The following is a 72,089-nucleotide window of genomic DNA, read 5'->3' as shown; positions in this document are numbered from 1 at the left end:
CATTTCCAAAAAATTCATTCGCTTTTTGGAAAATCATCGTCTATGCCGAAACCTGCATCTTGGAACTGATTGTTCTCGATCAAGTCCAGTGCTGAACTCCCGAATGGACTACAAGGATCACGGGTGAAGGTTTATTTCTTTCTTATCGTTTGTTAGAGTTTTTGTTTCGTATTGTACTGCCTTGACTTAATTCCATTATTTTTGAAGAATTTAAAGTTATGGGTTTTGATGATCCTTTCTTAGGAACGTTTTGGCAAGACTGCCTTCTGAGTCGGAATCCCACTGCAATATCCATTTTGGAGCTTATTCGATCAGTTCATGTTGATACAAAATTTTTTATGATCATAATGCATTTGGAAATTTTGGGGTATTGTTTTCGTTCCATTTTTTTTCTACTTCCAATTTCATTTTCAATTTCTGCATATTTTTTATTTTCTTTGTATATTGTTTTCTACTGCTCATATGTGGTGCAATGTCTTTCTTTTAAGTCATTGGTTTTTTGGTGAATAGAAAAACAAAGGGAACTATGTCATCGTTCTACTGTTTCTACGACATTTCCATAAAGAAGCAAGCCAGATCAAACATTCAGCCATTCTTTTGGTTGCCCTTAAATCTCCTCACAACCTCTTTGTTCTTCCAACAATCATTAAGAAAAATCCCTGTAAACCGAACCTCATGTCTTCCCTTTTCTCCCCACTGGCCGGAGTTTTTCCCACTCTCCACACAAAATCCTCTCAACCTTATTTTTCTTCACTACCCATTTCCAAAATTTTCATTTCCTTGGAAATTCTTTGTCGATACCTGCAGCTGGGAATCGATTGTTGTCGTCATGTCCCCGGTGCTGAACCTCCCAATGGACTGCAAGGATCAACGGTTAAGGTTTATTCTTTTGTTATCGTTGGTTTGAGTTCTTGTTCTGTTTTTCTGCTTTGATTTAATTGCATTGGTTTTGAAGAATTTAACGTTATGGGTTGTGATGCATGTTGATAGCAAGCTGAATCCTTTATTAGGAATGTTTTGGTGAGCATGGAGTCAGTTTATCCGAGTCGGAATCCCACTGCAAAATCTGTTTTGGGGCTTGTTCGATCTGTTCATCATGATACAATTTGTTGAGATCATATCGCTTTTAGAACTTTTGGGGTATTTTTCTTCCTCCCATTTCTTCTACTTCCAACTTCATTTTTATTTTATGGATTGATCATTCAATTTCAGCAAACCCACTGGTTATGGTCAAAAGCATATTTAAGTTGAAGATATAATATTACATTTACCTCGTAAGTTTTTGGATGAATTGGTGATTTAACATGGTCTAGAGTGGATAGTTTAGGAGGCTGTTAGGCCACCATTGTTGTTTACCTATAATAGAAGAAAGAAAAATAAGGCACGTTAGGAACCAACAACAATTACTTAAAAAAGATGACAGTTATCTAAAACTGGAAGTTAAATGGATGAGAGGGAGGTGGGAAAGGGCAGGCAGTTTTTAGTAAAAGGAAGGGCCTGCAATACTCCATGAGAGATAGGGGAAGCAGAGGGCTCACGATCTTGTTCTGGTTTTAATTGTAGTATTTTGAATTGTGTTTTATTTGTGTTTTGGATTAGGAGGGTTTCTTTGCTTGTTGTTTGTAATTTCTCTGTAATTTTCTTATTATTGTAACTTTGAGTTTCAAATATCAATATAATAGGAAACAGTACATCAGTGTTCTATCATGGTTGTATGTTCAAAAGTGAGTAGATAGTTGAGGAGGTCCAATGTTCAAAAGTGAGTAGATGGTTTAGGAGGGTCCTATGTTCAAAAGTTTGCTGGTGTGTATCTTTGTTGGCTCGACATGTTTTTAATTTATGATTGTTGTTGGTGGAGAGAGCGGAAGATGCCGGGGACAGTTTGGAGAAGATCAAGCGGCAGCTGGCCTCTGGGTCTGGTCGGAATTTGTTGCCAGGGTCCCCTTCTAAAGCGATCTGAAACAGTAAACTAACGCATTGCAACTCTTTCTGTCTTTCCTTTTGTTTTGAATTGATGGTTACTGCTTAATTGCGCTGCCTTTAGGTCTTCCATTTAAATCGTTCTGACTGTTTTAGTGATATTTGAAGACTTAATTAAATCACCTAGAAGTACTTATTAAGATTAGGACGTCGGGATTTGTGATTTCAAGGAGAATAGAAATGTGAGAAATGCCCATGTTCGTGATCTAACTGTCAGCATATTTGTGTTTATGAATATGGCCGTCGATGTGATAGTATTCTCAGACTGTTTTGTAGTGCGCATATGCAGAATTGTGGTCACATTTGATCAGCCTTCTATTTTCTGCGTTTCTGTTCTTAGACAGCATTTTTTATGGCAATGAGCCTTCATTGTAGCAAATCTGATTTTCTCTATTACAATGTTTGCAGTTGAGGAATTGGAATGAGCGATGGGTAGTTTTGGACCCAACAACAGGGAAAATGGAGTAACCATACGTCCCATTTACACTGTTTTTGGTCCTTCCTTGCTTGGTTCATCAATGTAGTAATATGTTGGTGGAAACAGCTCATTTCTAATGCTGCTGCCGGATGGTGATGGGGTCAATGGACCTCTGCCAAGAGTGTTCATATCACAAATTGTTGTGGATTAGTTGAGTAAATAAACTCAGGTGCGTTTCACCGAATTCTCGATATGCAGAAATCTGAATATATTTTTTCCTTCTGAAATTTGGCTACAAGCTGTATCTTGGTGCTGCAGTAAGTGTATTGTTAGCGATGTAGTAGGCATAAGGTGGGAATAGGATGCATTTTGTGTTTTATCCATTTAAGTTTTTGGTTTATGCAACAAAACCTTAGCTTGAATTACAACTTCATATTATTTTTCCTACTGCATTCAGTACATAATCAGAAGATACACTGAATGTTCTTGCATTGGGAAGAAGCATGCTGCTTTGGCTGGTTCTCTGGGTTCCTTCACATGGGAAAAGCCTTTGCATTCAGAGTTTGAGCAATTAGAGCAAGGCTTTTAATCTCCCATGACTCTGAAACTTATGTTATTTAGGTCACCATATTATCGTGGAGAATGAACCAAATTTCATTTCTGAATTGTGATTTCACCAAGAATTTGAAAACAAAAATGCATATGGTTTTCTTTCTGATTCTTTTTTTTGCGTATTATTTTTTATTGGTCATTTACCTCCCACAGATGACATGAATAGCGCCAAACAACTACAAAGAGAACTGCCACACTCCTATAATTGCTGCTAACTGCTACTACCTAACTAAGAATATACGACAATCTCGAAAATGTGCCAATGAGAGACATCATCAGATCCAGAGATCAAGTTTGCCAAGAACTACTCATAGTAGAATTTGCAAATATGTGGTGCAAACTGAGCCAAGAATAGACAACTCCAACCTTTTTGGAATAGACGTGGTTATCAACCTTTTGACTCTCTTCTTCTTTTCTTTCCTGACTTGGATTCACTGCCCTGATCATTGGATGAATTTAGTGACTTTCCCTTTGAGTTCTCCATTGTTTTTCCAGAAGTTGATGAATGCTTCACATCTCCACTTTCTTTTTCTTTTGCTTTTGAAGATGTGAACTTAACCTTGGTGGAGAGATTGGTATTATTAGACTTATCGCCTGTTTTGGTAGACTTCCTTTTGAAACAGGAGTTTTTGGGGTTTCTTGTTTGGACTTCCCCGTCTTCGATACATCTTGCTTGTTGGACTTTGCAACAGCGGCAGGTGTGGATGTCTCATCGTCCTTAGATTTGCTAGTCTTGTTGGATTCGGCATCATCATTTTTCGACTTGCCGGCGATTTTTGGACCTGTGCTACCAAGTTTACTTCCAATTTCAAGAGTGCCTTGATCCTTTGATTTACTTCCAATTTTTGGAGGCTGGTTTCAGCACAGGTGTGGTTTCCTTTTTATCATCATCACCTGACAATCTTTTCACGTTTTTTCCAGAAATAGATTTAGCTGATCCCTTCTTTCTCTTGACCTCTGATTGTTTTAAAGAACTCCCCCCATCTTGCTGGTTCCATCACCCTTCCTAACAGACTGCTTCAATGTCTTAGTTTCAAAATCACTAGTGTCATTAGTTTACATTTACATTTACGTTGAAGATATAATATATTACATTTACGTCATTAGTTTTTGGATGAATTGGTGATTTAACATGCTCTAGAGTGGATAGTTTAGGAGGTCTGTTAGACCACCATTGTTATTTTACTTATAATAGAAGAAAGGAAAGTAAGGCATGTTAGTAATCAACCAGTTACTTATTCAAAAGGATGACAGTTATCTAAAACAGGAAGTTAAATGGATGAGAGGGAGATGGGAAAGGGCAGGCAGTTTTTAGTAAAAAAGGAAGGGCCTGCCAGAATTGTTCTGGTTTTAATTGTAGTATTTTGAATTGTGTTTATTTCTGTTTTGGATTAGGAGGGTTTCTTTGCTTGTTGTTTGTAATTTCTCTGTAATTTTCTTATTATTGTAACTTTGAGTTTCAAATATCAATATAATAGGAAATAGTACATCAGTGTTCTATCATGGTTGTATGTTCAAAAGTGAGTAGATAGTTGAGGAGGTCCAATGTTCAAAAGTGAGTAGATGGTTTAGGAGGGTCCTATGTTCAAAAGTTTGCTGGTGTGTATCTTTGTTGGCTCGACATGTTTTTAATACATTTTAGGTTAGATTGAGTTTGTTGCAGTTGGTTGTCATTTTTGGTCTTGAAATGCTTGTTTCAACCTTTTTGGTAGATTATGAGTTACGAACCTATATTTAGGATTTGCTAGGTCGTTTTGAAAACTCAAGTAATACCTAGACACGTTTTGAGCACGTTTTAGGTTGGTTTAAACTAAGTTGTTACACTTACACACTTGGTAGCCATTTTGGGTCTTGTAGTGCTTTTTTCACACTATTGGAACTTTTTTCGTAGTTATGAGTTACGAACCTACACGTAAGCTGTTTTAGGTCGTTTTGAAAGTTCAAGTGATACTTAGACACATTTTGTTCAGGTGATACTGTTTAGGTCGTTTTCAAGTGAACTTTTTTCTTCTTGTATTGACTGTTTTACTATTTCTTCATGGTATTTATTTTCGTAATGAATCTTTCATGTTCTGGTAAACATTGCAAAAACACATAATTTCAGCATCAGAAAGTCGTTTTAGTGGTCCTTCTCGTCGATTAGGTTCACCAGCCACTCCTCGAAGTGTAATCATCCGCATTCGAACAATCCTCCTGACTTATTATCATTAGAAATCACAGGAATTGAGGTTTAAAAGAAGCAGAAACCTGGAATTTTCCATCCGCTACACGTTTGAAACTTGATTCTCCCATTATCACTTCTCGGTTCTCAATCTTTTGGGCCAACTTCATCATTTGAACAAGCCCCATAGGTTCCCAACATTCCATGTCTGCTTAATCCATGGTTTCAAACCATTCATAAATGTTTCTTCTAAGACAGCCTTTTGTAGAAAAGGCAATGGTGCTACTGATTTATCAAATAAATTCCAATATTCTTTCACTGTAATTACAAACTCCTATTGGATCGTTTTTCTTTTCAAATGAAAATAGTTAATTTATTTCATTTATGGAAGGTGAAAATCTCAAATATATAGTAAAAGAACATGGAATATAAGGAAGCCCATAAAAAGAAGAGACTCCACTAGCTAGGTATTGATCAAAGATAAATATATGGATAAATAGATGCAACCTACAAATATATCAAAACAGACTAATACTCAAACTAAACTAAAGAAAACAAAAACATTTACTACTAAAAGATAAAATAAAACACAATTCAAAACAATTAATTACCAAGATTGATCTCAATCGAAAACCAAAACACATCACATTATGAAGATATTGTGCTTCACATAACACTCCAAATAGCTATACCAAAATTACTTACTCTACATTTTCCATTTTGGCAAATCCACCTACAAGAATGCTAGTTACCAAGCTCATTTCTATGCCTTCTCTTCTTTCATTTTTCTAACAAAAGATAGTATGAATAAGGCTGCACATTTGAAAAAATAAAGACAATTAATAATCAATAATGCTACCTAGCAGTCACAAGTTAACAATCAAATGAAGAAACCCAAGGATTTTTGCGGCGGAAGCACGATGAAGATTGGTCGCCGTTCGCGATCTAGGGTCACAGATTGAGAAGAGAAAAAATTAGAAACCAACTTGGAGAGAAAGAAAAGAAAAATTGATAGGGAAAGAGTAGAAGTAAGAAAGAGAGGAAAAATTTAGTTTTTAAAACCTAACAATTTTTTAAAAAGAAATTAAAAATGGGGGGTCATTAATGTCAGTTTTTACAAAATACAAAAAATTAAAAAAAAATAAAACTGGCTGATCATTAATGTCGATTTAAAAACGACATTAAACCCTTATCATTAATGTCGGTTTGATCCACCTTTTCAAAAACGACAATAAAGATAATTTTTCATTTTTTTCATCTGACACTACAACCCAGATTTGTTGTAGTGTTATTATGGGTTGATGTATCTTTTTCAGATAAAAAATGTATTTGCTAAAATTCAAAAGAAAAAGTTGTTTTGTCATTTTTTAAAATGACCCATAAAAACGTTATTATATCTCTTATGACAAAGAGTGTGGATTTACTAGTCCATATTTGACTTGTTTTTTGTTGGTAAAATTGGATAAGATCGCATTATATTGATATAATTACACTAATGACACTCTTAAATCAATATTAATAGAAATTATTAATTTAATTAATGTTATTAAGTTAAATGAATATAGTTTAAAAGTCATTCTAAACACAATTAATGTAATTGTTTTTTAAATTTAATTCATTTTCACATCTTTGTGCATATGTACGTGTGTGCGTGTGTGTGTGCATATGCGAGTGCGCGTTTGCCCGTGCGGATTGATGTGCGTGTGCGTATGTGTGTGTGCGTGTGTGCATGTGTGCATGTGTATGTAGATGTGTGTATGCATGTGTGAATGTGTGCGTGCGTTCATGCGTGTGTTCGTGTGTGTGCATGCACATGTGCTTGTGTGTGTGGGTGTGTGCATATGCTTGTGTGTGCGTGTCAGAGTGTGCGTGTGCCCATGTGGGTGTGTGTGTGTGCGTGTCTGTGACTGCACATGTGCCCGTGTGGGTGGATGTGCGCGTGCGCGTGCGTGCATGTGTGTGTGGATGTGTGCAAATGTGCATGTGTCCGTGTGGGTGGGTGTGCGCGTGCGTGCATGTGTGTGTGGATGTGTGCAAATGTGCATGTGTCCGTGTGGGTGGGTGTGCGTGTGTGTGTGCACGTGCGTTCATGCGTGTGTTCGTGTGCGTGCATGCGCATGTGCCTGTGTAGGTGGGTGTGGGTGTGTGTGAGTGCGCATGTGCCCGTATGGGTGGACGTGCGTTCATGCGTGTGTTCATGTGCATGTGCGCATGTATGTGGGTGTGTACGTATGCGTGTGCGCGTGCGTGTGCTTGTGTGTGTGTGTGAAAGTGCGCGTGTGTCTGTGTGGGTGTGTGGTGCTGTGTGTGTGTGCGTATGTGTCGTGTGGGTGAGTGTGCATGTACGCATGCGTGCATGTGTGTGGGTGTGTGTGTGTGCATGTGTGCAAGTGCGCATATGTTTGTGTGGGTGGGTGTGCGTATGTTCGTACATGTGTGTGTGTGTGCGCGTGCGTGTCTGGATGTGTGCGTGCGTTCATGCGTGTGTTCGTGTGCGTGCATGCGCATGGGCGTGCGTGTGTGTGGGTGTATGCATGTGCGTGTGCGAGTGCACGTGTGCCAATGTGGGTGGGTGTACGTGTGCTTGTGTGTGTATGAGTGCACATACGCCTGTGTGGGTGTGCGTGCGTGCATGTGTGTCGATGCGTGTGTGCCCATGTGGGTGGGTGTGCGTGTGCGAGTGCATGTGTGTGCACGTGTGTGTGCGTGCGTATGTGTTTGTGTGTGTGCATGCGTATTTGTGCGTGTACGTGTGCTTGTACGCGCATGTGCGAGTGCGCGTGTGCCCGTGTAGGTGGGTGTGCGTGTGTGTGAGTGCGCATGTGCCCGTATGGGTGGACGTGCGTGTTTGCGTGCATGTGTATGTGGATGTGTGCATGCGCTCATGCGTGTGTTCGTGTGTGGGTGTGTGCGTGTGCGTGTGCGAGTGCGTGTGTACCCGTGTGGGTGGGTGTGCGTGTGTGAGTGCGCATGTGGTCGTGAGGATGGGTGTGAGTGTGAGTGTGCACATGTGTGTGTGTTTGTGTATGCGTGTGCATGTGTGCGTGTGTGCATATGTGTGTGCACACTGCCTTCACATGGATGTCAAAGAAGCAACCCATTGTTACTCTCTCTACGTGTGAAGCATAATATGTGGTTGCTACCTCATGTAACTTGGTTGAGAAATCTATTAAAGGAGTTATGATATTGCCAAAAGAAGAGCCAACCAGAAGTTTTCATAGATAACAAATCAACAATTGCTTTGGCCAAAAACTAGTTTTCCACAACCAGAATAAAGCACATTGATACACATTATTATTATATTAGAGAGTGCATCAGAAGAAAGGAAGTATAGTTAGAGTGCGTGAAGACTCGTGATCCGGTAGCCAACATTTTCACTAAGCCTCTTAAAAAAGAAGAATTCACAAAATTGAGAGACCTGCTTGGAGTAACAAAATCAAGTTTAAGAGAGGATGTTGAAATATAAACTTGATTTTGGGTTTAACAATATTTAGGCATAGCCCAAATAAAAGCCAAATTTCTATAAAGTATTAATTACTACAATATTCTAGATAAATCAATTGTAGGAGATATTTAGAGAAGATTGAAGATACATTTAGAAAATATAAGAAATGAGTGTAATTGTAAAGAATATTCTAGAGAGTCATTTGTAACCGTTAAATAAAGAATGTGTTGCCAAAATCCTAGCCATTCATTTAGGAGTGACAACTAGGATAAATAAGAGGGATGTCCTTCGACTTGTATTAAGTCAAAAAAATAGAAGTGTCTAATAACACAAGTAGCCTCTTATCTCAATTCTCTCTTCCAAATTTCCTCCAACCTCCAAAAATCCTTTCCAACAGTGTATCATTGTATGAGTTAGTAGTAGTAGAAAGAGGAGGGCGATATTTGTTGGCTTCATCCCGTCTTTTAGGCTTATAGAAGGTAGTTTGGGAGGGGGTGTCACTAAAGTTGATGCCAAATCTTTGTTTTTGGAGGCATAAAAAAATGATGAAATTGTTAAGCAACTCTTAGAAAACAATACAATTTGACATTTTATAGTTGAGGAATTGATCTGAAGATTGATAAGCTTATTTGCTTGGACTAAAAAAGTTTGTTTAATTTTTTTAAAAAATGAAAATGGCTACAATTAGGTTTTTCTCCCAGCGTTACTAAAGTTTGATTGAAATGCCTTCAGATTTAAATTTCTAAATGGTTTGTTGAATTAGTGTTTAATTATCTCATAGGTTAACTGTCGCTCTTACTATTGATGCGTGACTACAATTGGTATGTCTGAAAGTGAAACCTAAACCTTTCCTTCACTAGAAGAAATATGGGCTTTAGTGTCAGGTGAAAAAAATGAAAATCTGGCTTTAATGTCATTTCTGAAAAGACGGATCATTAATGTCGGTTTTAAATCGACATTAATGATATTTCCATTTTTAATTTTTAATTTTTTTTTATTATGTGAAAACTGACATTAAAGACCCTTCCCCTTTTTAATTTCTTTTTTAATTTTTTTAAGTTGTAAAAATTAAATTTCCCTCTCTCTCTTACTTTACCCATTCCTATCAAAATTTTCTCTCTCGATTTCGAATTTCCTTCTCCCTTCTCTTCTCATTCTATGACCTAAAACTCATCGTCGTCTTTGTGCCCATAATTCATCCCAATCGCCGTCGTGGCTAAAACTCTTCCTTCAAGTCTTTCCCAGTCGCCATTGTGCTTTGGCTATCGAGAAACGCCTCTGTTGTGCTCAATCATCTTCGACCATTCGCAGTCGCCCAGAACTCTTCCTTCAAGTCTTTCCCAGTCACAGTCGCCGTCGTGCTTCCGCCGCAAGAGTCCCTCGTGTCCAATCATCTTCAAATCCACCACCATAGCCACCACCGTGCCCAGCCATTGCAACCATCGCGTGCCCAGCCGTCATCTTCGGCTAGCACAGGGCAGACCAAGACAGAGGGCAACTCAACCCGAATACCAATCTGGTATTACTTCATCAGACATTGGACGAAAGGGAGTGGACTACAGAGGCCCTTTCGAGCCTTCTTCTGGAGGTTCAAAGAATTTTCATACGCTTTTTTTTTTAGGCATCAAAATAGATCATTGAATCAATCTTTAGTAGGTTCTAATTTCTGTTGTCTGCTTTTTGTTATTAACATATTGGTATGTGGATTTAGTTTGGTAAGAAAATGTAATGGTAAATAGAGAGTTGATTTGGAAGATATGAAGAGGAAGTGGGCAGTGGGTTAATGGAGATTGGGGTTTAAAGGTAAAGAAGGAAAGTACCAAAGAGAGTGAAGAAATGAAATAGTGAATGATAAATATAAAAGGTAACTACAAATAAGAGAAAGGGAGAGATTTAGTTTAGCATTGTTTGGAAATTGGAACGTAATATTCACTTCTCTATTTTCCTCAATTTAATTTAGGATTAACTTTTGAGACATTTTTCACTGACTTCGTGTTATTAACATATTGGTATCTGGATTAGTTTGGTAAGAAAATGTAATGGTAAATAGAGAGTGTTGATTTGGAACTTATGGAGATGTAGTGAGAAGTGTGTTAATGGAGATTGAGGTTAATAGGGTGAAGACTAGATTTATATTAAGTGTGTTATAGGGACTGTAAGTTCATCTTTTGTTTTTAAACATATAATAATTATTTGTGTTTTATTTCTATTTCTCTAATCTTAAAATGTTCTTTTAATTCTTATACTTTAGTTTATGTAGTAGTAATCTTTGTTTATTTCAAGTTTGGAAATTTATTTGACAAAGGTTTAATGTTGGAGACTACACTTGTAACATCTCGAACTCTAGGGTACCTTATTATATATATGTGTGTATATATATCTTTTTTTTTAGAAAAGAAGTTAAGGGAGAAAGAGATTTGGAAGGTTAAGATAATAATAATATACATTTAATAATATTATTATATATTTTTTTAAATCATTAAGTTAAATAAAGAAAAAGGAAATAAAAAAAAAAAGAAAAGAAAATCAAAGATTTTCTTTCTCTCTCCTCTCTCTCTCTCTCGCACGTCCCTTCCCCGTTTTTCTTTTTCTTTCTTTTTCTCTTCCTCTTCCTCACATCTTCCAGCCGCCCCACCCCTCTTTTTCTTTTCATCTCCGATTCACGAAGCCGCCGACCGGAGGTTCTTCCACCGTTCAGATCCACGACAGCCACCGCCTCCCTCTGATTATGCTTTTGGGGTTGAGATGTTTATTAAAAATGGGTTGAAACATTCAAAGATGTCGAACGTCATGACTTGTCCTTGTTTAAAATGCGTAAATGCAAAGACTTTAGATGTGAATACAATTAGAGATCAATTATTTTTTTAACGACATCGAGTGGGGAAGAAATTCTTGTACAAACCATCATGTTCTTATACAACAGTTGCTACTTGTGGCAATTCATGGTATTTTATGAAACATGTAAGACTTGTAATTGTTCGACTATGCTTCTTCTTTAATGCTATATGTAAGAAGACAGTTGGTTCATCACAATTAAAAGGAATGCAAGAAGATGTTGTTGTCACTCTATGCCTATTAGAGAAGTATGTTCCACCATCATTTTTTACCATAATGGTACACCTTGTTGTGCATCTCATAAGAGAAATTGAGTTATGTGGACCTGTTCATCTAAGGTGGATGTATCCTTTTGAACGATACATGAAAGTTTTGAAAAATTATGTGTGAAACAGAAATCGACCAGAAGGATGTATGGTAGAAAATTATATTGTTGAAGAGGCTATAGAGTTCTGTTCAAAATTTATGGTGGGTGCTAGCACTATTGGACTAAACTCATCTGTAATAAAAGCAGATTCAAACGTGGATAATCATTATCAGCTTCTTCTTTTATCAGACCGATTAAGGAGCAGTTAGATCAAGCTCATCTTTACGTTATTCAAAATGTAAACGAAGTTCTACCATACATTGAGTACGTTCTAAATCCCATCTATTCTCATTTTACATAAGTTGGTTATGTAATTACCTAATAATTTTGTTATTTCTGACAGAAAAAATATGGAGAGTTTGTGTAAGCTTAACTGAGTAAATATAGAAGTAAAAAATGGATTCAAGAAGAGCATAATCGAACATTCAGTCGGTGGTTGTCCACACGGGTAATTACTAGAACCATACACTTTCATGTTTATTTTAGATCTAAACTAATCATATCCAATATATTTTGTAGGTTGCCCTCGCTCTCGAAGTTCCTAAAAATTCCATCACGCCTTCCTTAAGATGGATAGCTCATGGACCTTCTCCACATGTGGCTACATATTCTGATTACATGATCACGGTTGCATTATTTCATGGGAGTAGATGTAGAGACAATATTTGGAAAAGTTCTTTTCAACCTTTTATGCTACTAGTGTGAGGAAGAAAATCTATGGCATCACACAAGGAAAGGATGAATCACTTTACGATTATTGGGGGAGATACTTGGCTCAGTGCCAAGTTTTTCATCATTAGGTACAGAACCATATGTTGATTCAATATTTATATGGGTGATTGTTGCAATGAGATAAAATGATTATTGATGTGGAGCATGAGGTGCTCTTAAGGATAATACGACAACTAAAGTAAATAAATTGATTTCACTTTGAAATGTAAATTTATTAGGTCCCTTCCTAGTATGTAAAGGGTATTAAGGTTATTACATATTGACTGTAATTTGAAATGTTCATATTTACTTTGAAAATTAGTATAATGTATGGTGATATATTATAATATAAAATTTATCTTTTAATTGAACTTTATTATATAAATTTAATTTTGTATATGATTTAAAATTAATTTATGAAATAATAAATATTTGAATGAGTTCAAATATTAATTTAATATGAATTAAATTTGTAATAAAACTATAGATTAAAATTTAATACGTATATGATACAAATTCAAACAATAGGTTATGAGAGAAATTCATATATGAGTATGATTCAAATCTATATTAAATCAAATATAAAATATTTAATTTAGAAATTAAATAATTGAAGAATTAATTAATAATTTAGTTTAATTCTATTTAATTAAATTCAAACTATTGGTTATGTGAGAGATATTCATTTAAATGTGATTTAAATGAAATATTAATTAAATGTGATTTAAATAATTATTATATATTAACTAATTATTTTAGTGTTAATCAAATTTAAGTGGAATTTTCAAATATACTAATTAAATTGAAACTAATTAGCATAATAATTAAATTCTATGTAGCACATTTGAGTCTTTTTGTAAATAGTTTCAATTTTTTGCTATATTTTGTAAATAGTTTTAACTTTTTTGCTATTTGTGATCATTAAATTAAATTAAGATAATAACTTCCATATGTGGGTGTTATTTAGAGAATGTGGGATGCTCCCGTATTCCTATATCCAAGTGGCGGTGATTTCCAATTAAATATTAATTAGATTAATTTAAGAGTAATTTACATAAATGTAGAAAAATCCAAAATATTTATGGTTCGTATAACAAAATAAGAAAAGTCCATGATGCGAGATTATTTTTTCACAAATTCCATAGACGTCCTTGCGATTTATATCTTCTTTGTGATTTATTAATAACGGGTCATCTCGATGCAATTAAGGTCGAGATCGAATAACTAAAGGCAAAAAAATTTCATTTCGGAGCATCTCAATGTAATGTATGCCCAAGATTAATAGAATAAAGACAGAATTCTTTCATCCCGAGCCATTTCAGTGCAATTAAGGCCTGAGATCGAATAACTAAAGGCAGAAGTCTTTCATAATGTAGCATCTTAGGACAATGTATGCTCGAGACTGAATAAAATAAATGTAAATTTGTTTCATCCCAGGCCATCTCTCGGTGCAATTAAGGTTCAAGATCGAATAACTAAAGATAGAAGTCGATCGCTCCGGTTATTGAGGTGTTGTTTCTCTTCAACAATCAGGACTTAGTGTTAGTAAATGGTGAATGAAAATTATACTCAATCTAGGCGATATATCACTAACCATGTTAACTGCATGTGAATTGCTCACTAGACCTTCATATCGTGTGGCAACTAAGTCCTCTTGAGTACAAGTTTTCTTACTACTTGTCCAAGTGCAAGTGAAATGGTAGGTTTACTTGGGTGATCCCGGGTCGAACATAAGGAATTGATTCAAGATATTAATTTTAGGTATTACTTATTATCTAGGCAGTATAAAAGAATTAAAGAATAACGAATGGTATAAAAGAAATACAAGAACAAACTACCACTAGATATCTACGCTTAGAGATTCTATAAGAGGGAATATGGATGACAAAATAGAAATGGGAACTAACTTGTATGCAAGAAAGAGCAAAGGAATGTCTTTGCGTTATAATGCGATTAAGTAACACGACAACTTTAATAGGATATATCTCGCTCCATCAAAACTAATAATGAGATCTATACCAATTCAAAGCTGCTCCATCAAAACTAATAATGGACACAGTCATTTTCTCTGACTCACTCAGTTTGTGTATCTGAAAGTATCTCTCAGCCCTAAACAACCAAGAATCAGGATCATTTCCCACAAAAACTGGCATTTCAATTTTTTTAAATTTGCTTCGGTCGCCCGCAGAATCTTCACCCTCCAACTTGGTATGTTTTTCCTCATATTTTCCTCCCATCATCGTCCAATCACTGACATCAACCATGCTGTCAACTCACTTGATGATCCTTCTAGTACTTCTTCCATCGTTGTCTTCCCTTTGATCATTCCTTCAATATATTTCAATAGTGTTTCTGGTTGCTGTTGTTGCTTCTCAGCCTGTACTCCTAACCTCTCAATACTCTTCGCCAAAGATGACACGTTTTCCTTGATTGTTGGCAGATCATGTAATTCTGCTCGAATGCCAGATATTTCTTGATCTACCATTTCCAACTTTTCCTCAATTCGCTTTTGAGCCATGATATAGAACTTCACAGATTCGATTTCTCCGATACCAAAATGATAGAACACCAAATAGTGTGTTCTACTAATTTATTAATCAGCCAAACACAGAAAACATGTTCTAACACAGTCTTGAAAACAAAGTACTCGACAATTTGGAAGACAGAAAGCCCTAGAAGAGTGAATATCACGCTTTGGAGAATGCGAAATGGACTATGAACTGTGCAGAAGTTTTGCAAATGAAACCTCCCTTTCTCAGCTTATCTCCTCATGTTTGTCCCTTGTGTTTGCATGCTTTAGAAGATTTACATCATATTTTCTTCTCCTGCCTACATGCAAAGAAGTGTTGGTTTTGGCTTACTTGGCTATCTTCATATGAATTGGATTTTCGACTATAGATTTAGGAGAACGCGATCCAGCTTATTTCATGTCCCATTCTTAAGAAGAAACCAAGATTGATTTGGTTAAATGCAATAAAGGCCATTTTACCAGAAATTTGGTTTGAACATAATCAACTAACATTTCAAAATAAAGCTTTCTCTTGGACAACTCGAGTCGAAATGGCTAGAATCAATGCTTCTACTTGATGCTCTCTTTCAAAAGACATCAAATATTTCTCCATACAAGATATAAGTCATAATGCCGACTTTCATTTTTAATTCTTAGTCCACTACTGTACTCTTATTTTATTTCTTTTGGATTTCTAGTGGTCTTAAATCTATGTTGTATAGTTATTGGGCAGTTTGTATGATCTATTCTAAACCTTGTCGTTGGTTTAGTCTTTTGGTTTAAGTCTCGATATGGTGAGAACGCTAAGTGGGTGTCAACCTAGATGAGATGTCCGAGTGCACTAGCTGATCCTAGGGCTTCTTTGTATTATCTTTTGTCTTGTCTACTCATTTTCAGCTTAATGAAGAGGCTCCTTTCCTATTTCAAAAAAAAAAAAAAAAAAGGTAAATGTGTGATTCTTATAAAGTAAATTATCCTACAGATTAAAAGTTTGAACTTAGACTATTCCAAGTGCTTCACCAAATCTTAAATATTTGAACCAACAGCACCAACTTTGCACAACACAACAATGTAAAACACATTAACTACTTTCTCTTTTATGCACATTATATATCAAATAAAAATATTAGAAGGGAAAAAATGGAAAAAAAAAACATACTAACAACGATAAAATATAATAAGCTTCAATCGAAGAGAGAAGGTTTGAAGAACATAATTCAAAGGTTCCCAAAATCATATCATAATTAGAAAGCCAATACCAACACCAATTCAAAGAGAACACCTAATCTACCATACAAAAGTCTAAATATAATATATATTTTTTTAATCTTGAGTTTTAGTGTATGATGCAAGTAAAGCAAAACAACATTACAATATAAGATCTTTTTACCCTGATATTTAATAATCAACTAAGAAAAATTCGCATTCAAAGTTGACCAAGAATCCAAGACCTTCAATAGGCAAAGATAATATTCTCAACATGGTAATTGGATGTGTTCCCTTTAGCATAGTATCTTAAATAATCACTTTTTGTTATTTGAGAAAAACTCCATTTTCTCTTATTAATGAAAAAGGACTTGATAATAGGTAAGTATAATTTAATAGAAATTCTAACTAAAGAGAACTAATTATAAAAGGAAATAACGTCTAAAAAGAATAATTAAAAAAAATAATTAAGGCAATTATACAATACAAATCTACACTTTGTAATCACAACTTTCGATCTTCCTTGTATGGAGTAACATTTCAAAGAGGCCGAACTAAGATAGATCTAAGCAAAAACTTCATTGATGGCCTAAGAAAGATGGATGGAAACCTTATAATGATACAGGTAACAAACCTTTTCAATTGAGGTTTAGATGCAAAACATGTAATATAGTTCAACATTATTTTGCCAAAGTTAGTCATTAAACTCAAGCGAATCATAAAACAGAAAAAGAATGTAGATTTAAGACGACTATGTAATATATCAACTACGAATGAAATAGGCGAAGATAAAAGCAAGTATTAAGAACAAAACAAAGCATAACAAAAGAGGAAGGCCAGCTTACTATTCAAAAAAGCAAAGGAGTTCCACATCACTTGCAAGATAGCCTGTGGAACATTGCTATAGAACTATCTTGGGAACTTTGGCAGAGTTGTGTTTGGAAATTACAATGATGTTTAGCAAAAATGTTTACAATAATAAAACTATAACATAAATGTTTCATAGTGTTGGAAGAAATTTGTAAGGCCCCCTATTATCCATACATACAAAAGGAGGGGTAAAAACGTAAAAGCTCACGCAGCAGAAAAGGGGAGAATATTAGGAAAAGAACATGAGAGTGGGGCCCACGGGAAGAATGAGAAAAGAGCTATAAATAAGGCCTTATCGGGATTGGGGGCTAGGTTAACTTTTTGTCTTCATTTGGTCTGTAGAGGCTGCTAGGTCTAGGAAGGACTACTATCTTTTCCTGGGGAGGTTTGACATGATATTATCATCTTTATTGCTTTCTTTTATATTTCCTTCTACTATATCTCTTGGCATTTACATATAAATAAAGATCTACAGAGTGCTTTCTCTGTTTGCCAACTGTTTGGGTAATTTAGTATTTTATTTGTGGAGTCTCTACAACTAGTATCAGAGCCCAAACGCTGGGGGTGGTGACGCGACTGATGGCGCAAAGGCAAATAGAAGAAAGAATAGATGGAACAGAGAAAGAAATACTGGGCTTGAAGGAAATGATTCTGGAAATGAAGAAATCCATGGATAGACTGGCTGATGAAATGAAAGAAAACAACAGCTACAAAAGGCGAGATGAATCCGGAACTTCTGATGGATCAGTCATGAAGTTAAAAGGAAAATGGGAAGAAGCCGACAATCCAGGGGAAAACAATGTAGTAACTGTCGACCGAAGCAAATATAAGAAACTGGAAATGCCGATTTTCACCGGGGAAAATCCTGAGTCATGGGTGTTTAGAGCTGAGCATTTTTTCGAAATTAATAGCCTACCGGAAGCAGAAAAAGTGAAAGTAGCAGTGGTTAGTTTCGGACAAGATGAAATCGATTGGTACCGTTGGAGTAACCATAGAAAGAAGGTGGAAGGATGGGAAGATTTGAAGGTAAGGATGTTTGAATTTTTTCGAGATTCTGGGCAGAAGAGCTTAGGTGCAAGGCTGATTCGAATAGGACAAGATGGATCCTATAATGATTATGTCAAGAAATTCGTACAATATTCTGTACCACTACTGCATATGGCTGAAAGCGTGCTCTTAGATGCATTCGTGACTGGTCTAGAACCGGCTCTTCAAGCATAAGTTATTAGTAGACATCCTCAAACCTTAGAGGAATGTATGAAGGAGGCACAACTGGTAAGTGGCAGAAACCTAGCCTTGAAATTAGCCAAGGCAGAATGGGTAAACAGTGTGACTAGGAAAGGAGGAGGCTCAAGCAAGAAACAAAGCAGTCAAGATAAAAGTTCACCAAAGAAGACTGAGTTCCCCATGAAGCAAGTCACTATTCCCATTAAAGGAAACTACCAGAAAAATGAACCTCCAGTTAAAAGACTCTTGGACACGGAATTCAGAGCAAGATTGGACAAGGGTTTGTGTTTTAGATGCAATGAGAAGTACTCACCGGGACACCGATGCAAGATGAGAGAGAAAAGGGAATTAATGTTATTTATACTTAACGAAGAAGAGAGTGGCGGGGAGGAAGTCAAAATGGAAGAGACCGAAGAAGTAATGGAGCTGAACCAGTTAGTTGTTGCTGAAACCACCGAAATTGAATTGAAGACACTCACGGGGTTAACATCCAAAGGGACAATGAAACTGAAGGGGCATGTAAAAGGAAGGGAGGTGGTGATTCTCATCGACAGTGGAGCTACGAACAACTTCATCCATGAAGCAGTGGCAATGGAAGGAGGGTTGAACATTGAACTCGGTACACAATTTGGAGTGACTATTGGAGACGGGACCCGCTGTAAAGGGAAAGGTATTTGCAGAAAGGTGGAACTGAGATTGAAAGAAATGACAGTTATAACTGATTTTCTAGTGGTGGAACTAGGAAATATTGACGTGATTTTAGGGATGCAATGGCTAGATACCACCGGCACAATGAAGGTACATTGGCCATCATTAACCATGACCTTTTGGGCAAAAGACAAGCAAATCGTGTTAAGAGGAGATCCATCCTTAGTGAAACCTGAATGTTCTTTGAAGACATTGGAAAAAACGTGGGATATAGTGTAAGACCTCCAATTATTCATACATATCAAAGGAGGGGCAGAAAAGTAATTGGACAAATTAATAATGAGGAAGGAAAAAGAGGAGGAGATCGTGCAGGTGGGGCCCAGGCACAGAAATAAGAGAAAGATGAGAGAAGGAATATAAATAGGTTTTTTAGGTCTAGGGGAGGTAGGTTTTATTTTTATCCTGAAGTTGGCGGCTGCTTAGCCTAGAGGAATATCCAGTCTTTCCCTAGAGGAAGCTGGGTTTGTCTTTATTATTCCTTGTTTTTCTTGAATCTTTATGTTTTTCTGTACTCATTTTGGCTATATATAAATAAAGATAGCAGAGGGCTACCTCTGTTTTTGGCCATTGTAAGGGAGAAATAGTGAAGTAAGCAAGTTGAATCCTTACATATAGAAGATCAAGGCTTCCTCTTAGAATTCCAGAATTATGAGATGGAAGTAGAGAATGAATATGAACTGGGGACAAGATTAAAAGGAGATGAGGAGGAAATATCTATGATCCGATCCCTGCTCAAGTATTATGCGGAGATATTTGAGACACCGAAGAAATTACCTCCAAAAAGAGCTATTGATCACCGAATATTAACCCTACCTGACCATAAACCTATCAACGTAAGACCTTACAAATACGGTCATGTGCAGAAAGAAGAAATAGAAAAACTGGTGGTCGAGATGCTTCAAGCAGGGGTTATTCGCCCTAGTCATAGCCCTTACTCCAGCCCGGTGTTGTTAGTGAAGAAAAAAGATGGTGGATGGAGATTTTGTGTCGATTACCGCAAGTTAAATCAGGCGACAGTATCGGATAAGTTCCCAATTCCTGTGATAGAGGAATTATTAGATGAGCTGAATAGGGCAACGGTTGAAATTAGATCTGAAATCTGGTTATCACCAGATTAGAATGAAAGAGGAAGATGTGGAGAAAACTGTGTTCCGCACACATGAAGGGCACTATGGGTTTCTAGTAATGCCGTTTGGTCTCACGAATGCTCTGGCAACCTTCCAATCTTTGATGAACCAGGTATTTAAACCTTTCCTTCGGCGCTGTGTTTTGGTGTTCTTTGATGATATACTTGTTAATGGCGCATGCGGGCGCAGGAGGGCGCGCGGGCGCGTGCGGACGCAGGAGGGCGCGCGGGCATGCGGGCGCGTGCGGGTCGCGAAGCGGGTCAAGGCCGGGTTTTCGGGTCTGTGACCTTCTTTTCTTCATTTTTTTCAATTCTCTCACCCGGTTGAACCAATTACAGCCTGGCTTCAACTCTAATGACTTTTTTTTTATTTTTTTAAAAATTACAAACACTTTGCAACAATAAAAATAAGCCATTAACAAGGCTAATTACAATAATTAGAACAAAAACACTTAATCTAGAGCCAAAATCATAATATATCCATTTTAGTTCAAACCAAAATTTTATCTAATAAATATGAACCCACACATGCAATTGGGTAAAAATGAAGCATGCTCTGATACCACATGATAGAACTAAGTCATGCACAGCGGAAAAAGAATCGAATTTCTACCCTAATTGTCACAATTAACATGTAACCATAAACTAATCAAATTAGGGTTTTAAGAAGTATTACCTTTGAAGCTTTCAAAAGGTTTGATGTCTTCTTACCAATTCTACCCGAGACCACCACTAGTACTCAACTGCTATCCCTAGACAAAGAACCGGGTTGTGGGACCCAATTTTAGGTGTAGAAAATAATGGAGATAAAATGAGATTGGAAGTTTTTTTTTCTTTTGTGAGATGATGAAAATGATAAAAGAGGAAAAGTCCTTCAACATTTGAAAACACCTCTATTATAGCCTAATGCATGCAAAAATGCATGCAATTCATTTGCCAAATCTCAACACTAATATTCCACTAACAATTAGGGAACTTAGTGGGCTTAGTGTGTCTATATCTCATATAGCCACATATCCACTAAGAGTTAGTGGGATTATCCAATAAAATGTTGGATTTTCCCACTAACTTAGTCAAGGGTAAATGGTCATTAGATATTTCTAGTCAAAAGTCAAACTTTGACTTTTCTAAGTCAAAAGTCAATATTTTGACTTTTTACCATTTTGTCCGTCTTGACTAATTGGTCCGTCTTGACTTTTTACCATGTTTTTCTCTTCTTTTTTTTCTTCAACTTCCTGTAAATTGGAGATGTTTTCCATAACTACGTTGGCTTATGTAATTTACCTTCTCCCTAAATGCAACCATAAATCAAACAAACTAGATGAATAAATTTACACCACAGAAATCGATCCTATAAAGACTACAGCGGAGAAAGACGGGATAAGGATAAAGCATAGGAAGAGCAAATACCCCATGGGAAGTAAACTGATAAAAAATACTTTGTCTTGAGAGTAATATATCCCGAACCAATTTTCGCCGGCCATTAAGATTACCCACTGCAACTCTGCACACAAATATTTTCTTATAAACAATAATTAACACAATCTAATTGGTATCTTATGGATATAAAGACAGCATGGATCCATATTGGAAGGATTTCAAATTAGTCTACGAACAAAGAATTTGGAAGGATTTGTGATCAACTAAGGAGCTCTCGACTTTCTTCGCTGGAATTTACCTTCCTTGGGTACTTATCGACCAGAGACTGGAAGTAATTGTGCTCTTCGTCCATAGTAGTCATCCAACCAGCAAGGGAAAGACCACGACGCGCAGTGGAATAGGAAAAAGAGCGTCGAGCACAGCCTTCGTGTCACAGCAATCGTTTTTCCTTTATTGGTAGACCGAAAAGGCTTTGTCAAGCAGGCAGGCATGATTGTCACTCGATCGACAGTTGAGAAATCCAGCGCTGTTAGGGCTAGGAGAAGAAGATGGTCGTGAATCGCGATTTTGAGGAAGACGAAGAAGATAAGAGAAGGGGAGAGGACGAGAAAGTAGAGAGAAAGAGCCGTTAGAGAAGAAGTAGGGGAAGAAATTCTTTTATTTAAAATTCAATTGCATTATTTATTTATTTATTTAATTTAAATAATATACATAAATTTGCAAATTGGAATATATAGTTATATTACTTATTATAGAATATAAAATGAAAATAGTGATTAATAGTGATTAGAAGAAACGCCTAAAATAAACAAAAATAATAAATATTCAAAAAAATATTCTTTTTTTATTTAAATAATACGAAGGCTAGTACCCTTCGGGAAGTGATTGGTCTGTCATATGCTATAAACGGGATTAAAACTCCATTTCTCATACTTTCACTCATTGATTAACTCATTGTTAAGATTAGTTAGGTATATTTCGATTTCACACTAAGCCAAGAAATTCAAGAACGATAAATTTTAAAATTTGGGGATAGGGATCAACAAGTTATTGAAAATTTTTTCCTCGCCAAGTAGAATTGCTTTATCAATGATTTAGTGAATGTATCTATGTTCAGTTCGTGTGTGTACATGTATGAATCAAATTCATTTCGTTAGGATGGGGATCATCAATTTAATTAGGGATCGGTCTTATGATGAAACAATTCATTGCATTGATCAAATCCAATATAAAAAACCATTTTACCTATACTCATTAGATAGATAAATCCAGTTCCTCAATGAGCCCTAAGCCCTAAAAGCCCTAAGCCTTAAGCCCTAAGCCCTAAGCCCTAAGTCCTAAGCGCCCTAAGCGCTGTAAAAGCCCTAAAAGTCCTAAAAGCGCAAAGCCCAAGCCCTAAAAGCACAAGCCCTAAACCCTAAAATCCCAAAAGCCCAAAGCACAAGCCCTAAAAGCCCAAAACCTAATCCCTAAAAGACCTAAAAGCCCTAAGCGTCCTAAAAGCCCTAAGAGCCCAAAGCACGAGCCCTAAAAGCCCAAGCCATAATCCCTAAGCACTAAGCCAAAGGCCCTAAGCCCTAAAAGCCCCAAAAGCACCAAAAGCCCTAAGCCCTAAAAGCCCTAAGTCCTCCTAAAAGCATTAAGCCCTAAAAGCACTTAGCCATAATCCCTAAAAGCCATAAGCCTTAAAACCTAAAAGCCCTAAGAGCCCTAAAATCCCAAAAAGTCCTAAGCGCCCTAAACCCTAATCCCCTAAACACTAAAGCCATAAGCCCTAAAATCCCCAAGCCCTAAAACCCTAAGCCCAAGCCCTAAAAGCCCAAGCCATAAAAGCCCAAACCCTAAGCCCTAAGCCGTAAGCGCCCTAAAAGCCCTAAAAACCCTAAACCCTAAAAGCTATAAGCCCTAAAAGCCCTAAGCGCCCTAAAACCCTCAAGCGCCCTAAAAGCCTAAAGCCCTAAGCCCTAAGCGGTAAGCCCTAAAAGCCCTAAGCCCTAAAACCTGAAAGCCCTAAGCGCCCTAAGCGCTGTAAAAGCCCTAAAAGCCCTAAAAGGCCAAAGCCCAAGCCCTAAGCCCTAAAATCCCAAGCCCTAAGACGTAAGCCAAAACCCGTAAGCCCTAAAAGCCCTAAGCCCTAAACGCCTTAAAAGCCATAAACGACTTAAGCGCCCTAAAAGCCCTAAACGCCCTAAAAGCCCAAAGCCCAAGCCTTAAAAACCCAAGCCCTAAAAGCCCAAGCCCTAAAGGCCCGAGCCCTAAAAGCCCGAGCCCTAAGCCATAAGCCATAAGCCCTACAAGCCCTAAGCCCTAAGCAATAAAAGCACAAGAACTAAGCCCTAAACCCTAAACCCTAAGCCCTAAGCCCTGAGCCCTGAGGCCTAAGCCCTAAGGCCTCAGCCCTAAAAGCCCTAAAAGCCCTAAAAGTCGTAAAAGCCGTAAAAGCCCTAAGCCCTAAGCGCTAAGCCCTAAAAGCCATAAGCCCTAAAAGCTCTAAGCCCTACAACCTAAAAGACCTAAAAGCCCTAAACGCCCAAAGCCCAAGCCCTAAAAGCCCTAAAAGTCTAAGCCCTAAGCCCTAAGCCCTAAAAGCCCAAAAAGCCCTAAGCCCTAAAAGCTAAAAGCCATAAGCGCCCTAAAAGCCCTAAAAGCCCAAAGCCCTAAGCCTTAAAAGTCATAAGCCCTAAGTGCCCTAAAAGCCCTAAACGTCTTAAGCACCCTAGGCGCACTAAAAGCCCAAAGCCCAAGCCCTAAAAGCCCTAGGCCTAAAAGGCCTAAGCCCTAAAAGCCCAAAGCCCAAGTCCTAAAAGCCCAAACCCTAAGCCCTAATCCCTAAAATCCCTAAGCGCCCAAAAAGCCCTAAGAGCACTAAAAGTCCTAAAAGCCCAAGGAGCCCAAAGCCCGAGCCCTAAAAGCCCAAGCCCTAAGCCAAACGCCCTAAGCCCTAAAAGCCCTAAAAGCCCCAAAAGCCCTAAAAGCCCTAAAAGCCCTAAAATCCCTTATCCCTAAATACCCTTAAAGCCCTTAAAGCCCTAAGCCCTAAGCTCTAAGCCCTAAAAGCGCTAAGCCCTAAGCCATAATCCCTAAAAACACTAAGCCCTAAAACCTAAAATCCCTAAGCGCCCTAAAATCCCTAAAAGCCCTAAGCGCCCTAAACCCTAAACCCTAAAGCCATAAGCCCTAAAAGCCCTAAGCCCTAAAACCTAAAAGCCCTAAGCGCCCAAAAAGCCCTAAAAGCGCTAAAAGCCCTAAGCCATAAGCCCAAAAAGCCCAAAAAGCCCTAAGGCATAAGCCCAAAAAGCCCTAAAAGCCCTAAGCCCTAAAAGTTCAGCTACGAAATCTGGTAAAGAGAAAGACCTAATCCATAATGTTAAAGAGGAAAAGACCAAGTCAGATTCCTTTATTCAAATAGGTTAGTATCACAGCTCTAAAGGAAAAAACTTACGGATCTCTACGATGAATTTCCTTGAATGATGTAGCAGCATTTGATGCTTGAAACACGGTTTCATTTATGCTGTGAAAAATAAGATCGATAAATAAAACTTTTGGCTACAATTAGCCACAGAAACATAAAGCTGTGACACGAAAACAAAAGCTAACAGATAATTAACTATACAGTTTGTAGGCAAAATACCAAATAGCCCATAATCAAGATCACAACTCAAGCAGACAATAATGTGTAGTTTATCATTTCCATCCAAATAATTCAATCATAAATAAGGTCTAATGGCCAAATAATATGGCCTTTCACATAAATACTTACTCCTGAATTTTTTGAACGATAATGTTATCGCTTCTCTCCCACGTTTCACGAAGGCCCTCAACCATCTGCCAATTCCAATATAAGAAAATTATTTTACATATTATATTAAACATTGAAAATTCTTTTACATATTATCTTTTTTTTATGTATTCCTATTGAAGAATCTCATTTGAGCATTTTGTGGTCAATTTGACTTGACAGAAACAGCAAAACATTCAATTAGAAGGAAGCAAGATGCCCAGTTTTTTTGAACTGCGGTTTTTTTTTTTTTTTTTTTTGCTTTAACTTGCTGTAAATTGGAGATGTTTTCCATAACTGCTTCGGCTTGGAGCCCTCTCTCTACTCCTTATGTAATTTCAAGAAATAGATAAAATCCAAGTTAAACTAGATAAGTGGAAAAGATTGTCTCTTTAGTGGAGGTTGGACACACTTTGTAAGTCGGTTTTTTCACATATACCTACTCACTATATGTCTATATTCTTAATGCTAGAAAAGATGATTCATAAAGTGATTAATTGGAAGGTGGTGTCTTGTTCGCAGAGGATGGTGGAATCGGCGTCGATGGTGCAACGTTAAAAAAATGCAACCTTCTTGCTAAATGGGGATGGAGATTTATAAATGAAAAGAATTCCCTTTGGGCTAAAGTGGTGAAGAGTATCCATGGAGAAAGTTAATTTGGATGGCATATTAAAGGAATTGTCACTTGCAGTCTCCATATTCCCTGGATTAGCATTTCGAGATGCTAGCTTCAAGTGGATTCCTAGGCATTGTTCAAGTTCGGTGATGGTTGAAGAATTTAATTTAGTCAAACCCTAAACCCTAGACCCGTAAACCCCTAAACAAACTCTTTTGTGAATGATATCTTTGCGCCTATAGCTCCTTTGACCGGAGTTATCCCCTTTCCTCTCATACTCTACTCGACTCTATAAACTCCTAATACTAGGATTTTCATAATTCGAGATCCGAACAAGGAGTGAGCTATTTTAGTCAACTCCCTTCCTTGCAAATCTGGACCCAAACACCCCAACATGGTAACAAACGACTATAAAAAAAAAAAGTAATATCCACAAAATAGACATGGTCAAATTCGAAAATACATGTTCTTGGTGATGGAATGGAGGGTTGAGAGTGATTGTGGTGTCCCTATAGTTAGCAACCATATTGGTGGAGATCAAGTATTGGTGTAAGTTAACAGAAGGTATGAAGTAGATGTTACATATTGCATATTATTGTCGCTCATTTTGAACAGCAACCCTCCTTCACAAAACGGTAGGGGGGAGGGGGTTAAACTTCATTTTCTTTTTACCATTTTACCGATAATAAAAATAAAAAAGTAGTGTTGATCATCAAAATAAAAAAAGACATGGAGTGTATTTGGGGCAGGAGAATGATAAAGCAAATGGCGCTGTTGTTGGGGGTTCTTGGCATGGTGTAGGAACTTTAGTTGAACCTTGCTGAAATTTTTGTTAGTTAAACAATTGAAAGCATATTTTTATTTTTACAATAATAGCAGCCATACACACATAATAATAAAAGTTTTACATATTCTTATCTCTTGAATTATCTTTTCTTAAATAGTACCATAGAGAAGAGAAAATATAAAAAGATCGCATGCTCCCTTTTCCTCTTCTTGCTTATAGTTTTGCACGATCTTTACTCTCTCTTTGGTTTTTGATGCATGTCTTCTGCTCTAAATAACATAGAAAATTTTGAAGACATGATATGATTAAATAAAGAAGATTAAGAAGAAAGAAAGAAACTTAAAAGATAAAATAGTTTAGGGCCAAACAATCTTCAAGAAGATCCACCCTTAGAAACACATACCTGAAACCGAAACTTGAAACAGAACCTTGAAACCTTGAACCCCAACCCTTGAACCCCAACAAACGAACCACAAAACCCCCAAACCTTCAAACCCCAAAACTCCTAAACCCAAAACTTGAAACTCCAAACGCTCCATCCCGATGCTCGAAATCACGAACCTCGAACCGATCCATGCACCCTAAACCCCGAAACCTGAAACCCTAAAATCCAAACCCCCAAACCCCAAAACTCCTAAACCCAAAACCTCGAAACCTCAAACTTCAAACCTCAAACGCTCCACCCCGGAGCCTGAAATCACGAACCTCGAACCGATCCATACATCTTAAACCCCGAAACCTAAAACACGAAACCCTAAATCCCTAAAAACCGTAAACCGTAAACAATAAACCCTAAAGTACCCCAAAACCACAAACCTCGAAAGCTCGAAAGCTCGAAAAGTCTAAACCTTGAAACCTAAAACCCCTAACCCAACCCCAAACCTCCAAACCCCCAACCCCCAAACCCAAAAACCTCGAAACCTGAAACTTGAAAACCCAAACGCTCTACCCTGAGACCTGAAATCAAGAACTCCAAACTGATCCATGCACCCTAAACCCTAAAATCCCTAAAATCCTAAAACCGTAAACCATAAATCCTAAATTTTAACCCTTAAACCATAAACCCTAAAGTACACCAAAGTACCCTAAACCACGAACCCCGAACCCCAAACCACGAACCCTGAACCCCAAACCCTAATCCCCAATCTCGAAACTCGAACCCTAAAATCCTAAACACTAAACCCTAAAGTACCTTTAACCTCAAACCCCAAACCCCGAACCTCGAACGTCGAACCTCCAACCTTGAACCCTGAAACGAAACCTAAAACCCAAAAACTACAAACCTCGAAACCCAACCCCCAAACCTTCCAACCCCTAAACCCTGAAACCCCAAACCCCTAAACCCTGAAACCCCAAACGCTCCACCCCGAATCCCAAAATCACGAACACTGAACCAATCCATGCACCTTAAACCTCGAAACCTAAAACCCTAAACCCTAAACCCCTACAAACCTAAAACCGTAAACCATAAATCCTAAACTTTTAACCCCTAAACCGTAAAACCTAAAGTACCCCAACCCACGAACCCCGAACCCGAAACCCGAACCCAAAATCCTAAATAAAAAACCCTAAAGTACCCCAAACCCCGAACCTCGAACCCTAAACCTTCCAACACCCAAACCTCCAAACTCCCAACCCCCAACCCCAACCACAAAACCCCTAAACGCCAAAACTCAAAATCCGAAACCTGAAATCCTAACTTCAAACTTTGTTGGTGGAGAACAATTTCTATTATTTAGGGAATATCTATGTATTTTGTATTATGAATTGGTTTGAAATTTTAAGTTTCTTATTATGATTCGAATTACATGCATTTTGGGTATCAAACTTTAATTAATATTGGTCATCGTCTCGAAATCTAATAACACACAGCTTTAAAACTCTACCCTCAACCCTAAACCCTGAAACCCCAAACACACCACCCCAAAGCCCAAAATCACGAACCTCGAACCAGTTCATGCACCCTAAACCCGAAAATTGAAACCGTAAATCCCAAATCCTCTAAACCCCTAAACTCTTAAACCTCAAAACTCGAAATCCGAAATCCGAAACCTGTAATCCTAACTTCAAACTTTGTTGGTGGAGATAAAAAATTCTATTATTTAGGGAATATTCATGGATTAGTTTGAAATATTGAGTTTTTTTTTATGATTCGAATTACATGCATTTTGGGTATCAAACTTTGTTTAATATTGGTCATCGTCTCAGAATCTAATAACACCCATCCCTATAACTCTAACCTAAACCCCAAACACTTCACCCCGAATCTCGAAATCACGAACCCCGAATCGATCCATGCACCCTAAACCAGAAATCTGAAATCGCAAACCATAAATCCTAAACTTTAACCCATAAATCATACACCCCAAAGTACCCAAAACCTCAAACCACGAACCCCAAACCTCAATCCCGAAACTCGAACCCAAAGTCCTAAACACTAAAGCCTAAATACCCCTAACCCTGAACCCTAAACCTCGAACCTCGAACCTTGAACCTGAAACCCTGAAACCAAAACCACCAACCTCGAAACCTCGAAAAGTCCAAACCTCGAAACCCAAACCGCAAACCTTCCAACCCTCAAACCCCAACCCCCAACCCCCAACCTCAAAAGCTCGAAAAGTCTAAACCTCGAAACCCAACCCCTACCTCTCAAACCATCAAACCCTAAACCCAAAACCCTAAACCCTAAACCCCAAAACCCCAAAACCCCAAAACCCCAAAATGACCAAACAATCCTTAAGTGTAAGTTCGTAACTCACAAACTAACAAAAAGTTCAAAATGTGTGAAAAATGCACTTTGAGACCTAAAATGGAAACCAAGTATGTAAATGAAACAAACTTAGTCTTAAACAAATCTAAAAATTTTTCAAACTATGTTTAAGTATCACTCATAACCTACCAAAAAGTTCAAAAAGTATGGGAAAAAAAAAAAAACACTCCAGGATCCAAAATGGCAACCAAGTGTGCAAGTGCAACAAACTTAGTTCCAAACCAACCTAAAAAGTGGTCAAGGCGTGTCTAAGTATCACTTGGACTTTCAAAACGATCTAACAAAGCTTAAGTGTAATTTGGTAACCCATAAGCTACCAAAAAGTTCAAAAAGTGTGAAAACAGCACGTCAAGACCCAAAATGGCAACCAAGTGGGTAAGGTCAATAAACTTAGTTTCAAACCAACCTAAAACGAGTTCAAAACGTGTCTAAGTATCACTTGAACTTTCAAAATGATCTAAAAAAGCTTATGTGTAGGTTCGTAACTAATAAGCTACCAAAAAGTTCAAAAAGTGTGAAAAGAGCACTTGAAGACCCAAAATGACAACCAAGTGTGTAAGTGCAACAAACTCAATCTAACCTAAAATGTATTCAAAACGTGTGTAAGTATCACTTGAATTTTCAAAACGACCAAACAATGTTTAAGTGTAAGTTTGTAACTCACAACTTACCAAAATTTCAAAAAGTGTGAAAAAAGCACTCCACGACCCAAAATGGCAACAAAGTGCGCAAGTGCAATAAACTTAGTTCCAAACCAATCTAAAAAGTGGTGAAGGTGTGTCTAAGTATCACCTGGACTTTCAAAACGATCTAGCAAAGCTTAAGTGTAAGTTGGTAACTCATAGCCTACCAAAAAGTTCAAAAAGTGTGAAAAGAGCACTTTAAGACCAAAATGACAACCAAGTGAGTAAGGTCAACAAACTTAGTTTCAAACCAACCTAAAACGACTTCAAAACGTGTCTAAGTATCACTTGAACTTTCAAAATGACCTAAGAAAGCTTACGTGTAGGTTCGTAACTCATAAGCTACGAGAAAGTTCAAAAAGTGTGAAAATAGCACTTCAAGATGACAACCAAGTGTGTAAGTGCAACAAACTTAGTGTCAAACCAACCTAAAACGTGCTCAAAACGTGTCTAGGTATTACTTGAGTTTTTAAAATGACCTAGAAACTCTTAAGTTCTTCTGCCTTCTCCTTCAACGCTTAGACAGATTGTTGAAATTCTATGTTTCTGCAATGTTTCCCAGAACATGAAACATTCATTATGGAAATAAGTACCATGAATACAAACCGTGAAGAAACAGTAAAACAGTCAATACAAGAAGCAAGTGGAAGCTCAGAAGTTTCATATTTCATCAGGATGATTTTCATTTTGATTGTCTAATATTCAACTCTAATTACATAAGGTGCATTAGTGTAAGCAAAGACGGAAACAAAAGAAACATAACTCACCTTACCGCCTTCTCTAATTGATCCATTTGCATCACGTACACAGTAAACCTGTTGCGTTTGGAACTGTTGAAATTCAATAAAAAGGAGTTAACATCATCTCATCCTACAAAACAAAATCCACAACTATAGAACAAAGACTGTCAGAGCATACAGCTACAATGATAATGGGAGTGCTTCCCATCATCTTGGTCTCTCGTACCTCAACATCTGAAATGTGCAGAATCTGTTTATCATAACAGAAATAATTACTTTTAAGTCATAGAAAAAAGCCTTACATTAATTAGAATACCATCCACCTGTCAAGATGTGTACATACCTCAAACAATAGCCAAAGCACAAGGGGTGTGTTTACGAGTGCTTGTAGCACAAGTAATGCAATTATGAACCCTTCAATATAAAAAAAATGATTAATAATCAAATACTCAGATGTTTTCTTTCACTCTCGTACTATTGTTTAAGTGCTTCTTGGTCAAGCACCTAGACCAAAAGGCTATCTATGAGCGTTTTCTAGTTTCTGAAAAAAGAAATACTCTAATGTGTGGTCGTACTAGCATAAACAGTCATAGATAATTATGAGATGATATCCTTCGTAATGGGATAAGATAATACTTACTATTATTTAGTATTTTCTTTTATTTAATTGAAGAAATAATTGGAAAATAAAACAGAAAGTACAAAAATGAGTAATAACCCCCAGTAAAGACCGGTATGATTCAATTCAACATTTTGTTTGGTCTCTCGACATGATGATAATTTTTACCTAGAGTGCTTCTAGGCCATAATGCAAATATTAACACGTGACAGAGTTCCCACATATGACTTTATTCTCTCATTGTTGCCCATTATGTAAAGTTGTCGATGAAACACCAGCCAGTTTATCATTTGCCATTTTGCTGAAAAATTTAGGAAGCAGATCATCTCTCCTTTGGTTAATCTGCCGCCCTACCAAACAAGATTATGAACCTTCTTTTATGCACCCTCACTGGCACCCTTTACTGACTTTAAAAGAATTACGTGGATGCATCTTATTCGGAAATTTTTACAGATTCGCATGGAAGGAACAGGAACAATCGCCTCCTTAGTGAAAAGGCAGGCCTTAAGATAGGTTTTTTATTCCTTTTAAAATATAATCTATCCTGCTATGACTTAGTGCAATTTTTCATGTTTCTATAGCTCTTCCAATCTCTATTCTTGCATCTCTTCTGACTGATTGGAGAAATCTCTTGTAAACTCTATTCGCGTGGGTGTTTCACCAAACCTTTTGTAAATTTCATACATCAATAAAATTACTTCTTATAAAAAAAAATAAGGGGAAGAAACTACGTTTTAGAGACAAATGGCTCTAAAGCACACACAAACATTCTCCATCTCACTATCTATCTGCCCTATTTCCAATTTAATCCAGCATTCATTTGGGGTTATTGTAGGTTCATATTTAGAAATAGTCATTCATGTTGTGATGCAAAATCCCTTTTATGTATCTAAAACTAAAATCACGAAAATCATCGTGGACATGTAGCACAACAAACTAAATTTCCACGGGAAGCCTTTGCTAACAAAATGGTAGACAATAATTACTCAAGCAAGAGAGAAGGACTATAATTAATTAACAGAAGTACAAATCAATCTAGGTGCACAACCACCAAGCAAGAGAGAAGGAACAATAAACTTCAATAACAAAAGAAAGGTAGTATCCAGACTATCCTTACTTGTTATCGAAGAAGATACCTTGGCTTCGGTAAGCCCGATGCTCTGTCATATAACATTCAATTACCTCAGTACTGCAATGTTTCTTCAAAGTTTGGGAATCTACCTAAAACATAAATATATATTGCAACTTGAAAACCTCCATGTCAGAAACTTTACTTTAATTATCAAAGTAGATGCTATGCAAGAATTAGTTAGCAGAAATACAACATAAATAGTAATGATATTCTTTGGGGAGTGGATAAAAGTATCTTTCATCTTCGAAATAAGCTTAGCAGTTAGCATTAACCTTTATATTTTGATTACTTCTTAAACTTTATCCACGAAATATGGTAAAGAGAAAGACCTAATCCATAATGCTAAAGAGGAAAAGACCAAGTCAGATTCCTTTATTCAAACAGGTTAGTATCACAGCTCCAAAAGAAAAAAACTTACGGATCTCTACGATGAATTTTCTTGAATGATGTAGCAGCATCTGATGCTTGAAACACGGTTTCATTTATACTGTGAAAAATAAGATCGATAAATAAAACTTTTGGCTACAATTAGCCACAGAAACATAAAGCTGTGACATGAAAACAAAATCTAACAGATAATTAACTATACAGTTTGTAGGCAAAATACCAAATAGCCCATAATCAAGATCACAACTCAAGCAGACAATAATGTGTAGTTTATCATTTCCAACTAAATAATTCAATAATACATAAGGTCAAATGGCCAAATAATATGGCCTTTCACATAAATACTTGCTCCTGAATTTTTTGAACGATAATGTTATCACTTGTCTCCCACGTTTCACGAAGGCGCCCTCAACCATCTATCAATTCCAATATAAGAAAATTATTTTACATATTATATTAAACATTGAAAATTCTTTTACATATGATTTTTTTTTTTTACGTATTCCTATTGAAGAATCTCATTTGAGCATTTTATGCTCAATTTGACTTGAAAGAAACAACAGACTTTCAATTAGAAGGAAGCAAGATGCCAAGTTTTTTTGAACAACTGTTTTTTTTTTTTTTTTTTTGCTTTAACTTGTTGTAAATTGGAGATGTTTTTCATAACTACTTCGGCTTGGAGCTCTCCTTATGTAATTTCAGGAAATAGATAAAATCCAAGTTAAACTAGATAAGTAGAAAAGATATAATCTCTCTAGTGGAGGTCGGGCCACACTTTGTAAGTCGGTTTTTCCTATATACCTACATATTATATGTCTATATTCTTAATGCCAAAAAAGATGATTCATAAAGCTCGCAAGAGGATGACAGACTCGGCATCGATGGTGTAAAGTTGAAAAAATGCAACCTTCTTGCTAAATGGGTATGGAGATTTATAAATGAAAAGAATTCCCTTTGGGCTAAAAAAGTGGTGAAGAGTATCCATGGAGAAAGTTAATTTGGATGGCATACTAAAGGAATTGTCACTTGCAGTCTCCATAGTCCCTGGATTAGTATTTCGAGATGCTAGCTTCAAGTGGATTCCTAGGCATTCATCAAGTTCGGTGATGGTTGAAGAATAGCATTTTGGAATGATTCTTGGGCAGATGTTTTTCTTTTCCAAGATTGTTTCGATTGTCTTTGAACTCTAATAATGGAGATGTAAAGAAGTTTTGGGACTCTTCCACTACTTCATGGGCTCAAAATTTCAGTAGACTTCTAAAAGTTGAAGAAATAGATGAATTTCAAGTCTCCCAAAATAAAAGAACCTAGAAATCAGAATCAAATGAGAAGTTTTTGGTTCATTCATTAGTCAACCATCTCTCCATTGCCTCCCCAATTGAAAAACATTTATACTCGACAACTTGGAAGACAAAAAGCCCTAGAAGAGTGAATATCACGCTTTGGAGAATGCAAAATGGACTATGAACTGTGCAGAAGTTTTGCAAATGAAACCTCCCTCTCACAGTTTATCTCCTCATGTTTGTCCCTTGTGTTTGCATGCTTTAGAATATTTACATCATATTTTCTTCTCCTGCTTACATGCAAAGAAGTGTTGGTTTGGCTTACTTGGCTATCTTCATTTGAATTGGGTTTTCGACTATAGATTTAGGAGAACGTGGTCCAGCTTATTTCATGTTCCATTCTCAAGAAGAAACCAAGATTGATTTGGTTAAATGTAGTAAAGGCCATTTTACCAGAAATTTGGTTTGTCAACTAACATTTCAAAATAAAGCTTCCTCTTGGACAACTCGAGTCGAAATGGCTAGAATCAATGCTTCTACTTGATGCTCTCTTTCAAAAGACTTCAATGATTTCTCCATACAAGATATAAGTCATAATTGGCCGACTTTCATTTTTAATTCTTAGTCCGCTACTGTACTCTTATTTTATTTCTTTTGGATTTCTAGTGGTCTTAAATCTATGTTGTATAGTTATTGGGTAGTTTGTATGATCTATTCTAAACCTTGTCGTTGGTTTAAAGTCTTTTGGTTTAAGTCTCGATATGGTGAGAATGCTAAGTGGGTGTCAACCTAGATGAGATGTCCGAATGCACTAGCTGATCCTAGGGCTTCTTTGTATTATCTTTTGTCTTGTCTACTCATTTTCAGCTTAATGAAGAGGCTTCTTTCCTGTTTCAAAAAAAAAAAAAAAAGGTAAATGTATGATTCTTATAAAGTAAATTATCCTACAGATTAAAAGTTTGAACTTAGACTATTCCAAGTGCTTCACCAAATCTTAAATATTTGAACCAACTGCACCAACTTTGCTCAACACAACAATGTAAAATACATTAACTACTTTTTCTTTTATGCACATTATATATCAAATAAAAATATTAGAAGGGAAAAAATGGAGAAAAAAAACATACTAACAACGATAAAATATAATAAGCTTCAATCGAAGAGAGAAAGTTTGAAGAACATAATTCAAAGGTTCCCAAAATCATATCATAATTAGAAAGCCAATACCAACATCAATTCAAAGAGAACACCTAATCTACCATACAAAATTCTAAATATAATATATATTTTTTTAATCTTGAGTTTTAGTGTATGATGCAAGTGAAGCAAAACAACATTACAATATAAGATCTTTTTACCCTGATATTTATTAATCAACTAAGAAAAATTTGCGTTCCAAGTTGACCAAGAATCCAAGACTTTCAATTGACAAAGGTAATATTATGAACATGGTAGTTAAATAATCACTTTTTGTTATTCGACAAAAACTCCATTTTCTCTTATTACTGAAAAAGGATTTGATAATAGGTAAGTATAATTTAATAGAAATTCTAACTAAAGAGAACTAATTATAAAAGAAAATAACGTCTAAAAAGAATAATTAAAAAAATAATTAAGGCAACTATACAATACAAATCTACACTTGGCAATCACAACTTTCGATATTCCTTGTATGGAGTAACATTTTAAAGAGGCCAAACTAAGATAAAGATCTAAGCGAAAACTTCATCGATGGCACAAGAAAGATGGATGGAAATCTTATAATGATACAGGTAACAAACCTTTTCAATTGAGGTTTAGATGCAAAACATGTAATATTGTTCAACAGTATTTCGCCAAAGTTAGTTATTAAAATCAAGCCAATCGTAAAACAGAAAAAAAAATGTAGATTTAAGAGGACTATATAATATATCAACTAGGAATGAAACAAGCAAAGATAAAAGCAAGTATTAAGAACAAAACAAAACGTAACAAAAGAGGAAGGCCAACTTACTATTCAAAACAAAAAAGGAGTTCCACATCACTTGCAAGATTGCCTGTGGAATCACTTTCATTTCATTGCTATAGAACTATCTTGGAAACTTTGGCAGAGTTGTGTTTGGAAATTACAATGATGTTTAGCAAAAATGTTTACAATAATAAAACTATAACATAAATGTTTCATAATGTTGGAAGAAATTATAGCAATTCATTGCAAATAAGATGCAGTACCTTGATTTTATGGTTAAAGGTTCTAATTGTTTTTTCTTTTTAAGCTCTTATTTAGAACAGATTCACCTGTTACAAGTTGAAATGTGAGTTGGAAAAATTGGACAAGAAGTTATAATCTTACAAGCAAATAATCCTTATAGAAAGAACTAACTTTATTCAAGCAAAATATCTTCAAGAACAAAATTGCAATTACACGAACACTTACTAACACAAATAAAAAAATGAGGAAACAAATTCTTATTAGTAAAACACATGTAACCAATAAAAATTGCAAATCAGACCAATGAGTACAATGAAATACAACATGATAACAAGACAAAGATGCAACATATACTTAAAATACACATCAGAAAAGAAGTTGATTCTTGGCAACAAAGATTTTCTCTTCGAAGTGTTGCTCACAACAGTCAATAAGTCTAACAATTTCAATGACTTAAGAATTATGCACACAGAGCAAGGATTACAAATCCAGATGTACGGGTGCTCGTGTGTGTTCAATAAAGTAAATAATAGAAAATTTTTCAAAAAAAAAACCAAGCATAATAAATTTCTATGACCATTAAGACATCCATATTCTTATTGCTTCTCTCCCACGTTTCACGAAGGCCCTCAGCCATCTGCCAATTCCATTTGAAATGTTTTTTATAAAGCCCATTTTTTTAAAAAAAAGTTCAAAATGCGTGAAAAATGCACTTTGAGACCTAAAACGACAACCAAGTATGCAAGTGAAACAAACTTAGTCTTAAACAAGTCCCAAAATGGCAATCAAGTGGGTAAGGTCAATAAACTTAGTATCTCTTGATTTGAAATTTGAAAAATATTCGTAAGGTGTGATACATTCAAAATCAAATCATTTTATGTTTATGTTGTTGAATTTAAAGAAATCAAATGATTTTAAATCGACTTTTAAAAAATTTAAAATTTGTTTCTTCTCTTTTCATTTTTTTCTCATATTTTTGTTTTATCTGTACTTTTTTTTTATAGGTTATGAGTTATGAGCTTATAGTTTAGCATTGTTAGGTCGTTTTGAAAATTCAAGTGATACTTCGAAGTTATTATTGGAATATTTTTTTACATTATATTTGTTAAATCACTATTTAATTTATTAGGAGCTTGATAAATAACCACTAAACTAAAACCATAGAGGATAATTGATAGACCACTAGTACATGTTCTATCACTAACTAACAGACGGTAAAACTTTGTTATATTTGTGAATATCTTCAACAATTTTATCATTTAAGACAATTTTTCGTATAATATCGACATGAACATCGTAAGAAAACTCAAATTAAGTAAGTTAAATTAAAAAAAATTGTATGAATGTTTCGAGCATTAATTATAAATTCAACATTTTTGAATGAAAAATTGGATTGGTTTGTGGTGACGGCTAACATGCATGTCTAACAATTATTTTCAATTTCTAATACTTTCATCTATTGCCAAAGTTGGAAACAAATGTTCACAATTATTTTTATCTTATTAAATGAAATTTCACATTTCTTAAAAATTTTGGATTATAATTATTTGAAAAAAAAATATTTTTTTTTGCTTTATCATTACTGAAAATTTTATCTCAGTTTTTGCAGTAAAATTTGATTTTTTTAGTCTAAATTTTAAAAACAAAATATTTGTTTTAATTATAAAGAAATTGTTTTGGGTTTTAAATGGGCTTTATCACAAATAATTCAAATATATTTTAAATGGGCTTTTCTTCACTAACTCTAAACCCTAAACCTTTTAAATAATGGGTTTAGTTATAAAGAAGTAGCCGGATTTCTAATCAAAATTGGTTACTTAATGGCTTTTAGTTATAAATAATGGCTTAGTTATAAATAATGGCTTTTCTAATACTTTCTTCACTACTTAAGTAAAATGGGTTTAGTTATAAATAATGGCTTTTCTTCACTAATCCGGCTACTTCTTTATAACTAAACCTTTTAAATGGGTTTTGGGTTTTAAATTTGTTTTAGTTATAAACCTGTTCCCTCATCTCCCCTTCTCTCTCACGTTTCAAATTTCTCTAACGGCTCTCTCTCTACTTTCTCCTCGTCTCCCCTTCTCTTATCTTCTTCGTCTTCCTCAAAATCGTCGATTCATGGCCATCTTCTTCTCCTAGCCCTAACAGCGTCGGATTTCTCAACTGTCGATCTACGTGACAATCAAAATTGCAATCAAAATCGCTGGATTTCTAATACTTTCTCAACTGTCGATTCACGACCGTCATCTTCTTCTCATGTCTGCTTGACAAAGCCTTTTCGGTCTACCAATAAAGGAAAAAGGATTGTTGGTGACACGAAAGCTGTGCTGGACGCTCTTTTTCCTATTCCACTGCGCGTCGTGGTCTTTCCCTTGCTGGTTGGATGACTACAATGGACGAAGAGCACAACTACTTCCAGTCTCTGGTCCATAAGTACCCAAGGAAGGTAAATTTCAGCGGAGAAAGTCGAGAGCTCCTTAGTTGATCACAAATCCTTCCAAATTCTTTGTTCGTAGAATAATTTGAAATCCTACCAATATGGATCCATGCTGTCTTTTATATCCATAAGATACCAATTAGATTGTGTTAATTATTGTTTATAAGAAAATATTTGTGTGCAGAGTTGCACTGGGTAAATCTTAATGGCTGGCAGAATATTGGTTCGGGATATATTACTCTCAACACAAAGTATTTTTTATCAGTTTACTCAACATGGGGTATTTGTTATTCCTATGCTTTATCCTTATCCCATCTTTCTCCGCTGTAGTCTTCATAGGATGGATTTATGTGGTGTAAATTTATTCATTTAGTTTGTTTGATTTATGGTTGCATTTAGGGAGAAGGTAAATTACATAAGCCGAAGTAGTTATGGAAAACAAAACCTGACCCCCGCCTAGTAGGTACTTAGAGTTCTTCACCCAGCATGGCAGCCGATAGAGAGGGAGAGAGAAAAAAAAGAGGGAGCCAAGCCAACCGCTTAGGTCATGTAAAATGTGCGCCGAGATCCCCCGGTTTCAGAGTTTTCGTGGGGATCCTCTCCACTTGTCTTGCCTAAGCAAAACCCGACCCCGCCTAGTAGGTCCTTAAAGTTCTTCACCCAGCATGGCAGTGTGCAGAGAGGGAGAGAGAAAAAAAAAGAGGGAGCCAAGCTAGCCGGTTAAGTCAAGTAAAATGCGCGTCGAGATCCCCCGGTTTCAGAGTTTTCGTGGGGATCCTTTCCGCTTTTCTTGCCTAAGCAAACTCCGACCCCGCCTAGTAGGTTCTTAGAGTTCTTCACCCAGCATGGCAGTCTGTAGAGAGGGAGAGAGAAAAAAAAGAGGGAGTCAAGCCAGCCGCTTTGGTCAAGTAAAATTTGCGTCGAGATCCCCCGGTTTTATAGTTTTCGTGGGGATCCTCTCCGCTTTTCTTGCTTATGCAAAACCCGACCTCCGCCTAGTAGGTCCTTACACTTAGAGCTTTTAATGCTTAGGGCTCAGGCTTTTATTGCTTAGGGTTTGGGGCTTTTAGGGCTTTTAGGTCTTTTAGGGCTTTTAAAGCGTTAAGGGCTCACGGTTTAGGCTTTTAGGGCTTTTAGGGCGTTTAGTGCTTAGGACTTTTAGGGCTTTTAGGGCTTTTAGGGCGTTTAGTGCTTAGGACTTTTAGGGCTTTTAGGGCTTTTAGGGCTTAGGGCTTGGGCTTGGGCTTTTAAGGCTTAGGGCTTTTGGCATAGGGCTTAGGGCATAGGGCATGGGCTTTTAGGGCTTGGGCTTTTAGAGTTCTAGGGCTTTTTGGGTTTTTAGGGCGCTTAGGGCTTTTATGTTTCAGGGCTTAGGGCTTTTAGGTTTTAGGCCTCAGGCCTCAGTGCTTGGGCTTTTAGGGCTCGGGCTTTGGGCTTTTAGGACTTTTAGGGCGTTTAGGGTTTTTAGGGTTTAGGGCTTAGGGCTTGAGCTTTTAGGACTTTTAGGGCTTTTAGGGCTTTTAGGTTTTAGGGCTTGGGCTTTGGGCTTTTAAGGCTTAGGCCTTTTAGGGCTTGGGCTTATGGCTTTTAGGGCGCTTAGGGCTTTTAGGGCGCTTAGGGCTTAGGGCTTTTAGGGCTTTTAGGGTTTAGGGTTTAGGGTTTAGCTCTTAGGGACACTAGAGCTAAAATACATTATTTTTCTCTAGCTGAAGTGTTCTATTTTATTTTAAAGAAAAAATGGTATTTAAAGCTTGAAGATTTATATTTTAGGCTAACTTAAACAAATCTTAAGTCTAGATAAAACATCCGAGTATAACCATTATACAGGATTTTAACCTATGATGTCTAGGTGATAAACCATTTTTATTACCTTACACCTCTCACGAATGCTCATAAAACTAGGTTAACTAGGCTCAAGAACTGATTACGATCTCCAAGTAGGAGATGTTCCATAAACTGTCAACTTAAGAACCTCCAACCTTACTCATCTTATCTGACTTGTTTACAAGATCGAACCAGGTGAGCCTCTTGTAACCAGTTTTACAAGATATCGACCTATTTCTATGAAAAATTGGAAGATATGTTTAACCTAAGTGAGCATGCATTTAATCTTTGTTATTGATTTTAAAAGTCTAATTTATTTTATAACACTTATAAAAACAATCAATTAATATGGATTTTAATTTATTTAACTTTTAATTAAATCATATTTAATTAAATTAAATCAAACAATAATTAATTAATTTGATTATATCATATTTAATCAAGAATAACTTAATTAATTAATCATATTAATCAATTAACATGCATACAATACAATATAACCATTATATCATACTTTTAATGCATGAACATGTTAACCTATGGTGGGATTTTAAATCAATATGACATTCAAAATGCACATACAAATTTAAAGTAATTAAATCATAGATCACATGCATAAATTAAAAAAAAAACACCCTAAAATGGACTGATTTTTGGCTCCTAAATTAGGCTAAGTACTAAATTATTACATAATTAATTTGGTGTAGTACAGAACCACTCCCAAAAAACTTCGAACTGGCTGAAAAACAAACAGAAACAGCTTGAACCGGCTAAAAAACCAAATTTATTGGGCTTGAACCGACCCAATTAACCAAACAAGCCCAGGCGCTCACGGGTCGGGCGCAAGCGGGCACGCGGGCGCAAGCTGCTGGCGGGTCGCGAGGCGGGTCATGACCGGGTTTTCGGGTCTGTGACATTCTTTTCTTCATTTTTTTTCAATTCCCTCACCCGGTTGAACCAATTACAGCCTAACTTCAACTCTAATGACTATTTTTTTAAAAAAAAATTACAAACACTTTGCAACAATAAAAATAAGCCATTAACAAGGCTAATTACAATAATTAGAACAAAAACACTTAATCTAGAGCCAAAATCATAATATATCCATTTTAGTTCAAACCAAAATTTATCTAATAAATATGAACCCACCACATGCAATTGGGTAAAATTGAAGCATGCTCTGATACCACATGATAGAACTAAGACATGCACAGCGGAAAAAGAATCAAATTTCTACCCTAAATGCCACAATTAACAAGTAACCCTAAACTAATCAAATTAGGGCTTTAGAAAATATTACCTTTGAAGCTTTCAAAAAACTTTGATACCTCCTTATCAATTCAAACCGAGACCACCACTAATGCTCAACTACTATCCTCTGGACAAAGAACTGGGTTGTGGGACCCAATTTGATGTAGAAAGTAATGGAGATAAAAGGAAATTGGAAGGTAGAAGTATTTTTTTTCTTGGTTGAGATTTTGGAGTATATTAAAAAAGGCAAAAGTTTTCAACCATTTGAAAACACCCCTATTTATAACCTAATTACATGCAAAAATGCATGTAATTCAATTTGCCAAATCTCAACACCTAATGTTCCACTAACAATTAGTGGAACTTAGTGGGCTAGGTGTCTATATCTCATATAGCCACATATCCCACTAAGAGTTAGTGGGATTATCCAACAAAATGTTGGATTTTCCCACTAACTTAGTCCAAGGGTAAAATGGTCATTAGATATTTTTAGTCAAAAGTCAAACTTTGACTTTTCTAAGTCAAAAGTCAATATTTTGACTTTTTACCATTTTGTCCGTCTTGACTAATTCCAACCTCCCGAGCATGAATCCGCATTCATTTTTCCAAAATTCAAATCACATTTGAATATATGGCCGGTCAAAGTTTGACTTTTCAAAGTCAAAAGTCAACATTTTGACTTTTTACTATTTTTTGACCAATTCTATCAATTCCGAGCTTCTTAGTATGGATCTGCATTCATACTTATAGTATGTAAAACATAAAGCTCTATTTCTAATTAGAAGACTGACGACTATATCACTATATTTGTCGATTTTTCTTTCTTCTCCCAATTCGAACGATTCGACTTATTTCATCACACTGTTCTAAGTTTAATCCATATGAGCTAGCAGGGGAACCTAATGGACCTATAGTTCATGGGCTCCAACGATTCAAGATTAACTAGCTAAACTCTTTTAGACCGAGTTAATCAACATTCGTTAACTAACGGGTCATTCTACTAAAGTCCCGTAGTTGCACTCCCCTCACTATAGATATATTTGTGTCCATTTGATAAAACCATAATCAATAAGTTAATCCTTCACAGGTTGCTCGTAACCTTGGCTGGGTCAAAATATCGTTTTACCCCTCAGATTACATCTTGCTCCTTAAGTCCTACTAATCCACTATTGAACAATTAGTTTAAGGTTCAACCTATAAACTTAATCCCTTTCGGGCCAATGAGAGGGTGGGGCCCCTTGTTCAAGACTTGGATTCAGTGCTTAAGAAAACAACCTATCTATTAACCCTAAAGCGGGTAGGGCTGAATTCCATCTTGTACCCTATGTTCCCAGCTATCCACCCGATCTTACCCCTGAAATGAGAGGCTTATTGGGCCAACGCTGATGAGCTGCCCTCACCTATGCAGATCTAAGGATAATCTCGTGTGAACACGAGTTCATAGTTAACTCAGGATTAAGATTAAATTACCTAGGTCATCAATAATCGAGATACTCAGTTTTAAACAGTAAACGTTGTTATAACGTAAAAAAGACTAATTCATGGTTCAGTCTTATGTAAACACTTTACATAGGATGCCCCTACTTTAGTGTCTCTACATAAACGATTCAGGATCACCTCGTTTGTACTACAAAGTGGGCCGCATCCATAGTTTCTCTAAATAAGGCGCCCAACCTTTATTCATATACTATAGACTATTTAGGCTATATATACTCGAACTTGATCCACGTTTATGTTTACACATAAAGTTCAAGTTTATTCAAAAAATAACCTTGGAACTTGATTTATTGGATTTAGGATTATAATTATTAATTTCTCAATAACAACTTTATTGAAACAGAATATGATTACAAACTACGAGTTTTATGACAAAAAATTTCAACACTTAGGGCTTTTAGGGCTTTTAGGGCTTAGGTCTTTTAGGGCTTTTAGGGCTTTTCCTGCTTTTACGACATTTACGGCTTAGCGCTTAGGGGTTAGGGCTTTTAGGGGTTAGGGCTTAGGGCTTTTAGGACTAAGGGGTTAGGGCTTAGGGATTTTATTGTTTAGGGCTTGGGCTTTTATCGCTTAGTGCTTTTATTGCTTAAGGCTTGGGGTTTTATTGCTTAGGGCTTTTAGGGCTTTTAGGCTTAGGGCTTTTAGGGCTTAGGGCTTTGAGGGCTTAGGGCTTAGGGCAGTGTTCCGAATCCTATAATACAACCCTCCGAAGGGAACGTCGCTCCAAGGCAGACAAGTAGGCATATTATAGAAATCTCACAGTGCAACCTAATGGAAGAGACCGTGTGATGTGCTGCCACATATCCCTCACCCACTTACTATGAACTACATCCCCTATTCACCTTGATTTTGATCCATGCAAACACTCTCCGAAGGGGGTCCGCTCCTATGCACGGCACAAAGCCCTGCATGGACCTCACGGTGTGAACTCTTAGGGAGGGGTTAGAGGTTAGGGGTTGGAAGGTTTGAGGGGTTGGGGGTTTGGTGTTTGAGAGATGGGAGGTTGAAAGGTTTGGGGTTTAGGTTTAGGGGTTTTGGTTTCGAGGTTCAAACTTTTCGAGGTTTTGAGGTTTGTGGTTTTGGGGTTATAGGTTTCGAGGTTCGAGGTTTGAGGTTCAAGGTTCGAGTTTCGGGGTTCGCGATTAAGGGTTTGGGGTTAGGGGTTAAGGGTACTTTTGGGTTTCGTGTTTAGGATTTTGGGTTTGGATTTCAGAATTGGGGATTGGGGTTTGTGGGTTGGTGTACTTTGGGGTTAAAGTTTAGGATTTATGGTTTACGATTTTAGGGGTTTAGGGGTTTAGGGTTTAGGGTGCATGAATCGGTTCGGAGTTCGTGATTTCAAGATTTAGGGTGGAGCGTTTGGGGTTTCATAGTTTAAGGTTTAGGTTAGATTTTGGGTTTGAGGGTTCGGTTAGGGGTTTTAGGTTTCGAGGTTTAGACTTTTCGAGGTTTCGAGGTTTGTGGTTTTGGGGTTTCAAGTTTCGTGTTCATGGTTCGAGGTACGGGGTTTGGGGTTAAGGGTACTTTAAGGTTTAGTGTTTAAGATTTTAGGGTTCGGGTTTCGAGATTAAGGATTGGTGTTTTGGGTTCAGGGTTCGTGGTTTGCGGTACTTTAGGGTTTAGGGTTTAGGGTAGAGTTCTAGGGCTGTGTGTACTTAGATTCCGAGACGATGACCAATATTAATCAAAGTTTTATACCCAAAATGCATGTAATTCGAACCATAATAAGAAACTCCAAATTTCAAACCAATCCATAATACAAAGTGCTTAAATATTCCCTAAATAATAGAAATTGTTATCTCCACCAATAAAGTTTGAAGTTAGGATTACAGGTTTCAGATTTCAAGTTTTGAGGTTCTATGGTTTTGGGGTTTTGGGGTTGGGAGTTCGGAGGTTTGGAGGTTTGGAGGTTTGGGGGTTTGGACGTTAAGGGTTGGATGGTTTTGGAGGTTGGGGGTTTGGAGGTTTCGGGGTTGGGATGTTTGGGGGTTGAGGGTTGGAAGGTTTGGTTGTTGGGTTTAGGTGTTTTGGTTTTCCAGCTTTAGACTTTTCGAGGTTTCGAGGTTTGTGGTTTTGGGGTTTCAAGTTTCGAGCTTTGGGTTCGTGGTTTGAGGTTCGAGGTTCGAGATTCGGGGTTCGAGGTTCGAAGTTAGGTGCTTTAGGGTTTAGTATTTAGGATTTTGGGTTCGGGTTTTGAGATTGGGGTTTCGAGTTTCATGTTTCGGGGTTTTGGGATTTTGAGGTTGGGTGTTTAGAGGTTTGGAGGTTGGAAGGTTGGAAGGTTGGAAGGTTTGAGGGGTTGGGTTTAGTGGTTTCAAGGTTTTAGGGTTTGGGGGTTTGGAAGTTTGGGAGTTGGGGGTTGGAAGGTTTTGCGGTTGAGTTTTGGGGTTTTGGGTTTCGAGGTTTCAAGGTTTATGGTTTTCGGGTTTTCGGGTTTTCGATTTCGAGTTTAGGGTTCGAGGTTCAAGGTTCGAGGTACAGGGTTCAGAATTCGGGATTTGAAGTTAAGGGTACTTTAGGGTTTAGTGTTTAGGATTTTGGGTTTGGATTTCAGGATAAGGATTTGGGGTTCGGAGTTCGTGGTTTGGGGTACTTTGGGGTTTATGAATTAGGGGTTAAAGTTTAGGATTTATGGTTTATGGTTTTAGGTATTTGAGGGTCTAAGGTTTAAGGTTTCAGGTGCAGGATCGGTTCGGGGTTCGTGATTTCAGGATTCGGGGTGTGGCGTTTGGGATTTCAGGGTTTAAGGTTTAGGATTTAGGTTAGAGTTATAGGGTTGTGTGTTATTAGATTTTGAGACGATGACCAATATTAATCAAAGTTTGATACCCATAATAAGAAGCTCAATTTTTCTTACCAATTCATAATACAAAATGAATAGATATTCCTTAAATAATAGAAATTGTTATCTCCACCAGCAAAGTTTGAAGTTGGGATTACATGTATCGAATTTCGAGTTTCAGGGTTTTGGGGTTTTGGGGTTGGGGGTTGGGTTTAGGGGTTAGGGGTTGGAAGTTTGAGGGGTTGGGGGTTGGGTTTCGAGGTTTAGACTTTTTGAGGTTTCGACGTTTTGGGGTTTTTGGGATTAGGGGTTGGGGGTTGGGGGTTTGGTGTTTGGGGATGGATTAGGGGTTTCGAGGTTTTAGGGTTTGGGGATTTGGAAGTTTGGGGGTTGAGGGTTGGAAGGTTTGGCGGTTGAGGGTTGGAAGGTTTGAGGGTTGGGTTTAAGGGTTTTGGGTTTCGAGGTTTAGACTCTTCGAGGTTTTGGGGTTTGGGGGTTGGGGTTTTGGAGGTTTAGGGGTTAGGGGTTGGAAGGTTTGAGGGGTTAAGGGTTGGGTTTCGAGGTTTAGACTTTTCGAGGTTTCGACGTTTTGGGGTTTTGAGGGTTAGGGGTTTTGAGGTTTGGGGGATGGGAGGTTGGAAGGTTTGGGGTTTGGGTTTAGGGGTTTTGGTTTCGAGGTTCAAACTTTTCGAGGTTTTGAGGTTTGTGGTTTTGGGGTTATAGGTTTCGAAGTTCGAGGTTCGAGTTTCAGAGTTCGGGGTTCAGGATTTGGGGTTAGGGGTTAAGTGTTAAGGGTACTTTAGGGTTTAGTGTTTAGTATTTTGGGTTTGGATTTCGGGATTGGGGATTGGGGTTTGGGGTTTGTGAGTTGGGGTATACGGTTTACGGGTTAAAGTTTAAGATTTATGGTTTACGGTTTTAGGGGTTCACGGTTTAGGGGTTAAAGTTTAAGATATATGGTTTACGGTTTTAGAGGTTCAGGGGTTTAGGGTTTAGGGTGCATGGATCGGTTCGGAGTTCGGGATTTCAAGATTCGGGATGGAGCGTTTGGGGTTTCATAGTCTAAGGTTTAGGTTAGAGTTCTAGGGTTGTGTGTTATTAGATTCTGAGACGATGACCAATATTAATCAAAGTTTAATACCCAAAATGCATGTAATTCGAATCATAATAAGAAACTCAAAAATTTCAAACAAATCCATAATACAAAATGCATAGATATTCCCTGACTAATAGAAATTGTTATCTCCACCAACAAATTTTGAAGTTAGGGGTTTTCGATTTAGGATTTTAGGGTTCTGGTTTCGAGATTGGGGTTTTCGGTTTGGGGTTCAGGGTTCGTGGTTTGGGGTACTTTAGGATTTATGGTTTAGGGGTTAAAGTTTAGGATTTATGGTTTACGGCTTTAGGTTTTTAGGGGTTTAAGGTTTAGTGTTTTAGGTTTCAGGGTTTAGGGTGCATGGATCGATTTGGGGTTCGTGATTTCAGGTTTCTGGGTAGACCGTTTGAGGTTTCAGGGTTTAGGGTGCATGGATCGGTTTGGGGTTCGTGATTTTAGGTTTCTGGGTAGACCGTTTGAGGTTTCAAGTTTTAGGTTTCGGGGTTTTGGGGTTTTTGGGTTTTTGGGTTTGGGGGTTGGGTTAGGGGTTTTAGGTTTTGAGGTTTAGACTTTTTGAGGTTTCGAGGTTTGTGGTTTTGGGGTTTCAGGTTTCGTGTTTGGGGTTCAAGGTTCAGGGTTAGGGGTTCGAGGACTACAGAGGATTGAGGCTAACCACCAATCAGGATGAAAAATGAAAACAAATTATATTATAAACATTGTTAAATCTAATCCATGATAAAATAATAAAAGTTTGAAAAAGTAGCACCAATCAACAAATAAAAACAACAAAATTTTGTGGGAAATTGTCTGTATGGCCAAAACAATAGTCCAAAAGTTCTTCAGTGCTAAAAGGAAAGAGAATAAAGAAGATAATAAACATTAAACTGGAGAGTATCATTTCCTAAACCATTCAACGTGTAGCTATTAGAGTGACACACCGGTAAAAGTATAAATAAAATTGAAAACTAAGAGTGCTTAGTTTTACCTTGACCGTGCAAATGGTCTATCTTTCTCGAGTTCTAACTCCATAAGTTCAGCTTCTACTTTTCGGTTTTTAGCTAAGCCCATGCCCCATTCCAACTTTATCTCCTGTGACCGGAGACCAGCATCACAAGCAGCCACAGTGAGATTTGATAAAAGCATTGATAAGAACTATAACTCCTGAGAAGTACATAGTTTAAAGTGTAATTTTAATTTAAATCATAGCTCTTTAATACCACCCTAAGACTTCAATACTATACTTTAATTCAACCAACCACTAATAAATATAGAACAAGAAATTGGAACAAGTCTGGATTATTAATATCACAAAGCCTAAATATTAGAATTATCAATATGAAAAAAGATGAAACAAGTCTAAATTCAAGATAGATAGGTTTTAGAAGCTTTAAGTTGGTATCTTTTCAACATAGTCAACAAAACATGAAGCATACCTAAAGAAAGAGAAAGTCTCATGCTATTAAATTAATTGAAACCAACAGCAACAACAGAAAATCAGCTTGATTAAACAAGTTCTTAATAATCTTTTCATTGAGCCAAACAAGCTAAACCACACCATTCATCTGAACTAGTCAAAAGCAAGCAACCCAAATGCTGAATTTCATTTTGATTCATCCCAACATGTATATATATCTAAACATAAAATTAAAACTTCCCAATTTTGCATAAACTTAAAAAATACATGAATTTAAGATAATTAGAAAAGTTATCTAGGGTACCCAAAAGATAGCTTCTTTTTTTAATATTATTATTATTGAAAAAGTTAACTACCTGCAGGAGGAACCTGTTCAATAAAAAGTTATGCACCAAGATCACCTCTGGCAACCATTGCCTAAAATGAAAATAAATAATGTTCTTCAATTAGCAACAAAGCCCGAGACTACCAACAAAATTGAAAACCTTTGAATGAAATTCAACATTAACGAAGCTGTAAAAAAATTCAAACAATTACCCCATCAGAAGCTGTAATAATTGAATGCAAATTTGGTATGGAGTATACACTTTCTATATTTACAATCACATTAATATCAGCATCACAACCTGTAGAGTCAGATAAGTTAATAAGTTTGTAGTAGAACAGACTAGCAAAAATGCAACATCCAAATTGTCTTTATAAGCACAACATAAAGATCTGAAGCTATTTACTCTTTAGATATTTCAACTCATGAACTACTTTGTTGTCAACTCCAAATTTAATATCATCTAAATCCTTCTCAGCAAGAAGCAGACAACAAATTCATTGAGTCACAAACAAAAAAATGAATTTACTTAATAGAAAAATTCCGAAAAGAAGAAACTTCACGAAAAGGTGAAATCTATAGGATATGCTTATTCAATCCAACCAATAATTGAAGGAAGTGTAGCACTTTTCCCTCGAACATTTAAATGTCTCATGGACTTGAGCTCTCCTCCATCAATAACTTCACATAAGACAGAATCTTCTGTCTTAGACTTCACCATCAACGACATCATTTCACCTCTAATGGATTTAAATAGACAATGTTTGTGCAAGCCACGAGATAATTAGAAAAAAAGAAAGCACATGCAATGTAACATACATAAAAAAATAATAATAAACATTATACATCATCTAAGATAGCAACAAGGAAATATTAAAGAAATTGGGCATCACAGAGGTATGGATGTGGGTGTGGTGGTGGGAGGAAGATCAAACCATTTGCTATAGTCAATCCATCCAGTGAAAAAAGTCAATATGTCGTTTCCCTTGGCTAAAACCATTTGCTATAATCTGGCTCATTTAGAACTTATTTGAAAGTTCATATCCTTATTAGGTACAAATATGTGAGGAAAGAATCAAGAAACTTACACTTCCTAGTAAATATATTTGATAAAGAACTTGAGAAAAGACTACTCTCATACTGAGAATTCATCATATTGACTTCATTGCTTCGAGAAAAATAATTGGATGTTTTTTCAGCTCCAACATGTCAATTCAGGATAAGACTTGCATTCTAGTCTCTCACAAGAAATGAATCATGATTTTCCAAGGAGTTCTCTGGCAGGCACTCACATATTGAAAACTTTTCCACAGATGATGAAGAACATGATATGTTACTAGTTGTTCATAAACATTGAAGAAACACATCTTTCAGTCACATGAAAGTCCTCACCACACTACAACACAATAGATAGGGTGAATGAGATAGTTTTGGAAATATAAATTCCACCTCCAATCCAATCCTTTAATTTGCTTAAAAAAAACACCCTTTTCTTAGAAATTCCCACCCATCAAAATGCACAGAGGAAGTCCATAAAATATATAAAGCAAAGTAAAACCAACTATATAGGTTTGGGAAAAATTGAAACTCGCTAAACTATGCAAAATTGATGACTTTCGTTATATTTTTATTCTTTGGGTATGTGTGCACATGTGTGTGTGGTGGCAACCCAGAGGGAATAGAGTACTATACACTTTAAGTCAAGTAATGTTGTTTGAGCAAGAACCAACGTGGGTAGGCATAATCATCAAAGAAATGAACAAACTAAAAGTCTTTAAATTGTAGTGGGTCAAATCACAATGACCATCTATCTAGGAGATCAATAAATCCTCCAAGATTCCTCACGCCAAACATAATAGGGTCAGAATTGTTATTTTGTGAGATTAGCGATGTTGCAAAAGTTGAGCCAAACAGTCATGGCTATCAAACAAACAAAGCGTCGTTACGGCATACATAACAACATAAAAAAAATTAATTCTTATAAAAAATATATATAAGTTATTTGAAATCTCTTGGAATTCATGAATTATACATCATAAAAAACTGATAAATTTTGTTACTACTACGAAGTGGGATAATCAGATATTAGTGTCTTCAAACATTGCACTTTTCATGCATTATATGTCATGTTAATGCTCCTAATTATGAGAATTACCTTCCACTCTAACCAGATTCAAAATCATTTTAATTTCCAAATGCCTCTTTAGAACCCCTAGACATTCTACATTTCTCATGATATAAAATAGGAAATACGTGGTGGTCAATCAATTAATGACAAACTATATCCTGTCACTTGAAAGATCAAATATACAAAGATAAAAACACAAGAAACCAAAAGTAATCAAAACAGAAAAAGAAGATAAATGCACTAACCATGGTGATTTGGCACACTAGCTGACTTCCAAACTCCAACATGCACAGGGAATGCAAGGAAGAAAAAAAAAAAGAGAAATATGAAGAAAACAGAAATGATGTGTGGAGACACTGAAGAAAGATGCAGTACTATGAACTGCAAGAACAAGCAATCTCTTAAGCTAGAAAAAGAAGAAACATGAAAAACCAAGGATGTAATTATCTATACCTCATTTGTATGACGTAAATTGTCGGAGAAGAAGGAAGATGAAGACAAACCCTTCAAGTCCAAAACTTTAGACGGCATGATGGAATCAAAACAGAACAAATCTCAAAATAAAGAAAGAAAAGTCAAAGAAGCTCCATAAAAAAGGACGCCAAAAATTGCAACCCCACTCCTTCAGAAGGCAATTCAAAAACTTCCCTCCAGCCTACAAAAATCTGTAGGTTGAGCAAAACATTTCATGAGTAGAAAAAAAATAAAAGAAATTAAATTACAAAACGAAGAACCATTGATTAAACTAACTTAAGCACCACAATTCATATGTACCACATAGTCAAACAAGAAAGTAATGCAACAGATTAAACAAAACAAATCATAAACATTAATTAAGAGATCGCCTTTCAAAAATTAAGTTTCAAAAACACAAAAAAACAACTGAAATAGAAGGAAATAAAAAGGTTCTCTCCAACACTATTTGTTAAAACAAAATCGAGACAAGAAATGGTTTCCTAATTACTATTTCCTTTCTTCTATGCAGCTGCATAACACTTGGCTAAAACCATGAATGCTACTAATACTTTGGTTGAAAATGTTGGTTAAATGGTCAATGGAATCCCATATAATAAATACCCACATAGAGTGAGTGAGATCGAATAATTTACTAAAAATGATCAAAATTTCACATTTACGTAAGAACTAGCAGTTGTAGGGTACGGAGAAGAAAGTTTCTTAATCATTAAAAAGTTGGAAGATTCTAAAAAGTAGGGCTTATATTTGATAAAAACAGTACATAAACTTTAAGAACAACCAAATCAGACAAATAAGTAAAAGAGATAAATAACAAAACCCATGAAGAGCAAGGAAAAAGGTACCTGCAACGATAAGGAAATGTCAATTTTTTTATAAATTAAAATAATAAATCTTCAATGTTCATGTGATAAATTTTGGTTGTATACAATTACACAAGTTGTATAAATATATAAATATATAATTTATTTATGTAAATATGGTTGAAAGAATGAAAAGAAAATGTGGAAAAGATGATAGGCCATATAAGGAAATGTCATTTTTTTGGGGGAAGGAATTAAAAACTGCCCATGAGAATCAATACCCTGCTGCCTTAATGCCTTTGATTCTCAATCACAATATTCCTCTGTATTTCACTTTTAAATTTCATTTATTAACAAAAATAGTTCCTATAATAAAAACTTATAAATTACCAATTCCAAAGTTCATGGCACAACTTCTATTTATATTATTTTGAAAGAAAAAAAGAAAGAAGCTTAACCTAATCAATGGAGATGGTCAAAAACTACTAAAGAGTAATGGCAGAATCCTCTTTGAGTGTTGAGGAAATTAGCCAAGTATCCCTAACCATGAAGAGAGTTTGAGAAAGCTTACCACTTTTAATAAATTGGCTCCTTCATTGAGTCCCTCGAGCTCTCTTGGATCTTGGTGAACAGGTACCACCCTAAATAGTCAGAAATATGGAACTATTTCTCATCTCTATTATCGTAGTTATTTGTGAAATCTCAGTGTTCAAGAGGCTAAGTAGCTTTATATGAAATAAGTGTAAGAGCGGTTTGAAGTTCTTAAAAAGAGAGAAACATCAGAAAGCTTCACAGAGCAAGGTAAAGCTTAAGAATTCAGAGTTAGTTAAGATCAAAACCATAATCATAGAACAATCAACAACAAACAAATCTCATATCTCATCAAATTTTTCAAAAAGATAAATAAAAGAAAACAAGAATCAAACAAGCAAACATACAATGTCTATTTTTCCATTTGAATTTTTCCTACATCTGTTAAGTTCCAAACATGTTTTCGAGTCATTGGAAATTACTTTTTATGTTACAAGATCACTTTTAAAAGTAGACACAAACAAACGTTAATATGGTTAATGGAACAATACTCTACAAATTTGTAGGTACTCTACCCTACAAATTTGTAGGTACTCTACCCTACAAATTAAATTCACAATTCTTGCAACAATGCTTTTGACTTCTTTTATATGAAGATATTGATGTCATACCAATGATACTAATAACAAGAAATAAAACCAAGAATCAATAGTTTCATCATTTTTTCTTTTCTCTTGGGCATTGCCGGTCTCATTGTAAAGTGATTTTCCTTAGCCAAAACAACAATGAAATCAAATCACAGTTACTATGAAAATGTTTGTGTAAAGTACGAAGCATTCTTCTTCATTTTTGGTTGATCCATTCTCCATTCTACTCAATGGAAAATTAAATAAAATTATGGAACTGTTTCTTCATCCATTTCCAATAAACCCAGTAAAGAAATCACTCAGAACAACAAAAAAATGATAATAAATATATAGCAACTTTGAACAAGAAAGCATGTTTTTGAATTGAATCTTTCCCTTAGCCAATATCAAAGTTTTAATACAGTCGAAGAACACTTTTAACAAAACATTTATTAATAAAAATCAACTTTGTTAACTAGTTTCTAAAAACACTCTCAAATATGCCTTCCATAACCTGGTTTAAGTTTTGAAGAAAAATGACTAATGGGCTGGGATACTGATGCCATGGAGTGGCAAAAAAGAGGCTGAGCTTTGTATTTGAAGTATTATGTTAATGAAGACATGTAAAAGGTCTTATGAACATTTCAATTTAACTCTTTTGTCTCTTGAGTACTGTAGCTTTAGACTGATGATTATTTTCCAGTTTGTCTCTACACAAAAGACCAGTTTGTCCATTTGTACTTTAATTGTCAGCCTTCCAAGCTTGTCAAATACATCAGTTTTTAAGATTTACGTGCACCCCATGTCATTAATCCCTTCCTAAGTTGATTTTCCTTTGTAAATATATATTACACTTAACACTTAAACACACATATTTCAAAGATTGATTCCAAAACAAAAATGAGAAATGAATGAAACTCAAATCAAAATGGAGAAATAAAGAGTGGAGGTGAAAATAACCAGAAAATTTACAATAATGCTATGGAGGAAAAGAAGATAAGTGACTGAAGGAAATGAGGACTCAGGGAAAAGACTCCTATTGGAAGAAGGGACTAAGTTACCATTTTGAAATTTCAAGAAAGATTTTATTATCTCTGTTATGGGTGTATGGATCTGAAATGGGTGTATGTATCTCTGTTAGCAACCCAAACTACTGTTTGAACAGAGATTTTATTATACCAAATGCTTATGTAATACTTGGATGAAGAAGATGAAGATTTCATGAGTAGAAAAAAAAAAGAGAGAAATATGAAGGAAACAGAAATGATGTGGGACACTGAAGAAACAGATCCAAAAAAATGCATACTATGAACTGCAAGAACAAGCAATCTCTTAAGCTAGAAAAAGAAGAAAAATAAAAAACCAAGGATGTAATTATCTATACCTCATCTGTATGACGTAAATCGTTGGAGAAGAAGGAAGATGAAGACAAACCCTTCAAGTCCAAAACTTTAGACAGCACATGATGGAACTGAAAAAGAACAAATCCCAAAATAAAGAAAGAAAACTCAAAGAAGCTCCATAAAAAAGGACGCTAAAAATTGCAACCCCACTCCTTCAGAAGGCAATTCAAAAACTTTCCTGGAGCCTACAAAAATATACAGGTCGAGCAAAACATTTCATGAGTAGAGAAAAAAATAAAAGAAATCAAATTACAAAACGAAGAATCATTGATTAAACTAACTTAAACACCACAATTCATATTTTTTTAGGGTTACCCATTGTGCACCCACAAAATCATTCTTAAGAGATTTAAGTTTAACAGTAAAGACCAGAGATGGATCAAACTGTTACACCATTGTTAAAAAGAAGAAAAGAAGGCCCATAGAAAGGAAGCTATTAAGGAAGATATTTCATTGTTGGCAAAGAGCATTGAAAGGCTGGGTGTGCAGGCTGGACAGCAACAGCAGCAACAACGAACTTTCATGAAATATACTTAAGGAATGATTAAGGGAAAGACAACATGGGAAGAAGTTCCAGAAGGTTCGTCCAACAAGAAAGAAACTATGATTGATGTCAGTGATTCATTTGTGATGGGAGGAAAATCGGAAGAAAAAATACACCAAGTTGGAAGGAGAAGAATCTGCAGGAGGGATCAAAGCAAATTCAAGAAAATTGACATGCCAGTTTTCGCGGGTATTGCCCTGATTGTTGGTTATTTAGAGCAGAACGTTATTTTCATATACACAAACTTAATGAGTTAGAGAAGATAGTTTTGATGGTGCAGCCTTGGATTGGTATAGATGTGAACCGTTTGTTAATTGGGAAGATTTAAAGAGAAGACTTATTATTCGATTTCGATCAGACCGTGAGGGATCAATATTGGGCAGATTTTTAACGATAAAACAAGACACTACAGTGGATGAATACAAATTTTTTTTTGATAAATTGGTGGCACCTTTGCCTTTTCTGCATAAGACAGTTATAGAAGAGACATTTATGAATGGTTTGAAACCTTGGATTAAGACAGAATTGGAATGTTGGGAACCTGTTGGGCTTGCTCAAATGATGAAATTGGCCCAGAAAATTGAGAACCGAGAGGTGATAAGGGTGAATCTGTTTTAAAATGTGCAGGGGATGATAAAACCCAGGTTTCTACTTCTTTAAATACTCAATTTCATGTAGTTTCCAATGACAATAAGTCAGAAGGTACTGTTCCAGTAAGGGCTATCACACTTCGAGGGGCTGCAGAAATTAATCGACGGGAAGGACCATCAAGACGACTTTTTGTGATGCTGAGTTTCAAGCCAGACGTGAGAAAGGGCTCTGCTTTTGTTGTGAGGAAAAATTTTGTGCAGGCCATAGATGTAAGGTGAAGGATCAGAAGGAACTCAAAGTGTTAGTTGTTCAAGCAAATGGGGAGGAATTGGAAGTAGTGGAAGAGGATGATCGTATAGAGGAACTTGAGGTAAAAGCTATTGAACTTGATATAGAACAAAAAGAACCAGTGATAGAATTGTCATTAACTTCATGGAACACCGGATTAAATGCGATATCAAGTGCTGCTTGATTATCACACCACAATTTTGCTGGTGTGGTGATTTCAAATCCCAACTCAACAATAGTAAAAAAGTTGATATATCCAAATCAATTTGATATATCCAATTCACACAAAAACTGTGCAATTGCTCTATATTTTTTATTATGCACTTGAATGTGACACCACATTTTGTTTCTTACTTTTCCAAGACATCAAATTGCCACCAACAAAAACAAAATATCCTGAAGTTGATCTTTTGTCTTCTTTAGATTTTACCAATTAACATCTGAGAAACATTCAATATTAGTATGACTATAATCCTTATATAATAAAATCATGCCCGAGAGCAGCCTTCAGATAACACTGAATCATTCCAAAGCAGCTGAATGATCAACTTTAGGGCATGACATACACTGGCTCATAATACTCACTAAATAGGCTATGTCGAGTCGATTCACTGGAAGGTAATTAAGTTTTCCCTCTAACCTCCTATATCTTTGAAGATCTTTCAACAATTCTCCATCTTTTGTGAGCTATAAGTTAGGCATCGTTGGGGTACTACATGGCTTGGCACCTACCTTCCATGTTTCAGTCAACAAGTCCATATTTTCTCTGTGATAATAGTATTGCTTTCTTGCCTGTTTTTACCTCAAATTCCTAGGAGGTATTTCAACATGCTCAAATCTTTTATTTGGAATTGGCAATAGAGAAAAGTCTTCAGGGACTGGACATCTAAAGCATCATCACCAACAACCACAATTGCATCAACATATACTACGATTAGGATCACCCCACTCTCGGATCTTTTAAAAAAGATTGAATGATCTAACGTGCTCTTTTGCATTCCAAAACTTTCGATCACCTTAATAAATTTTCCAAACCAAGCCTGTGGACTATGTTTTAGTCCATCCAAAGATTTACAAAGGCGACACGCCTTTCCATTCTTCCCCTGAGCAACAAACCCTAGTGGTTGCTCCATATACACCCCTTCTTGAGGATCACCATGAAGAAATGTGTAAGGACCCTAGATAGAAAAATAGTGGATTATTAGGAGAAAATGAAAATGGTTGTTAGTAAGGTCATATAGTAAATAGATGGTAAGTTGGTTAGTTCTTTTTGTTATAAATAGTGGGAGAGGGGTTGGAGAGAGGTGTGAAGAATTTTGAGAAAGTTTTCCTTGTAAGGGAACCTTAGGAGAGTCTAACCCTCTCAAAAGGCTAGGGTTACTTGTTACTTGTTATTAAGATCTTCTAATATATATTTCATGTTTGGATGTATTTTAAGTATTCTTGAGTTCATCTTTTCTCCTTGAGGTAATCCTTGTTAGGTGGGATCCTAACAAATTGGTATCAGAGCCGTAACATCTTGGGGATGACACGGGCTTGGATGCAAAAACAAATGGAGGAGAGGTTGGAGAAGAATGAGAAGGACATTAGGGAACTTAAAGATGTAACTTTGGAGTTGTCCAAAAGCATCGAAAGGCTGGCAGAGGAATTACGAGAAAACAATGTTAGTTGCCGACGGGAAGAATCTGCTACGTCGGAGGGATCGGTGTTGAAAATGAAAGGAAAGATGGAAGAAGACTCGACCGCAGTTGAGAGAGGGACTTGGGAGCAAGCACTTAAATGGGCTGCTAATTGCAAACTTGAGGTGGATGAGAGGGGAGAAACTCCATGGACATGGGAGCATATGCAGAAATGGATTGTGGATTGCAAGGCAAAAAGAATAGAGAGGAGTGCTAAAACAATACATCAAACGCTTTCTGAAGGGCTGCAAAGAGATAAAGAAAGAGCGGAGAAGAAACTAGAAAAAATTAAAGTTGAAGAAAAACAAAAATGGAACAATGACTTGAAGATGAAGGAATCGAAGAACGACCATGAAAAAGATGAAGGGAAGAGGAAGCCAAATCTAACTGTGTATTCCCATGGCCGACGACTAAGGGTGGGGTGGTCAGAGACAAACACTTGGTGGAAATGGAAACACCGAACAGAGAAGGCGGAAGCATGGGAAAGGAGGCAAACACTATGGATGAGAAGGAAGGCAAAGAAACGATTGAGGAAGCGATCATTGATACTTGGTGGTAGTGAAGAAAACAAAAAGAAGAATCAAACAGTACCTATGTGGAACAAGTCGACCTGGATACGATCTGTGAAAATAGAAGAAACGGCTCATTGGAGTGGCAACATTGAGAGGCTGATCATATATATAGGCCAAGATTTTGTTGAGGTACGTTACTTTCCTTGCCTTTCTTTTGTGGCATGCGAGTTATATCAAAGTAGGGAAGGGATGAGGAAGCTAGGCAATGAAGAAGATGAATAAAGGAATTTCGAAGGTCATCGGAGTAAGATAGAATGGGTAACGACAAGGAAGAAAATGGCAATGGAATTAGTACAGGGATCATAGAGAGGCTGGCGAATGGAAACATATTGGGTTGTGACAGAAAATCGAGGCGGGGATGAACAGAAACCGCGGCGGAGGAAAGATTCTGAGTCGGTCACCGGTGGCCAAAAAAAGAAGAAGATGGATTGTCGAAAAGTCCAGTTACAGGAAGAGGAGATGGAGACAGGGTGCGTTGGAGGTAGTCGACCTAAGGCACAAAGGGAGTTTGTCGGAACGCGGATAGCAACGAGGCTGCAAGTGAGATCGGAAATTGTCGGGAAGAATGCTTTGATATTTGCAGAGGGAGTGAGCGGCTACGGACAAAAAAAATTCAGAAAGGAAGGGGAAGATTTCTTGAAGAAAAACGATTCTTCAACCCACGTGAAGCGTCAGACGTTAAGGCGAAAAATTAGAGACAATAGTAGTTATGATTTGTTTAGTGGGCTGAAATTAAATGAAAAGGGCCAGATTTTCTCAAATGGGCTTGGCTTAGGTGGAGAAATTGGGGATCAAATTCCTAATAAATGGCCAGGAAAACAAAGTGGAGGCTAGGAGAAGGATTGGCACATGCAAACCTCAATGGTTAAAGTATATCACGTGGATGGAAATTAGGGAAAGAATTTAATCAAAAGTGGGCCAAAATGTTGCTTTTTGGGCTGATTGCAAAAGTAAGGGATGAGGCCCATTATACCTCAAAGAAAAATAAATTGACGGCTTTATCTAAGGAAGTGGAAATCCTATTGGAATATGGATGGTGGGCAAACATGAGATGATAACAAAGAAATACAGCCTTCATAAAGAAAGAAAGGAAATTAATGTGCTTGAATTTGCTAAATTGATTGAGGCCCATTTGTTAGTGTGGCTGAAATGTAACTTGAAAATGGATAGGAATTGCCTGAAGCTCATTGGTAATTCTAAGAAAGATGGTGTATGGGCCGTGCAATTGATTTGGGGATGGGGTCATAAAGTTAATTGTGGGCTTAGCCCATTAGAGAGGAAGAGCTTCAAATTAAAATGCAAGTGGCATGGAATTAGGATCAGGGAATGGCAGTTGGTTAATTGGGATCACTTTCCGTGTGAGAAGAATGAAGATTGGGGAAGTTCTTGGAGTCTAAAGGGTTGGATGCATGCAAGTGTAATTATTACAACTCAATAGAATTTCAAGGCAAAGCTGAATAAAATTTCTTCCGAGATGGCAGGGGTATGGTAGAGAGTTCAAGGTTTGTAGTTTGTAAGCACACCTTGAGGGCAAGGTGTCTTCGAAGGGCGGAGTAATGTAAGGACCCTAGATAGAAAAATAGTGGATTATTAGGAGAAAATGAAAATGGTTGTTAGTAAGGTCATATAGTAAATAGATGGTAAGTTGGTTAGTTCTTTTTGTTATAAATAGTGGAGAGGGGTTGGAGAGAGGTGTGAAGAATTTTGAGAAAGTTTTCCTTGTAAGGGAACCTTAGGAGAGTCTAACCCTCTCAAAAGGCTAGGGTTACTTGTTACTTGTTACTAAGATCTAATATATATTTCATGTTTGGATGTTTTTTAAGTATTCTTGAGTTCATCTTTTCTTCTTGAGGTAATCCTTATTAGGTGGGATCCTAACAAAATGCACTTTTAATATCAAGCTGATGTAAAAAAGTTGGAAACAAATATTGAACATCTCCTCTCCTCTCACCCACCCTCTTCTCTCTTCATTCCGGCCACACCTTCTCACGGTGACGTCGACGGCAACGCCAAACCCGGGGAGTTACAACTCCATCTTTTTCAGAAATGGAAGTCAAAAGTTGAAAAATGGTAGACACTTTCTACTGTATCTAGTTCGAAACCAGACAAGGTTGGGTCTCCTTCCTCAACATGATCAGGTCCTTTTTATTGACTCATAATTACACCTCCTTTTCAAAAATATCAAGCTGATGTAAAGGCCAGTGACTGATTGAAGTTGGTGAAATAAACAACCTCACAAATGTCATTTTTACTACTCGAGAAAAAGTATCAGCATAGTTAACGCCATGTTTGTGCGTAGCCTTTCACTACAAGGTGTACTTTTAATTGAGCGACAAAACCATCAGGATTAACTTTAATTGTAACCACCCATTTGCAACTGATATACTTTTTTCGTGCAGGGAGAGAAACTAAATCCCAAGTACAATTATCATCTAAAGTAATCATCTCCTCCACCATTGCAACACACCAACCAAGATGAGAATAGGCTTAATGATACAAACTCTAATGATGCAATGAAAGAACATGCAGAAGACAACTAATGGTTATATGAAACAGAAGAGGAAATAAGATGAGCACACTTAAGTTTACCTTTACGAAGAGCAATAGGAAGATCATCACTCATTTCTGGATCCAATGACGAAGAAGCCTTAGGGGTAGGGCATGGAATTGAAGAAGGTTGTCGTCGATCATAGACTTCAGTGATGGGTTGACAAATAGAAGTAAACACACGTGAAGATGAACCACAAAGAGGATTAGAAGAAGAGATAACATTGTAGATAAAGAAATCATCCTTTGACTCTTGATACTCCCTCGACTCATATTCGAAGAGAAAGAAGGTGAGGAATAAAAGGAGGAATGTTCAAAGAACACGAGAATAACCAAAAAGATATATTTTAAGGTCTTTGGATCCAACTTTGTATGTTGAGGCCGAACGTCTTGGACAAATCAAGTATAACCAATTATTTTGGGTGGAATGAGAAACAAATGTTGTTTGGGGCATAAGATACAAAAAGGTATCTCACCCTTAAAAATGGAAGAGGGCATGCAATTTGTTAAGAAACGGGCTATGGAAACATCAGCCCAAAAAGAAATTGGAAAATTCATTTGAAACATTAGGACTAGTGGTTTAAAAAGGATGACGATTCTTTCATTTTGCAAACCCACTGACTTCATGAAATTAATAAATAGAAGTGTGAAAGTAACATAGACATGAATATATAAGCTAGAGCAAAGGCATGACTACTATACCTGACTACCATTACATAGCGCTAAAAGAAATTGTAATTTTCTTTTTCATTCAATATGTAATTTGACGTAATAGTAATAGTAATTCCTCTTTCAAACAACCACTTTTTTTTTTCAACAAAGAGGACAAGGCTTATGATCCCTAAATCGTTAGCAATTAAGATGCAGCAAATAAGGTAGCTAAGATGCAGAAAATAAGAAAACACCCCAAATCACTACAGTGCATAAGAAATCTATCACATAAGCACAAAGATAAATACTGAGAGTATTAGTTGAAACTTAGCAAACACAAACAGGGCAAACTATTATTTAACGTGCTAGTTTAAATATATATCTAAACTAAACTACACAAGTATTTCAAACTGGCAAAACTAAAATTAGGTTTATAGAAACAACGTGTCCTCATCCTTTCTCCTAAGGAATGCTATTCATTATGATTTTATCTTTTGAGTTTTAAAAATATGCTATTTATTATTCATATCTTTTCTCGTGCTATCTAGAAGCTAACCAAACAACATAGAGAAAGTACATTTGTATCACTAATCAATATTTGAAATGATGACGCAGATTAAATAATACAGAATTCAGAAAGTAGAACTTGCCTGCTAGCTGACTTCAGCTGCTCCCTGAGTTCCTTGAACTTGAGGTTTCTCATGTTCTCAACAGTGAAAACAAAAACTGAGTTGTAATTTTCCACACCCTGCCTGATCGATTCCACCATTGATTTCTTGTGGTCCCTTCCTTTTCTTCTTTGTTTTTGATAAAGTAACTGCATTTATCCCACGAACAATTAGATAGAAGACTTAAAACACTAATCTGCATAGGACTAAGTTCATATTTTTCCTCTTTAAAACACTAATCTGCATAGGACTAAGTTCACATTTTCCCTCTTTCTTTTTAAGTTAAAAACCACATGAGTTTGACAATGATTACTACCACCACAAGTCATTTAACTTCTTCAACTGCCTCATACTTTTCACAAGAAACTGCGTCATACAAATTAACCCATAATAAAGCTATCCAAATTCCGAACCCCATCTGATTGGTTTCTGAAATCAGTAACTCTCATGGAAGGAAAAACTTGGACAGACTGATGCAGAAATTGAGAATGAAAGTTAGAAAAAGATTCTTGCACTAGAATCGTTGTTCCCTGCCATTCTCGAAACAGCCTGAATAGTCATGTTAAGAACACCGAGCCCTGCACTAAAGTTGAAAGAGGGGAAAAAACAGCATGTTGAAACAAATGAAGGTTAAACCAAAAGGATTGAACTATAGTTTCCAAAGTTTTCATCTCTTATATTCACGTAATAGTAATAGTAATAGTAATTCCTCTTTCAAACAACCACTTTTGTTTCAACAAAGAGGACAAGGCTTATGATCCCTAAATCGTTAGCAGTATTGCTATTTGGAGAAAATGTTAAAGTTAAACAGCTGACAATACCTTCCAGCCCCTACCACTACTATCTTTTGGTTAACAAAATCACTCAATGGCCGCCCTTGAGCTCTCACAGTTCCCAATAGTCCAACGAGAGCAACACCAGCAGTTCCCTTTATGAAATGAAATAAACGAAAACGAATGTCCTTTTAAGTAATTATCAACTGCATTAATACATCATCAACTACTCACTTGTATGTCATCGTTGAACATGCAGAACCTCTTACGATAACGTTGTAATGTTTCAAAAGCCCATTTCATTTGAAAATCCTCAAACTGGCATCATTCAAAATCAAATTACGAGATTACGATACTGATTACTGGCAGTGAACACAGTTAAAAGTTTGATATCTTAACCAATAAACCTGAACAATAGCTTTAGGCCAACATGTATGCACGGCTTCCATAAAATCATCAACAATTGATAGATACTCTTCTCCCTCCAATCTAGGTATTCCTATTCCCTGAACTCCAAGGTCACCGAGGCCAAGAATACGACTTCCATCTGTCAAGACAATCATGTCAACCTGTAGTTGGAAGAAGAAAATACAATGAACTTCAAATATGGTGTTGCTGGAAATTAAAAGAGATTTTCATTTTTATTTTGCTCAAAATCAATGCTCTTGAGCTTTTAATGTCCCGAGGAATGTGAAAGTTTCCCAATATATCGTGTATGGAAGTTTAAACTTTTCAAAGAAAACAAGGGTGATCAACATACAAAAGCCTCCTGTGGATAGAAAATTAATCAAACAAAAATTCGATTGTTCTGTAGCAGTTTGACTTTGTTGTTAAGGAAATTAAGAGTGATAAGAAGGCGAGGGAGTGATTTTGAGTGGTGGCAATTCGACAGCCAAGCAACTACACTCAAAGTTGAAGGTCGAATAGGCAGCAGGAAGAAACGAAGAAGAAGAAGAAGAAGAAGAAGAAGAAAAGTTTTCGATCTATCAAACGTGATCATCATACAATAGACGAAAGTCATTTAAATTATTCAAATATCTTTTGAAGTAATTTTAACATTTTCAAAATAACTCTTAATCATGCTCTAAATATGGAATGAATTGTCTATCCAACTACAAATACAAAAGTTTTTCTAAATCACTCTAACTAATTATACAAATTCCACAACACATAGATCACATGCTTCCCAAGAACCCATAAAATTGTTCAATGCGGCATTTCATCAAACAGTTGGTGGATGGAGACAACAAAAACAAGTGTTTAACAAAATTATCTTAGAAACAAACACATTAATATTACCTGAAGATGGAACTCCAATTGAACAGCCTTGAAAAAGTGATGGAGAAACAAACAGAACATAAAGATTGTGGGACTCCTCAACTCCAATAAATCCTGCAATGGAAAAATGGGTTAGAAGGTGGAAAAGCATAGTAGAGGATTATGATAATGAAAATGGGTAGTAATGTTTTTCAGTAGCTATCTTTTTCTTCTCTTTTTTTTTTCATGTTGTTGATGGTTGTTCTTGATTGTCTTTATTTATTTTTTTTTCCTTTTTTGCATTTGGGAAAAAACAGTTTGTTGACTAAGAGGTGATGATGCTGGTGAGGGAATTTATTAAAGTAATGAATACTTTTTGGAGGACTTAAACAAGTAAAAGGACGAAATGAAGCAAGCTCAAGCAACAAATTTTCTGTTAAGTAAGCATAAATATTAACTAGAGGCTTAAATAAAATATTTCACCACCACCACCACAACAACAAAAAGCCCAGATATATCGTCATTGACAACAGAAACAGAGCAATATAAGCAAAATACATTACAAGGAAAATATGGAGATAAAAGACATGAAGGTTTCCCTTTCACTTACAAAGAGGATCATTAAGTAACTTCTCGTTGTTAGAACCAATATCTAGCATTACTGGAAGAATCTGTCAATTAAACAAGAGTAAACTTAATGAAAAAGTGTGGTTAAGAAAAGTTGCTAAAAAATGTCACCATTAAATGATATTAGTATTCTTAGATAATCTACAAATTTCATGAAGAAAAGACTGCAGACTTGAGAGTTACCCCCACTATCAGGAATACTTGCTGAAACGGGAAAAAGATATCGGCAAATTCTAAATACGGCACACTAAAACTCTCACTCTCCTGGTTCTTGCTTAAAATCACATGTACATGTCAATGCTGATAGTGCCTCTTCCACTGAAACAAACAAAATTTCAGTACCAATTAAGATGCAAAAAAATAAGGTATTTAAGATGCAGAAAATAAGTATTAAGATGCAGAAAATAAGGAAACACCCCACATCACTACAGTGCATAACAAATCTATCACATAAGCACAAAGATAAATACTGAGAGTATTAGTTGAAACTTAGCAAACACAAAAAGGACATAAGCTTATTCTCAAATTTCAGTACATATACTCATCAAAATTCAGAATCTCACGTCACAAACCCGAGCTTAGTGCTCAAGGGTTGACAGTCATGCCTTTTATGCAAGATCTAAGAAGCTATGATGCTCATTATTGTAATGAAAAACTTTTGAAAAATTTTGAAATTTGGACAAAATTTGAAATCCCCAAGTTTAGACTAAACAAGTGAGCTATTATCCACCCTTCGCTTAAAACATTGCTTGGAAGTAGCCCAACATGAGAAGATAAAACAATCTGAATGGGATTTTTCTGATGTATAATGCATATGTTGTTTGTTTTTTTTAGCTCTTAATTGTCTCGTTGTTTTACGTTTTACATTTGCAACTATCTCTTTTGTTTCTTTGGTACGCACACAAGAACCGGTGGGGTAACCTTTCTATGGTTCTAGACTTAGTTTCTAAGTTTGACTGCTCCCTTCGGAGTGACAACAAGCCTCGTTTTCCCCCTAGTGTGGAACGGGGAGGATTCCTCCTCTTTTCAAAGCCCTCATCAAACTCGATGCTATGTCTAGAACGCTAAGAGTAGGTGGTCTGGTTTTGGTTAGGCCATAAGTGAAGTTTCCCCTCATTTTTTATGGGATTTTTCTGATGTATATTGCATATGTTGTTTGTTTTTTTTAGCTCTTAATTGTGTCACTGTTTTACGTTTTACATTTGCAACTATCTCTTTTGTTTCTTTGGTACGCACACAAGAACCGGTGGGGTAACCTTTCTATGGTTCTAGACTTAGTTTCTAAGTTTGACTGCTCCCTTCGGAGTGACAACAAGCCTCGTTTTCCCCCTACTATGGAACGGGGAGGATTCCTCCTCTTTTCAAAGCCCTCGTCAAACTCAATGCTAAGTTTGACTGCTCCCTTCGGAGTGACAACAAGCCTCGTTTTCCCCCTAGTGTGGAACGGGGAGGATTCCTCCTCTTTTCAAAGCCCTCATCAAACTCGATGCTATGTCTAGAACGCTAAGAGTAGGTGGTCTGGTTTTGGTTAGGCCATAAGTGAAGTTTCCCCTCATTTTTTATGGGATTTTTCTGATGTATATTGCATATGTTGTTTGTTTTTTTTAGCTCTTAATTGTCTCGCTGTTTTACGTTTTACATTTGCAACTATCTCTTTTGTTTCTTTGGTACGCACACAAGAACCGGTGGGGTAACCTTTCTATGGTTCTAGACTTAGTTTCTAAGTTTGACTGCTCCCTTCGGAGTGACAACAAGCCTCGTTTTCCCCCTACTATGGAACGGGGAGGATTCCTCCTCTTTTCAAAGCCCTCGTCAAACTCAATGCTAAGTTTGACTGCTCCCTTCGGAGTGACAACAAGCCTCGTTTTCCCCCTAGTGTGGAACGGGGAGGATTCCTCCTCTTTTCAAAGCCCTCATCAAACTCGATGCTATGTCTAGAACGCTAAGAGTAGGTGGTCTGGTTTTGGTTAGGCCATAAGTGAAGTTTCCCCTCATTTTTTATGGGATTTTTCTGATGTATATTGCATATGTTGTTTGTTTTTTTTAGCTCTTAATTGTGTCACTGTTTTACGTTTTACATTTGCAACTATCTCTTTTGTTTCTTTGGTACGCACACAAGAACCGGTGGGGTAACCTTTCTATGGTTCTAGACTTAGTTTCTAAGTTTGACTGCTCCCTTCGGAGTGACAACAAGCCTCGTTTTCCCCCTACTATGGAACGGGGAGGATTCCTCCTCTTTTCAAAGCCCTCGTCAAACTCAATGCTAAGTTTGACTGCTCCCTTCGGAGTGACAACAAGCCTCGTTTTCCCCCTAGTGTGGAACGGGGAGGATTCCTCCTCTTTTCAAAGCCCTCATCAAACTCGATGCTATGTCTAGAACGCTAAGAGTATGTGGTCTGGTTTTGGTTAGGCCATAAGTGAAGTTTCCCCTCATTTTTTATGGGATTTTTCTGATGTATATTGCATATGTTTTGTTTTTTTTTAGCTCTTAATTGTCTCTGTTGTTTTACGTTTTACATTTGCAACTATCTCTTTTGTTTCTTTGGTACGCACACAATAACCGGTGGGGTAACCTTTCTATGGTTCTAGACTTAGTCGGAGTGACAACAAGCCTCGTTTTCCCCCTACTATGGAACGGGGAGGATTCCTCCTCTTTTCAAAGCCCTCGTCAAACTCAATGCTAAGTTTGACTGCTCCCTTCGGAGTGACAACAAGCCTCGTTTTCCCCCTAGTGTTGAACGGGGAGGATTCCCCCTCTTTTCAAAGCCCTCATCAAAATCGATGCTATGTCTAGAACGCTAAGAGTAGGTGGTCTGGTTTTGGTTAGGCCATAAGTGAAGTTTCCCCTCATTTTTTTATGGGATTTTTCTAATGTATAATGCATATTGTTTTTTTTTTTTAGCTCTTAATTGTCTCGCTGTTTTACGTTTTACATTTGCAACTATCTCTTTTGTTTCTTTGGTACGCACAAAGAACCGGTGGGGTAACCTTTCTATGGTTCTAGACTTAGTTTCTAAGTTTGACTGCTCCCTTCGGAGTGACAACAAGCCTCGTTTTCCCCCTACTATGGAACGGGGAGGATTCCTCCTCTTTTCAAAGCCCTCGTCAAACTCGATGCTATGTCTAGAACGCTAAGAGTAGGTGGTTTGGTTTTGGTTAGGCCATAAGTGAAGTTTCCCCTCATTTTTTATGGGATTTTTCTGATGTATATTGCATATGTTGTTTGTTTTTTTTAGCTCTTAATTGTTTCACTGTTTACGTTTGCAAGTCTCTCTATTCTTTCTTTGATATGCAATGTGGTAACTAGGTCTTGCTAGAACCGGTGGGCTAACCTTTCTATGGTTCTACACTTAGTTTCTAAGTTTGACTACTCCCTTCGAAGTGGCAACAAGTTTTGTTAATGTCCACCCTTTTCTAAAGGGATTTAGTTCATTGTGGCTACACAAACAGCTCCTAACTCATGTTTTTTATTAAAACCATCTCAATTTCTAAAGAGTTCCTCCTATCCTTTTTTAACTCTATCTAGGCTAGGTTTGGACTAAGCGCATCATAGGTAAGTCACGGCAAAGCAACAAAGGAAGACAAAGCTAGAAAAGTATCCATGCACTTATTTATTATATACATGCAATCAAGCATTCACAACACACATACCATTTTATCAATCAAGCATTCACATCTCAACAAGATATCGCTAACATCTCAATAAGATACCGCTAAAAAGGGATGTAAACCAAAAAAGATGGCAGCTTATTCTCAAATTTCAGCACATATAATCATCAACATTCAGAATTTTACATCACAAACCCAAGCTCAGTGGTCAAGGGTTGCCGGTCATGCTTTTTATGCAAGATCTAAGTAAGCTAATAAGGTATAATGCTCCTTATTGTAAGGAAATTTTTTTTAGAAATTTTGAAATTTGGGCAAAACATTTGAACCCCCAAGTTTAGACTAAACATGTAAGCTATTGCCCACCCCCACTTAAAAAAATTCAAGCTTTTGAAAATCAAAGTAAAGGGAGAAGAATAAGGGGGAACTTTGGACTCCCCTAGAAGGATCGACATCCTTGACTTTGGTTTGAAGCTTGCATGGATAAACCTCTTCATTTCTTTTTCATTGATTAATTATCCTTGTTCCTGAAAATCAAAGGAAATTCTCTCAATTTCATTTATTACTAAAATTAGGATAATTATAGTAACTGTATTTTTAACTCTTTTGGTAGTTTATGTCTTGAGTGTGTTTTCAATGGTATTTCTATATAAAGTACAAAGTTTAGGGGTATTCTGTATAATGGAACCTCTTTAACAAAAAAATAAATAAATTCAAACCCATGAAGTCTAACTAACCGAACACAATTAGATTTCTAGTAGCAGTAATTTACCACAGAAACAGAAATCAAAGGTTAGAAAATAATTTAATGGCATTTCTATAAATTTATCACATGATCTTTCTTCTTTTTTTTTCTTTCCTTTTTTGATAAAACTCTAACCATGTAGTTAAGCTTCTACTTGTAGCAGTTAATTAAAATAGAGACAGAAACTATAGATTAACAAACAATTGGAAGGCCTCTCGATCAATTTAATACACAATAAGTTCATAATTGTGTGTTTTTGGAAGTATGAAAAACGAAAAATCGCTATTTTCGCTAAAGGAGAAACCTCTTCATTCCTTTTTCGTTGATTATTCATCCTTGTTCTTCAAACCTCAAGCCTTAAAATTGAGGAAGTAGAGGAAATTCTCTCAATTTACTTTAAAGGAAGGATCATGTTCTCTCCTACAAAGGGTGTCTTTCTAATTTTCATAACTTTATGACTTAATACGGAGTGTTGTATAATGCAAATCCATATAGAAGAAACACCATTTATAGCACAGCCAAGGAAAATGAAGATTCAATATAATGTACTGCAATAAAATTAAAATACTAAAGAATGTGCTAGGATGTTAGCGTAAGCAAAAAGTAAAATCAATGGCAAAAGAAGGGAAAAATTGAAGGGCATCAACAAAAAATGTAACCTTTAAGTTGCTATTTCCTGATCTTGTTCCCGCAGAAGATCATCCTTGGCCCAAGCCTGTGAAGAAATTATAGAATAAAAGGGTTAGTGAAGAAAAAAGCAGATCATTACAAAACATTCTTATGTAAGCACATCAAGCATGAGGGGGGAAAAAAAAAACACACTGCGTCGTTGTCTAATTTAATTGATTGCAATTCCCTATCTTTATCTTCTATTTCCCTTTCCAGTTTGCGAATAGCCTGGTCTCTTTCACATAGCCTGTTCCTGTACAGCCACAAAATATCTCATTGAAGTATTAAAGTAGTCCGCATCTAAATAGTGATTTGCCTAACTCTTCAAAAAAAATATTAAGATTTGAGTTTTGGCAATATGAACTAGGATCTCCTTTACAACTGTGCTCTAAAGATATTGAAGACAATTTATAGAATAAATCAATCTTATTAATGATAATAATAGAACCAGTAATGAGATTTTAAAGCATATTTCTTTGCACCTCCTTCTTTATCTTCATTTAACTCAGTTATTGTTACTTTGGACGTACTCATTGTTTCTTTCCCATGAAATGTAATGTCTTGTTTTCAAATGTGTAGGATTCTTTTTCGTATTTCATTAAACTGTATATTCTGTTCTCAGGGCCACATCGTCTTGAACAGACCGTGGGCATTTGTGCAGTGGCTGGAAAAGGCTACAATAGAGGGAGAGTGAGAATTTTATGTAAAATCATTGAAGTGTAGAACTCTTAATAAATATTGCTATTTGAATTCTTAAGTATCTAATTCTTTTTGTTTTCTTTTGTTATAGATATATACTGATGGCATAACCATATCATATATTTTTTAATCCGCTTCCTAATTTATCTGATGGAGGTTATCCACAGCTGCCTTTCCATATTTCTACATCAAACCAGATCAAAATCATAAAATTCTGAGAAAGTTTTTCCCTAAGGAATATGGCCCCATAAATAATATCGATCCAATTGGCAACTCCCCTCATCAAAATCGATGCTATGTCTAGAACGCTAAGAGTAGGTGGTCTGGTTTTGGTTAGGCCAAAAGTGAAGTTCCCCCTCATTTTTTTTATGACAAATCTTTAATTATCGAAATTCAAATAAAGAATAGGTTTGCTTTCAAGTAATCCTCTGATCAGGTTTACCTCATTAAAGAATTCATCTGCATCTGCCCACTGTCCGCTAACTTCATCGACACATAACCTTTTGTATTATATTATCCCCTTCATCTCCGTCCTTGGATGGCGGCAGCAAGCGCACTACCACCTGAAAATCACAGAGACAGTTCACACTAGGCAAAACTTCCAAACTTGAATCTTAAACTAAAACTGTCACTACACCACCGAAATTAAGACAAATAATCCAAAACCCCCATAATCATACCACAACACGTAAAAACCTTCATACCCGAATCAGACAATCCAGAGATGGAATTCTCAGGAACGGTCTTCATACCTTCCGCTTAAGTGGGTTAGAAGAGGGAGACCTAGGTGGAAGCGGGCTCTTCAACTTAGCCGGCGAGGTTTGGAATCAAGAACCATGGAGTCGGGATCTGACGGTGATGGTGGAACAAAAGGACTTTGGAAGACGAATTGGGTTTTCGAGGGTCTGCCGCTCTTGATTCTGGCGCCGTTAGGGCTAGGAGAAGATGATGGTGTGGATCGGCAAGATGGGTTACTCACAGAGAGCGAAAGAGAAGGGAGAGGGAGAGGAAGTAGAGAGAGTTACCGTTGAAGAAGGATGG

At 36.5% G+C, this 72,089-nt stretch overlaps 1 protein-coding gene and 2 long non-coding RNA genes across 8 annotated transcripts; all 3 read right to left on the bottom strand.

The window, feature by feature from the left end:
• Positions 1-30,784: 30,784 nt before the first annotated feature.
• Positions 30,785-32,716, bottom strand: LOC116406286. Its single transcript, XR_004219313.1, has 4 exons — positions 32,666-32,716; positions 31,273-31,343; positions 31,108-31,179; positions 30,785-31,019 (listed from the first exon to the last, which is right to left on the bottom strand). It is a non-coding gene; the product is annotated as an uncharacterized LOC116406286 (long non-coding RNA).
• Positions 32,717-50,153: 17,437 nt separating this feature from the next.
• On the bottom strand, positions 50,154-65,711 carry LOC116406288 (NAD-dependent malic enzyme 62 kDa isoform, mitochondrial-like). Of its 5 annotated transcripts, none has more exons than XR_004219315.1 (11): positions 65,513-65,711; positions 65,313-65,373; positions 64,745-64,837; positions 63,853-64,014; positions 63,680-63,763; positions 63,494-63,600; positions 63,186-63,255; positions 62,655-62,821; positions 53,144-53,213; positions 51,749-51,960; positions 50,154-50,563 (listed from the first exon to the last, which is right to left on the bottom strand). XR_004219315.1 is itself a non-coding variant. In XM_031889987.1 (10 exons), exons 2-10 carry the CDS (start codon positions 65,322-65,324, stop codon positions 51,871-51,873), a joined length of 855 nt encoding a protein of 284 aa, XP_031745847.1. In that variant the 5' UTR covers positions 65,325-65,373; positions 65,513-65,711; the 3' UTR covers positions 51,622-51,870. The 5 variants fall into 5 exon arrangements, 1 of the variants encoding a protein (XP_031745847.1); XR_004219317.1 differs by lacking the exon at positions 50,154-50,563 and adding an exon at positions 55,114-55,200 and having other exon boundaries at positions 51,889-51,960; XR_004219316.1 differs by lacking the exon at positions 63,680-63,763.
• Positions 65,712-70,362: 4,651 nt separating this feature from the next.
• LOC105434880 lies at positions 70,363-71,861 on the bottom strand. Of its 2 annotated transcripts, none has more exons than XR_004219311.1 (4): positions 71,745-71,861; positions 71,491-71,611; positions 70,503-70,602; positions 70,363-70,395 (listed from the first exon to the last, which is right to left on the bottom strand). It is a non-coding gene; the product is annotated as an uncharacterized LOC105434880 (long non-coding RNA). The 2 variants fall into 2 exon arrangements; XR_004219312.1 differs by having other exon boundaries at positions 71,753-71,859.
• Between the last annotated feature and the right edge of the window lie 228 nt (positions 71,862-72,089).

This window comes from Cucumis sativus, unplaced genomic scaffold (assembly GCF_000004075.3).
Source record: "Cucumis sativus cultivar 9930 unplaced genomic scaffold, Cucumber_9930_V3 scaffold83, whole genome shotgun sequence".
NCBI lineage: Eukaryota > Viridiplantae > Streptophyta > Magnoliopsida > Cucurbitales > Cucurbitaceae > Cucumis > Cucumis sativus.
Note: the sequence above shows the minus strand (reverse complement) of the source record. Positions and strands in the feature narration are given on the sequence as shown.

Excerpts from the sequence above, each read along its gene's own strand:
- LOC116406288 (XM_031889987.1), bottom strand. Across the intron at positions 64,015-64,744 it reads AATTGGAGTTCCATCTTCAG|GTTGACATGATTGTCTTGAC; the intron begins GTAATATTAATG and ends TTCCAACTACAG. Across the intron at positions 63,601-63,679 it reads TGTTCAACGATGACATACAA|GGAACTGCTGGTGTTGCTCT; the intron begins GTGAGTAGTTGA and ends CATTTCATAAAG.